The following is a 72089-nucleotide window of genomic DNA, read 5'->3' on the forward strand; positions in this document are numbered from 1 at the left end:
TTTAAATAACGTAACTTCATGTGACAGGTTATCATTCTTGTGCTCGTTATACAACAGAAGGAACGAAGCAAGGAGGTTAAGCGAATTGCCCAAGACCGCGCGGTGAGTGCAGAACAGAGCCGGAGCTGGGACGGCGGGGACCGGCTGCACGGCCCACTCTTGCACATCGCTGTGGTTCTTCCGAAGCCCTGAATCACATCCCCCCGGATAATGATCAGTCCCCAGTAGACCCTTGCAGTAAAGATTCGGCCGAGAGGCAGGAAACTTGGATTCTTGCTCTGTTTTAACTGGGAAGGAAACGGCATTCTAGGCAGGGAAAAGGCATGTGCAAAGGCCTAGTGGCTAAAGGAAGAAGGCCAGGATTAGGAGCAAAGGGAAACCATTGGAGTGTTTGGTTTTTATCCTCACCCGAGGACATTTTTTTGTTCAGATAGAGCGGGAGGGAGAGAAAGGAAGAAAGAAAGAGAGAGAGAAACATCGACGTGAAAGGGACACATCGAGTGGCTGCCACCCACACGACCAACCAGGGCCAGGGATAAACTGCAACCAAAGTACCTTAGCGGGAACCGAACCTGTGTCTCTCTGAACCGCAGGCCGACGCTCTAACCACTGAACCAAACCGGCCAGAGCCCAATGGAGTGTTTTAAGCCAGGGGAAGAGGCGGGGTTTAGCTGTGATCTAATCACAAAGATATTCTTATTTTTTAAAGTAAATTACATCAAATTTGGCTTCTTCTCTTTTTATTAATTGCTCGTAGGGAGAGGAAGAGAGGGAGGGAGGGAGAGACGGGGTGAGGCGGGGGAGAGAGAGAGAAACACGAGTTGGTTGCCTCCCATACATACCCCAACAAGGGACTGAGCCAGCAACCTGGGTATGTGCCCTGACAGGGAATTGAAGCCACCACCTTTTGGTGTACAGGACAACACTCCAGCTAACTGAGCCACACTGGCCAGGGTGATCACAAAGATATTCTACCAATAACACCCTGGCTGCCTAAAAGAGAGCAAAGTGGATTTAGGAAAATTTGTTAGGAGGCTACTGAGAAAATCCAGGCAAAAGGTGATGGTAGCTTGGTCAAGGCTTTTAGTAGTGTGAGTGTGTGCCTGTGTGTGTACACGTATAAAGATGGAGTGGGGTGGAGAGGATGAAAAAATATTTAAAAACATGTACCATTGGCCCTGGCCAGTTTGGCTCAGTGGTTAGAATGTTGGCCCAAGGACTGAAAGGACATGGGTTCGATTCCCGGTCAAGTTTCATCCTGGCCCACATCGGTGTTGTGCAGGAGGCAACCAATCAATGTCTCCCTCACACTGATGTTGTTCTCTCTCTCTCTCTCTCCTTTCTACTCTATCTAAAAATCAGTGGAAAAATATTCTTGGGTGAGGATCAGCAACAACAAAAAATGTACCATTGATTGAAACAGATTTTGATGAGTTTATGTAAAGAGACTTTAACAAAGTATTCCAGAAATTGCATTTCCAGAAAGTGTTACTGCCTTCAAAGTGTCATATTGGGAGGTTATACATCCATTTCAATGATGCTTCGTGGCTCTAAACCAGCGGTTCTCAACCTTCCTAATGCCGGGACCCGTTAATACCGTTCGTTCCTCAGGTTGTGGCAACCCCCAACCATAAAATTATTTTCGTTGCTACTTCATAACTGTGATTTTGCTACTGTTATGTCTTAGGCGACCCCTGTGAAAGGGTCGTTTGACCCCCAAAGGGGTTGCGACCCACAGGTTGAGAACCGCTGCTCTGAACAATTCTGGAAAGCCTCTTCTAGAATTTCCTTCAGAACCAGTTTATGAGCCAATATAGAAAAATAGGCTTATTGCCATATATATATTTCATAAATCCCAAAAGCTAAGGGTACTATAAACAGTGTTATTAAATTGCTGTGGAGTTTATATGAACTTCTTTTTATGACTCTGACCTTCCAATGTATACAGTGAGGTCACTTCTGTAAGAAAATAAGCAAATACTATGTGGGAGGAAAGCTAAATCATCTGATTCTTCATAAAAAAAAATGAGGATATATTCTTTTGGCTAAGAGCAAGCCAACTCAGGAGACTAACCACAGAAGAAGAAGAAAAAGAAGGGTGTTATATCCATCAGTTTTTAGGAGCAGTGGGAAGCACGGCGGACAGAGCTCAAATTTCAGACCCAAGCCCAGGAGTCCAACTCTAACTAGCTGTGCTGGCTTGAACCAGCTCTCTCTCAGCTTCTCTTTCCTCATTTGTAAAAAGGAGATACAAACACCAGGAGTTTTTTTTTCCCTTTATTGTTGAGATTATTACAGAGACCCTCATTCCCCCCCACTGACACCCTCCTCCCTGCTCCCCCACCCACCTTCACCGCACTGTTGTTGTGTCCATTGGTTATGCATATATACATGTAAGTTCTTTGGTTTATCTCTTCCCATCCCCACCCCTTCCCTCTGTAGTTTGTCAGTCTGTCCCCTACTTCCATGTCTCTGGATCTATTTTGTTCATCAGCTTATCTTGTTCATTATAGTCCACAAATAAGTGAGATAATGTGATACTTGGTCTTTCTCTGACTGGCTTATTTCACTTAGCATAATACTCTCCAGGTCCCTCCATGTCGTCTCAAAGGATAAGAGAGCTTTCTTTCTTACAGCTGCATAGTACTCCATTGTGTACATGTACCACAGCCTTCTTATCCACTCATCTACTGATGGACACTTGGGCTGTTTCCAGATCTTAGCTACTGTAAATAGTGCTGCTGTGAACATAGGGGTGTGTATGCCCGGAGTTTTGTGAGGTTTTACTAACGAAGCCCTGGTTTCCGACCCCTCCTCTAATTTTCTCTCATCTAACCCCCTTTTCTTCAGGTTGAAGAACAGGAAGCCCTGAGAAAAGCAGGGGTTAGAGGGCAAGACCCCAGATGTTTTCAGGCTTTAATGGCTTTACCTTTCTTAGCTCTGCACGGACAGAATTCCTGGCTACTTTATCACTCACAGCAAAGAAAGGCTACCCCCCACCCCCCACCCCAGGCTCAAGAGAGAGTCCCAGAACACCCTGTCATTCGGGGAAACAAACAGCCCTCTTAAATACCTGAATCTTTTCCAGAAGATGAAACAAACCCAGCGCCTAAGAGTAGGAGATTGGTTGAACTGTGAGATACAATGGCCAAAGGCACACTCACACGACAATTATATATTGAAGAAGAATATTAAATGACATGTGGAGATGTTCATGATAAATTAAGTAAATATTGCTGCAAAACAGTGTACATATCATGGATTCCAGTCTTTTAAAAAGAACTGATTTACAGAAAAAAACATAGAAGAAAATAAAAATTGTTAATAAATTTTGAGTGGTAAGATTATAGGTGTTTTAAATTCTCTTCTAAACCTTACACAATAAATGTAATATTTGTTAATAACATTATAATAAGTAAATGTGATATAGCATTTGGAAAACAACTCCACAGGGCAGAAATTGTGACTACTTTGCTTACCACCACAGAAAAATGAGTATTTAAAGAAATGTGGGCCTGGCCAGGGTGGCTCAGTGGTTGAGTGTTGACCCATGCACCAAGAAGTCACCGGTTCGATCCCGGTCAGGGCACATGCCCAGGTTGTGGGCTTGATCCCCAGTGAGGGGTGTGCAGGAAGCGGCCAATCGATGTTCTCTCTCATCGATGTTTGTCTCTCTCTCCCCCCCCCTTCCTCTCTCTCTAAAATCAATAAAGAAAAAAAATTTAAAAAAGAAAAAAGAAATGTGGTTTTGTCCCACATGCCAAAGTTACTTATTTTTTCCCCCAAAATTAAGAGTGGGGAAAAAAAATCAATCTGGCTCTTTTTCTGCCCTAGGATGCTCAATGTTGAGATTTAGAGTCGGGAACTTTCACATAATTCAGACCCTAATACTGCAGACGCCTGGACCTGCCACTGGTCTGTACCCTCTTGGCCATTCACTTCCTGACAGTTGCTTCTCTGAGTAGCAGTGAGATCACTAGGGACATTCCTGCCCTATAACCTCTGCAGTGATCCTGGAAAGGGGAGGAAAGCACAGTTTCTTATAAGTAGTTAAAACACTCTACATTCATCATGACTGCAATTGTTAAGAATCAATACCATTTACGGAATGCTTTCCAAGAGCCAGGTATACACTGCATCATCTCATTTAATTTGCACACTGGCCACTTAGGTATTACCCCTATTTCACAGATTAAACACTGGCTGAGGTTAAGCAATATGCTTGAGATTGCAAAATTATTTCAAAATTGCCTCCATTATTCCCCATACTGCTCTGTGAGATGAGGATTCTCCATTTTAACAAGTGGAATGAAAGGGGAGGTGACCTTCAAATTCCTTCTGTGGGTCTCCATGGCTGATCTGTCAGAGCAATTCCAGTCTTTGGTTTCGATAGAGGGGTCCTGTACTTAGTAGGGCAATGGAAGCCAAACATTGGCCTATTATACCGGATTATGAGTGGCAGATTTTAATCTGACCCTGAAGAAGGTAGGGTGTGGTGGGAGACTCGATCCTAGCAGCAAACAACCAGGCCATGATGTGTCCTGACAACTGTTAAGACAAGGAGACAGTCTTATACATAGGGTATAGGACCGACTAATTCTGGAGTTTGCTGGAGGGAGGGAGAGAGCCAATGGCTCTGCCAAGGAAGAAAAGGGCAGCATAGCTTAGGTGAGAGGGTGATGTTTTGATACTTGGTGGACCAGCTCAACCCTACCTACTACAAAAGGATTCTGTGTAAGTAGCTGTGAAAATATTTTGGCCAGGTATGCATGCTATCATAAAATAGTATTTTATTTAGGTCCTGAAATAAGACAATCTGCTACCTAATCTGTAAAGTACAATATGTGTTAATATTGATTTTCTGATATACACACACAATAGAAAGAAAACCAGACAACACGGCTATACTACATTACAGTGTTTTCATTTTTTGTTTGGATCAAAGTGGAACTTCATCAAGAGTTGTTTGAAGTAAAATAGGAACCTGAGACACTGAGGTATTTTCATAGTATCTATACTGCTTACTATAGCAGAATCGAATTCCTCATGGTTGGTCTTAATGCAAGTTAATTTTAAATTTCACAATCTTGATTTTAAAAAATTTACTGCTTTTGGGGTAGAGGCAGGGGAAGCAGCAGAAGAGGAAGCATTTTTCCTAGAATTATGAGCTAGCAACCTTGGGTCCTTGTCCCAGTTCTGCCCCCAACCAGCTACGTAATTCTGAATAAATTTCTTACACTTCAGAGTCCTCACCTGTACAATGAGATTCTAAAAGACAGGTGATGTTTAACTTTGTTAATGTTCTAGGTGACAAGCTAGCATTCCATGGGTATCACTAAAGCCAATGAGCAGGGGCCCTTAAGTGCGGAGTTAAGTATCCCCACATGTGAAATGCTTTAAGGCACTTGTGAATGGCTGTCTTTACCCTCCACAGTATGGATGGTGGGCACTCTGAGTTAGGGAGCTTTGTAGATCTCTGCAGTAGAAAAACTTTCCCCTCACTTAGTCCCTACCCACCATGGAGAAAAGGAAGAGCAAGTGGGTAAGAGTACAGGATTTGGAAGTTGTATTCCTGAGAGTCAAGACAGGAAGGCTGCTTCTCCACTGGGGAGTTAAATTCTGATCTATTAGATCCCAGGAGGAATTGTTATGCTCTAACAAGGGTAAATGGGATACTGAACTAACTACAAACACTGAGGTCTCAATGAATTCAACACATATTGTTTGCCACAGAATTAAAAATGTGGAAGGATTATCTTTTCGCGTTTATGTCGAATTATGCTGAGGACCTGCTTGGCAGTCACAAAACTCCCGGACTTGTCATGAGGATGAATTGGGAAATCCTCCAAAGAAGACACTGAACACTAGGTAGGACGGCTTCTAGAAACCAAGAAAGGGAATTCCCCACGTGGTCCAGCAAACATACCATTCCTTCTCTTTCTCACCTACTCAAAGAAAAAGTTCTGACATTTATGCTTCAAAGGCTGCTGTGCTAGTTCTAGCCTCTTAGAAACTTCTAGGGCCTCGTGACAGGCTTCGGGTATTTTTACAGGTTGTTCTTGTTCGGCTATTGTGGCCTCCAAATATGTAATCCTCTTCATCCCACTCCATCCTCCCTTCATCTGGTGTATAAGCTTTAATGCATTCCATTAAATTCCATTTTCTCTCCCAACCGAAACAGTGGCAGGGATTTGCCTACGGGGAATCCCTATAAAAACGCCAAGAGAAAGTGCGGATGAGCTACGGCCCAGAAACCCGGCACTTTGCAGGCTTCTGTTTTCATCACAGTTTGAGACTTAAAACCAGGAGAAAAGCAGGAGCTTTCCTCCGCGAGGGCTGCCCACCTTCATCCCGGGTTGAAGTCGCTCCCAAGAGTAAAAAAGGCATCATCTCATCACTTCCAAGACTCCGCCGACACTTCTCTACACTGGCAGGTACTTTTATTATGACGCGAAATCCAGCACCTCAGCGAGTCAAGAGCTCCCCGCGCCTGAGGTTTTTCCTTTGGGGTCGACGCTCCCGGCTTTATTTTTCTACTTCCCCAGACTCAAGCCCGCCCACCGGCGTCGAAGCCAGCTTTTTACTGGTCTGGACGTATGCTCATCTCCGCAGCGAGCCAATCAGAGCTTCATTTTCTACCCCAGGGATTTGGGAAACGGAAAAGACCACGACCTGTTCCTGGGAATAAGGCGGGGCCGTCACTGAGTGACATCCAGACCCTCCAATAGGCAGAGCGCTAGGACCTGCCCCTTTGGCGCCCGGGCTAGAAAAGAGCGTTGATGCCGGCCGCAGTGATGAGTCCTAGGCGGCGCTGCTTGCTCAGCGGCTCTGCCGAGCGGGTGCTGCTGGTGGCCTCTTTGCAGGTGAGTGGTTTTGTTTTAGAATATTGCTGTTGAGAACGTTTCCATTTTTGAATGCTGTGGTGGTTTGCTGTGGCGTGCAGGAGGCCAGTACCTTTACTCCCCCGGCTCGGTCTTTGAATCTGGCGCTCGCTGGTCCGTCCCACAAGCGCCAACCCGCACGCATCGCCCAGGTCCCTCTCTGCTGTCCCTTTCTCCGAATGAGCCTGCCTGGGAGCCACAGATCTGTCAGCTGACGGGAGGACTCGCCTCGGTAGTGGTGTCTGGACGACGAGAATAAGCAGGAGTCGAAGGGAGGGATGATCACCTCTCCTGGACGCCTGGCAGAGCCCCTTCTCTGGTAGGGCTCCTGGAAGGAAGCCGAGTGTCTTGGGGGCCATGCCACTATATTTGGGGCGATGGCAGACCTGGCCCTCAAAGTCCAAGTAGACAGAAAGAACCTGAATGGCATGAAAGAAGAAGGAGGTGAATACCTCCAGTGGTTTCACGTAGCGCTCAAATCTGGAGCCAAATCACAGGTTCTTAGAACCACTAAAAATAAAAAAGTAAGTGTATTTCTCCTCCTTTCAAAGGTATGGGGCACTGCATTACTCCAGAAGGGCAATGGAAATGCATAAGGGAAGTAAAGTTCACAGTTGAGTTTTGAAGGGTAATGGGTTGTTAGCTAACTCCCATTCCCCAACCACCTCCCTTCCAAATTATGGAGGATTTATAGCTTGTGAGTGGTACCAGAATGTTAACTGACGAATGCAGAATTTGGAGAAAAAAATCTAATACTCTCTTTCACCATTAGCTACTAAGGCTTTCCTTAGTGAAAGCCGAATGCACCTCAATGTGTCTTTTCTTTTAAAACTGACTTCCCTGAGGCCAGGGACCAGGTTTTATCCATTTCTGTTTTCTTGTAGCCCTCACACCATAGATGCTCCTCAAATGGTCGTGGAGTTTAGAGAAGCATAATTCAAACAAATGGTGTAGTGGAAGGAGCTCTGAGTTGCAAGTCTAGACACCTAGGTTTCAGTCTTGAAACTGTTGCTATTTGTGTGATCTTAAACAAATCATTGCAACTCTCTGACTCTTAATTTTTGCATCTTTTAAAAGCAGATGTTGCCTTAGATTATTTCTGAGGTCCATGCCTGTGTTAAAGGTCTGTTTTAAAATGAAGATGATTAGACATTTTCCACCACAAGTATATAAACAAAATCTCATTGCAGTAAATTCCGTACCAATCTGTTAGCAAATAAAAGTTTCCAGCTGTGAGGGTAGTACTTGTTCTCGTGTCCATATTTCTCATGGGAGAAACTTTGGTCATTTTACAGACCGACCATTGTACGGAGGTATAATGTAGTAGAAAAATGTCATTTTTGTTTTATTCCGTCACCCAGAGGCAACCACTGTTAGCGTCTGGGTAGATCTTTCTGTCTCTCTTCCATTTTTGCTTCCTACAGTTGTTTGAAATTAAGAGGCACCCTTCATTTTAAATAATGACTGATAACATCTGAATTCAGCCATGCCTTCTCTTTGTGTGTCTGGTGCCCAGAGAACAGAGGACACCCAAATGTTTGAACTGATGGGTCTTTTGAACATCCTTGGAATGAAATCTGGTGGAGGGAGTGTTTATATGGAGAAATGGGACCAAAAGAATTGCTTAATAAAACTCTTTCACTGTAACTCAGCCGCAAATGTGGAAGACAGATACTTTATAAAATGTAAATTAAATGTTAGCCACCTCATTAAAGCATTTGGATTATAGAATATTGCTTAATATTTGGTATGCTTTTGGAACTGTATCTTACCATCAACTTTACTACCCCCTCCACCCCTTCGCCAACCCCCCCCCCCCCACACACACACGATTTGATTTCATTCTTCCTTTTACTGCCTAATTTAACTTTTTCTCTTTACCTACCCTCATTTTCCAGCTTTTGCTTCATGCCATCAGCAAAGTAGGATCACCTTCAGGGGCCTGAGGTCTCTCCCAGGCTTCACAAGTTAACTCAGGTGTGCTCCATTCAACCCAAGAACACTTCTCACTTTTGGGTAGAGTGCTTCACTGTCATCTCATTTAGTCTTCCTAATAGCCCCTTGAAAACAGTAATTTCATTATCTTCATCTTTATGGATAAGGACCTTGAAGTCCAGAGAATTTAAATAACTCGGTCAAGGTCACACTGTCAGTAAAGAGCAAAGCTGGGACGGATATCCAGGTTTCTTGACCTCATACTTTTGGGATTTGGTGGAAATAGACTGTGTTGACAAAAGCTACTACACCGGGGAAATAAGTAACCAGAGATAGGAAGGAGGTGTTGTGAGTGGGAGCTGTGCACATTGGTGATGCCATGCAGCCTGGGACAAGCAATGTGCCCAGGCAAGCACACATCTCATTACGTATACATATCTCTTCCCTGTGAATAGAGGTCTACCTGCTATGGTTTGTTCCCTCTGTGCCAAGTGATCTGTCAGGGTTGTCTGTCAGTAGATGTAAAGTTGGAGAATGGTAGGGTAATAATAGTGCCTAGAAAACACCTGGAAGTGATAGTTGGTGCTCCAGGTAAACAGGTGTTCTTATAATGCAAATACAAATGGCAAAGTTACTCTAAAGCTCTAGGAAAAGCAGTAGATGGTGGTTACACTAGGTACTTTTGGGTAGTCATGTTTGAATTGTTAATATTGGGCTTGATTTGGAGGAAGGCATATTTTGTTAAGACTCCAAGGAACTGAGCTCCAGATTTCATTTTCCTTAAAAACTGTTCCTTTTTACTTTATCAGAAACATGGTTAACCTCTCTCTTTTTTTTTTTTTCTATATCCTCAAGTATATAGCCAGCCTGTCTTCTGTAGAGTTAGGTTCCTAATGCAGTGGCGATTGAGTTACGCATTGATGATTTGGACCAGGGAAAACATCTTGAGTGGTTTACAGTTGTATTTGAATGGTTAATATTTAAGGGTAAGCTTTGGATCAAAGCAACTCTTGCTCTGTATCCCTTATTTTCTGTTACTTCAACATTCTATCATTGATCACACTTCTTATTTAATTGTTGGAACCAAAGTGGAAAGCAAACTTAGTTTGGGGCTGGTCTTTATCCTGTAATTTTACCCACCTGTTCATGAGTTGCCCTACTAGTGTATTAGGCATTATGCGTCAAACACCTGAGTAAGGGAGGACGCAGTGTCCTAGGAACATTAGTTTGGGTGACAGGACAAGCCTCAGTTAAGGTGGGGATGGAGGAGGTATGTGAAATTATCTGGTTTAATAAGGGGCGGGAGCAGGAGGCAGCAGCAAGATTGTTATGCTGCATTTATTGAAACTACCTGGAGATTCTGGAGATAATGTAGAAGTAACCTGGGTAAAGGCATTGCCTTGTGTGTGCACCAGTCCCTTATCTACCTGCCCTTTTCATCTCTGCCTTGTCAAAAGCATGCTAATTTTGAAACATAACTTCAGTTTCAAGGTGGCATTTATGGAAAGTATTTTTTCTTTATAGTCAATTTAGATGATATATATATCTCGAAGGGTATTTGAAAATGTAAGTCACTTGCAAAGTGTGTTTCTTTTGAATTGCCTATCTGTTTCCTTATTGGCAATGCAATTTCAGAGCGCCTATTCTTGGGCAAATATACGTTCATTTGAAGTGCGAGGCACCATGGCAATTTACAAAGATGTCTAATAGAGGTAAAGCTTGTCAAAATGACAGATTGCCTTTTTGAAGTTGGTGAACAAGATGAATAATTTTTCTTTATAGTGTTTTCTTTAACCCTTTATTAAATAATCCAATTAAACAAAAGTAAACTACTCAGACTGATTTAAAATGTTCTCAGTGTTATATTCTGGGAGGAACGAATACAATTATGAATGGGATTCCATTACTCAAGGTACTTGCTGTTCTGGCCAAGAATAAAATCAGGTGATATAATGATGTTGGGATTATTCTGTGACAGGATGCTTAAAGCTTCAAAATGGTGCTGTGGTTAGTAGATCAGGGTATGGTATCCTGCCAGGCCAGGTATTGGCAAATTAAGGTCTTCTGGCTCACTTCCTGCTCTCGTACAGTCCACAAGCAGTGAGTGGGTTTTTAACGGTTGAAGTAAATCAAAGAATAGCAATGGTTCGTGTGCATGAAAATTATATTAAAGTCAGTGCTCATACATAAAATTGTATTGGAGCACAGCCTCGTTTATTCAGCTCTGTGCTGTCGGCGGCTGCGTTCAGCTACGATGGCAGAGTGTAGTACCCTATGGCACAACAGACCTTAAAACATTACCATTTGCCCTTTTACAGAAAGAGCTGCCAGCACGTGAGCTGGGCTGTCATGTGTTTCACCTTCATCTCCATCCCGTTTCAGCGGCCATCATTTCAGTGCAGGTCTTCATTGTACGTTCCCAGAATAACTGCAAAATCCTCACAAGTATTCGTATCCCTGTTTTGTCCCATATCAAACTGTGTTTGTGAATGCTGCCCGAGTCTCCTGAAATACACAGTATTAAACCTTTAACGATGTCCCAGTATTTATAGAAGAACCTACATCCTTTGGCACACGCCCTGCTGCAGTCATTAGTCAGTCTTATCTTTCTAGGCTAGTCTCCTACTTCCGTCTTATACCCTATACTTAGGGTGATCGTATAATTTTCCAAATGGAACAGTCACGTGTGAAAGGGGCCTCGATAGTAATTATGCTGAGGAAATGGGCCTAAAGCAAGATTGCTCTAGGCAAGCCTGGATGTAGGGTTACCCTGCCTGGTCTCCAGTCAGTTTGAATGGGTCACCATTTTCCATATGCATCTGTTCCCTTGCCTCTACCTACTGTTCTCTTAGGCTAGAGAACAGTTCCGTTTTCCTTTTTCCATAAATATGAATCTTAAACATCTTTCCCAATCCAGTTTAAATAGGGCCATGTCCATGAAGCCTTATTCAGAAATAATCTCTGTTTTTTTCACCTCCCTTATGAATGGAGTGTTGTCTCATGATGTGGATTACTTTCTGCTTTAGTAACACACACACACACACACACACACACACACACACACACGTGTGCGTGCGCGCGTCACCAGTTCCTTGAATATGAAATCCATGTTGGTTTCTATATTCCTCACAGGCCTAGCATTGTGTCATGCTCAAATGGGTTTTGCAACACATATGTGAAAAATGAACTAATTAACCAGATTAGGGAGACTGATGAGTATTTGGGGTGGTCAATTTCTAAATCATCCATTTTTTTTTTTTAATTTTAATCCTCACCTGAGGATATTTTTCTGTTTTTTTTGTTTGTTTTTTTTCAGATAGAGTGGGAGAAAGGGAGGGGGGAGAGAGCGATGTGAGAGAGGCACATCGACTGGTTATCTCCCATATGACCCGGCCAGGGATTGAACCCACAACTAAGGTACATGCCCTTGATGGGGAATCGGACCTGTGACTCTTGAGTCCACAGGCTGCTACTCTAACTGTTGAGCCAAATCATCCATTTTAATGTGATTAAGTAGTGAGGAGAGTTGGGTTTCCAAGGACTGAGGACAGAGCCTTGGGGGCCACTGTGGCAATGTAGCAGAGTGCTTCAAGGCTTCGGGGTCCAGCCTGCCTGGGCCTGAACTCCAGCTCTGCCAGTTGCAGTCTGTGTCCCTTGAGCAAGTTAACCTCTCCTCCTAAGTTTCTGCATCTGTAAACTGGGACCAATCACAGTACCTCCTCCACAGAACAGTGGTTGAGGATTCAAACAGTCCCAAGCACATAGTATGCACTCCATGAATGTTAGCTGCTATGACATCATAGGATATCTTCATCCTCATGGTATTGTTACTGGTGGGTAGGAAAATACAGAGACCTAAGACCAGGACATAACAGTAGAAGAACTGGGGAAGTACAGTGCTGAAATCCTAATTTTTTTTCCTTGATGGAAGTAGTCAGCTTCAGAGTGTGAGTCCCGAGAGAAGATGGTCTCCACTTAGTAAAAAATAACTGATCTGCAGTTTTTTGAGAGACCATTTTGGTAGAGTGGGAAAGGTACAAGTTAAGGTGTCAGGGGACTAAAAAAAAGTAATGGCTAGAAGAAAGGAAAAACAGCAAAGAAGAAGGGGCGGGAAGATGAGACACAGTCACATAAAAGTAAGGAAGCCTGGGGTAAGAATTCACTGACTTGTGTGGCCCTTTTTTGGTATAAAGTAAATCTTCAACTAAAATGGATGCTTATTTCAAATGTTGGTAACCCTTGCTTAGGGATTAATGAGGAACCCTAAGAACCAACTCCAAGGTGGTGAGCTTTCCCAAAAAGAAAACTTGTTTTTAAAAAAGAACAGTTTTTTATTTGAGAGTGGTATGATATCTCTAGGTTGGGTGACTTGTTGCCCAACTCAACTTTGTGCCTTGAGAGTTTTCTCAACAACAGTCATGAGCTGGGCTCTTCTTTTTTTTTTTGTTTTTGTTTTTAATCCTCACCGGAGGACATTTTTCCATTTTTTGTTCAGGTAGAGTGGGAGGGAGAGAGAGGAACAGAGAGAGAGAGAAACATCGACGTGAAAGGGACACATCGAGTGGCTGCCACCCGCACAACCGACCAGGGCCGGGGACAAACTGCAACCGAGGTATGCGCCCTTAGCGGGAACCGAACCCGGGTCTCTCAGGACCGCAGGCCAATGCTCTAACCGCTGAGCCATACCGGCCAGGGCTGGGCTCTTCTTTACGGCCAGTCCCGGTGTTTGTATTCATTTCATAAAATGCTGCCTGACTTTGGAAAGACAAGTCGTGACTGGAGATGTTCCTGTGAAATGAAGCCAAGTGAGCCTAGGTCCTCAAACCAGGACTCAAGTCTTCAGCAGTGAGGTCGGACGAGCTCAGGGATTGGGGGAAAGAAGACCTAAATTTACCACTTAGTGCTGTACGTTTTGGAACAAGTTAATTGGAGTCTTTCTTTCTCCGTGGATTATGGCCATTCATGAACATACTAAACTGTAAAGTCTACAAAAATATAATGGACGGTTATTCTTGGCTCTGGCTTTGCCATTAAATACGCTGCGAGCCTTGAGTTAAAGCTTTCTAACATCTCAGGCCTGCCAACGGCTGTTTTTACTTTGGCAGTTACCACTAAAACTGTCAAGCCTCAGCCTCATTAGCACAATATAATCATTTCTGTTTAACTGACTCCGAGTCCGTCAACCCACCTACTAAGCACCGAGGTATGTGTCAAGTGGCATGCTGGGTTCTAGGAGTACGGCAATGAGTCAGGCCAGCGGGGAAACAGCTTGCAGTCCAACCAGCACATAGACGCTGAAAAGTAACAGGTCACAAGTGACCCATCACAACGGCAGCCAGTGTTGTAGAGCAGGGTGCTGTAGGAGTGCATGCCAGGCGGGCCTGACCACTTCCCAGGGGTGAGAAGGCAGGGCACAGAAGTCTGCCTAGAGCAGAGGACCTCAGAGCACAGTCCTCAGACCAGCAGTATCAGTATCGCCCGGCAGCCGATGTCAGGCCCACCCCCAGACCTGCTCTGCAAGAGGGGTGCCCAGCCGCCCACTTGAAACCAGTTCTGCTGGTGATTCTCGTGCACATTACGGTTTGAGAACCACTGGCCTATAGAAAGTAACACTTAAGCCGAGCTCCAAAGCTGCACAGTTCAGTACAGTAGCCACTGGTCACATGTGGCTGTGGAGTCCTTGGAACGTGGTGAGTCCAAATTGAGATGTGCTTTAGAATGAAATACACACCAGCTTTCAAACACTATGAACAGAAGAATGTAAACTACCTCATTAAGAATTTCACATATGCCCTGGCCAGGTGGCTCAGTGAGTTGGAGCATTGTCCATACACCAAAGGGTTGTGGGTTTGAGTCCCGGTCAGGGCACATAACCTACGTTGCAGGTTCACTTCCCAGTTGGGACATGTACGGGAGACCTCTGATCAATGTTTCTCTCTCACACTGATGGTTTTGTCTCTCTCTTTCCATTCTTCTCTCTCTCTAAAATCAATAAAAAAATATATCCTCAGGTAAGGATTTAAAAAAAAAAAAGAATTTTATATAGATCATATGTTGGAATGAAAATATATTGAACCTAGTCCTGGCCGGTTTGGCTCAGCGGTTAGAGCGTCGGCCTGCGGTACGGAGAGACCCGGGTTCGGTTCCCGCTAAGGGCACGTACCTCGGTTGCAGTTTGTCCCCAGCTGAGGTTGGGTTGTGCGGGTGGCAACCACTCGATGTGTCCCTTTCACATCGATGTTTCTCTCTCTCTCTCCCCCTCCCACTCTATCTGAACAAAATATGGAAAAATGTCCTCGGGTGAGGATAAAAAAAAAAAAGAAAATATATTGAACCTATAGTGTTAAATAAATATCTTATTAAAATTACTTTCATCTATTTCTTTTTAACTTTAAGTATGGCTTTAGAACACATGTAGCTTGCAGTATGTTTTGACTGGGCACAGCTGGTCCAAAGGATGACTAGACATTAGCGTGGGACCAAAGTGAAAGGAGGGGGGCAGAGACGGTCTGGGCGAGGGTTCTGTGCAGCATGTGCAGAGGTCTTGGGGCCAGAAGGAACATGACATGCTCAAGGAAATAAAAGAAAACCAAAGCCTTGCAGGTCACAGTAACTATTTTGAACGGTATCCTCAGGTCAACAGGAAGTAATTGAGGGTTTTAAATGGGGTGCTCAGTTTTCAGGAAGTTGGCAGTTAATAAATGAGGGCAAGAGAGCTATAGCTGGATAGAGCAAGGCTCTCAGAAGCAAAGCCTCCCTCCCCAACAACAACAACAAAAAAAAGATGGTGGGGTGGAGGTATTTGGTTGGGAAATACCATGGGGAGGGAGCAGGACCCTGCCTGCCCATCACCTGCCCCTGTTCCTGCCCCAGGATAGGAGGCCCAAATACCCGCCACTACAGAGAGAGGCGGACAACAGGGAGATAGTTTGCATTCAGCTCGTTTTCAGCTTGGTTGCGTCTCGGAGCTGAGGGAAGCGTTCCAGGAAGAGTCCAAAGCTGAGGGGGACTTTGATTATAGAGCTGGGACTCTGCAGGGCAATGGCAAAGGGTTTGGTGAAGGAGGGCCAGGAACAAGGAGGCCGAGCACGTATGAGGAGCAGAGGGTCTGTCCTTTGAAAGAGTGTATTATTGGACAATGGGAAGCTTGGGTTAGAGCCTGGAGGCTTGGGACCTGTTTCCTGGGGATGGTGTTCTCCTCGGTCATCTGTGGCCAGGAGGACATTTCCCTTTAAGTCACAGGCCGTACACTAGCAGACCCGATGTAGCCTGCAGATGTTTTAGCTCACATTTTAAAAATGTATTCAAACGAGTCACTAGTATTTATATCAGATATCACATGAAAATGCACATTTACAGGGTTTTTGACAATTGGAAGGTCCAGGAACCCCAGTTCTTCAGTCTCACAGGGAAATGGACTGGAGCTAGGTAGTAGCCATTCCTTGTACTTTATTTTATTTTATTTTTTTCTTTATTGTTTTTAGAGAGAGAGGAAGAGAGAGAGAGAGAGAGAAACGTCGATGAGAGAGGACATCGATTGGCTGCCTCCTGCATGCCCCCCACTGGGGATCGGGCCCACAACCTGGGCCTGTGCCCTGACTAGGAGTCAAACTGGCGACCTCTTGGTGCCTAGGTCAACACTCAACCACTGAGCCACACCGGCTGGGCTCCTTTTATTTTTTTAAATTTTCTTTTTTATCCTCACCCAAGGACATTTTTCTATTTTTTGTTCAGATAGAGCAGGAGGGAGAGAGAGGAAGAGAGAGAGAGAAACATCGACGTGAAAGGGACACATCGAGTGGCTGCCACCCACACAACCCAACCAGGGCTGGACAAACTGCAACCAGGGTACATGCCCTTCACGGGAACCAAACCCGGGTCTCCTGGACCGCAGACCGATGCTCTAACCGCTGAGCCAAACTGGCCAGGGCTCCTTTTATTTTCTATGTAAACTTCTAGGAGCAGAAATGATCATTTTAATTTTTTTAAAGACCTTTATTTATGCTGAAAACAAAATGAATCCTTCTATGGTCTGACTCTCAAGTCTTGCATCCTCGCTGGTCTTTGTTTCAGCAGTCCATCTCCTTTTAGTTCTTCAGGAAAGTTCTAAGAATGGCGCCCTCAGTTCAGCGAGACCAGGCTGTACAGAAGCTTCGTCCATTCACACAGGAGTGGCTTCCATCAGGGAAGCGTGTTCCTGGCAGCTCACCGCCCCCGCCACCCCCGAGCCCGCTCACAGCTCTTCACACGTGTGTCCGGCCACTGGCACGTGTGCGTTTGCAGGTCGTGCCTGCAACTTTAAATCACACTGCCTAGTGTTGTGTCTGTGTTGGTGAACACTGGCTATACCAGCTCCCATGGTGATTAGAATGTTAAAGATCGCCAACTTCAAACCTCAACTGCTCCTTTGTAAATATTTAGCATTAATGAAGTGGGCAAAGGTAGTTGAGGGCAGCAAGGAGGAGAGAGGTTAGAGGACTTTTTGTTTCCCTGAGATAGATGCACTAGCTTGGGATCTTACTCTGTATTCACCCCTGTACACCAGAGTGAGGGGAGGGGCTGTATTTGTATAGTCTGTGGTTGTAGTCCTGTTTCTCTGAGGGGCGGGGGGGGACAGAAAGTGTTTTATTCCTTAAACAAAGTAAGCAAATGCAGGAGATTAAAATACTGCAAGGCTTGGTGGTAGGTGACTGAGTGTTCCTGATGTTATTGCTCCTCTTTTTTTTTTTTTTGTTCCTTTGGTAGAGATCATAACCAAAAGCTGATGGAGAAATGCTTCTGCCTACAAAATGTGTCCATCATATCCTTCTTCATCTGAAGGGAAAAGAGCTCATTAGCTCCAGGAAGCTTCTTGTTTGGCAAAACAAAGCAAGGGCTGAGGCAGAGGAACAGTTGCTAGCTTCACTTTTCTCCATCCCCCTCCTCCACCACCACCAAAAAACAAGACAATAAATGTTATGAGGGGTGGAATCCAGTTTCTGATGGATCTAAAGCTTCTACTACTTGGTGGATTGGGGGCTCTTTAAAGAAACAATACAAAAACACCTTTCTTTTATAAATTACACACACGTGCATACCCGTTCATTCATGTGAATTTATTATTTGGTCTCCCAGTGCCTTAAGGAGTTTGTTCCAGAGAGAGTACCTGAAGTTTAAGCTTCATTAGCTTCATGATTATTCTGCTTCTGGGTACCAGTAATCACCTGGCCGAATACTGCTCTGTTCTGGCACCCTGATGGCCCTCTGGGCTGAGGGTGGAGGTATCACTCTCCCTCCTCCGGAAACGCAGTGAGGGGCCTTCCGCTGAGCCCAGAGCTCGGACTCTTCCAGGGACCTCATGCTTTTCTCCCGGCTCCCCATGCACTACAACTTCAACCCCGGCGCCGGACCAGAAGGGAACTCATGACCCTAACTGCGGGGCACATCACTCGTCTGCTGCCTTCCTCGGGCCCTCTGTGTCTTTCCCTGAAGTCTTCTTTTCCCACCTTCAGAGTCTGTAGGAATTAGAAAGGAAGAAACTAGATCTAGATCCCAATTAACTTTGTCCCTGATGGTTGTATAACTGGCTGGAGCCCAGTTTAAGTGGGACAGAAAATCTCCAGTTAACAGAAGTTGCCAAGAATGGCAGAAGACCAGGTCCGACGTTCGTATAATCTTTGCTCCCCAGTGTGGAAAACGCTGGGTGGGGGTGGAGAGTGCTGGGCACGTCAACCCAGTGGCACTGGGCAGCGAGATAGTCCGCTGCAAGGCGAAGGAAGGCAGGCTGACGCAGCCAGGCAACCCATTCTCTGGGGGACACGTAGGCCCAGCAGGTCTTCAGGTCAGCAGCTTAATTTAGCAAGTCGAACACTTGTTGGTTGCCTGTTCCCCTTGACTAGATTCTTCTGCTGAGATGTGGCCGGTGTGCGTAGGAGAGCTGAAGGGTTGGGAGGAGGAGGCAGGGACTCCTTATCACTGAGCTTCCTCTCCCTCCTCCAGACCTGCTCCTGTTAATCTGTTCCTACAGCCGGTATTTCTCTGCTGCTTCCATTTGATAGCTTGTTTTGCATCCGGATTTATTCCTGCCAACAGCTCTATCTTGAGGCAGGTGGGAGATTATTTAGGTGAGTACCATGTTTGGTATGAATATCGCTTTAAATCACTTTTTAATGTTGTTTGGATGTTGAACCTTAGATTTTCTTGGATGTGGTATAAGCTACGGCATTGAAGAGCTAGTTGCCACCCAGTCAGTGGTTTATATACCAGACAAATGCAGTGGTTCATTGAATTAACATGTTTAATAACGTCTTCAGTCAGGTGAGACTGGTAAATATTCTTTTTCCACCAGAGGAAAAACAAAGAGAGAAGTTTGCTTTCAATCTAGAGTCAGCTACTAGTCATCTTTGTAGACGTCTACACCTCATCCTGGTACATCCTCTCTTCTGTAAATAAACTGCCTTTCATCTGGCAAAAATGCAGCCTGCCATTAGAATGGAGTGTTCTGATTGTTGTAGATCACGCAATTAACATACTATCTAGCCATCAGAAAATTTAAGTCAACTGCGTTCCCTGTAATTAATTATCTGTAAAATATGCCTGTGTGTGCCACAGTGTACGAGTTGCCAGATGTCTGATATCAAGACTGTTCTAAGGAATCCTCCTCGTTTATCTCAGACACTGGCTGTTGTGAGGTTGTGCTTCCTCTCCCACGAGTCAGCTGAGTGGAGGATGTAACTTACGCTTTTTGTTTCTTCTCTTTCTAGATGTATTCCTGTCATTGAACATTTGCCCATTTGAAGGCACAGGGGAAGCTCAGCCATCAGTATGTCCAAGTACAAACTGATTATCTTAAGACATGGGGAGGGTGCTTGGAACAAAGAGAATCGTTTTTGTAGCTGGGTAGATCAGAAACTTAACAGTGACGGGCTGGAGGAAGCTCGGAACTGTGGGAAGCAGCTCAAAGCACTCAACTTTGAGTTTGATCTGGTGTTCACGTCCATCCTTAATCGGTCCATCCACACAGCCTGGCTGATCCTGGAAGAGCTGGGGCAGGAGTGGGTTCCTGTCGAAAGCTCTTGGCGTCTGAATGAGCGTCACTACGGAGCCTTGATCGGTCTCAATAGGGAGAAGATGGCTTTGAATCATGGCGAAGAGCAAGTGAGGCTCTGGAGAAGAAGCTACAATGTGACCCCGCCTCCCATCGAGGAATCTCATCCTTACTACCATGAAATCTACAACGACCGGAGGTATAAAGTGTGTGATGTACCTGTGGATCAACTGCCACGGTCCGAAAGTCTAAAGGATGTTCTGGAGAGACTCCTTCCCTTTTGGAACGAAAGGATTGCTCCTGAGGTGTTAAGTGGCAAAACCATTCTGATATCTGCTCATGGAAATAGCAGTAGGGCACTCCTGAAACATCTGGAAGGTACCGTCTTTCTGCTACTACTTATTAGAGGTTGCTAATGTCATCCTTGGGCCTTAATCTAGAAAGGATATGGTTCCTAAGCTAATAATGCACAGTTCACATACTAGACTTTCCTTCCCTATTCTCTTTGGTCACTTCAGTCTTTTAAGAATCATTCTGTCCTATAAATCAAAAATTCTCTGCCTTTTCTACCCATATTGTCTGGAGCAGTGGCTCTCAAACTTGAGCAAGCATCAGAATCACCTGGAGGGGTGCTTGGTCTACCCCATATTGCTGGCCTCGCCCTTGGAGTTTCTGAACCTGTAGGCCCGGGGTCCCAACCCAAGAAGTGGCATTTCTGAGAAATTTTCAGGTGATGCTGATACTGCTACTTGGGGTTCTCCATTTGGAGAACTCTGGACTAAAGGACTATGTAGATTTGTTGTAGCAAGATAAAAGGAGCTTAGGAAGGGAAGGAATATCTGTAGAAATGTTACTCAAAATCAGTTTATCCATATGCTGCTTCTAAGAGAAGTAAAATGAGCTAGACTTCAGTTTTGCTCACGTTTTTCCAACTTTAAACAATTATTGCCGTGTTTTCAGAACTAGGTGTCTTGAACAATTCTTTTGCTCTAGTCCTCTCTTTCCAGACCAGACTTAGTCTTTGATTGGGAGAAATTTTGGGAGAAGGGGGTGGGGATAAAATGATGGCTTATTGTCAGTAGCCTCCATACTGTTTGATTTGTATGCTAAATGTACTGTAAAATGGGCTGTAATGTTACCTGTCTCCTAAGTAACAGGAACGAAGTGAACTCTTTTGAGGACTCGAGCTCACCAGATTTGGGCGTCAGTGATCGCACTGTGACATTTCCAGGGCATTTCGCATCCCCACAAACCCTTCAGTAAATAATCCCAGCCGGGAGTGCTTTTTGAGTGGTCAGCTTTGTCTGGTGGTTTCCTGTCTGTCGTCACTGTCAGCAGTTACCTTACTGATGTTAGAATGCACTTCACGAACGTTCCTTTCCCGCTCTGCTTTGCTTTTCTGTCTGGGGCTGTGAAAAAGGAAAGGTTTAGCCCTGGCCGGTTTGGCTTAGCGGTTAGAGCGTCCACCTGCGGTCCGGAGAGACCCGGGTTCGGTTCCCGCTAAGGGCACGTACCTCGGTTGCACTTTGTCCCCGGCCCTGGTTGGTCGTGTGGGTGGCAGCCACTCAGTGTGTCCCTTTCACATCGATGTTTCCCTCTCTCTCTCTTTCTCTCCCTGTACAAAAAATGGAAAAATGTCTTTGGGTGAGGAGGATAAAAAAAGGAAAGGTTTAACCTCCTATGTGAAGTAGTGAGAATAGGGGATTGGTAACAAAATAAAGTGATCTTTATGAGATTTTACTGTAAACTTTTTAGCATGTGTTTTTTTAGCCCTAATTTTTATAACATGGCCAACAGCCAAATCATTACTTGTATACCTGCATCCATTAGTTGTGCAGAAATCTAAGATCTACAGACTTTATTGGCTATTAAAAACTTTACTGGCTAGACATGGCGCTCGATCTGTTTGTGGGTGTATGTGTGTATATATCTTAATTTACTCAACTATATAAAGGGTTCTATTCTTCCTTGTTCAAAATAGTCAGATTGAAGTGATATATAGCTTCATCATTATTGGACTATAGTACTTCATTGTTTGAAGAAGAGTTGAGTCTCATCTTAGGACAACAACAGACTGAAATTCAGAATTTCAAAGCTTTTTCCAGAAGATGTCATCTTTCTCACTTGCCGGTATCTTTTGTTCAGAGATGGAACTTCTCTCTCTTTGTGGCCAGACACCCTTTCCTAAAAAAGTGTTATCTCCTTCAGGGTCCTCTTTGCTTCCCTGTCTTAGCTGGGAAAATCCTCCCTTTAGAGACAGTCTCCTGCCGTTTGTTATCATCTCTCCTGTCTTCAGGTTTAGATGTCTTTCAGATTGTTCTATAGCCCACCCATAGCTCCTTCTAGCACCCCTTCCTGTTAATGCACTGATGGTTGAACTATTTGTTACTGTTCTTTTTTTGGAAGGAAATAGGATGGTTTAACAAACGGTGGCAAAGAAGACTGTCACCACGGTGGGAAGGGAGGGAGAATCACCGGTGGAAGGCAAGGTTACTCGCAGAAACGTTTACTTTCTATATTTGGGAGAGGTTTTGAATCCATTAATAATTTATTAGCAAACAATCAAATGCAATAACTGCTTTGGAAAACAATCTGGCAGTTCTTCGACAGGTTAGATATAGAGTTACCATATGATACAGCAATTCCACTCCTAGGTATGTGTCTGCATTAGTTTCCTAGTGCTACTGTAACAAAATACCAAAAACTGGGAGACATTTTCTCACAGTTTGGGGGCCTAGAAGTCCTAAATAAAGCTATTGGCAGGGTCTTTCTCTCTTCTAGTGGCTTTGGAAGAGAACCCTTTCTTGCCTCTTGTAGCTTCTGGTATTTGCCGGAAATCTTTGAGTCCTTCCTTGGTTTGTAGATCTGTCCCTGCAACTTTGTCTTCACTTGGCATTCTCCCTGTGTGTATCTCTGTTTCTTGCCCAGATTTCCTCTTTTTATTAAAAAAATTTTTTTTTTCTTTATTGATTTTTAGAGAGCAAGGAAGGGAGAAGTGGGGAGATGGAAACATCGATGAGAGAGAACATCGATTGGCCGCCTCCTGCATGCCCCCCACCGGGGATTGGGCCCACAACCTGGGCATGTGCCCTGACCAGGAATCAAAATGGTGACATCTTGGTGCATGGGTCGACGCTCAACCACTGAGCCACACTGGCCGAGCACAAATTTCCCCTTTTTATAAGGACATCAATAACATTGGACTAGTGCCTACCCCAATGACCTCATTTTAACTTGGTTACCTTTTTAAAGACCCTATTTCCAAATAAGATCACTTTCTGAGGTATCAGAGGTTAGGACTTCAACATATTTTGGGGGGATGGGGGTAGATATAGTTCAATCCAGAAGAATACCTAAGAGAATTGAAAACATACATTCACACATAAATTTTTACACAAAACTTCATAGCAGTGTTATTCATAGTAGTCAAAATGTGGAAGCAGCCCAAATGCCCGTCAACCGGTGATTGTATGAATGAAATGTGGTATATCCCTACAATGGAATATTATTCAGCAATCAAAAGGAATAAAGTACTGATATATGTTACAACATGGATGAACCTTGAAATTGTTACAGTGGAAGCAAGTCACAAAGGATCGCATGTTGTAGAATTTTATTTATATGTAGTGTCAGAATGGGCAAATCTATAGAGACAAAGTAGATTGTTTTCTAGGGCTGGGGAGGAGTTGAAGGAGGGCATGGAATGAAATGTGACTGATAATAGGTACAGGGGTTCTTGTTGGGATAGTGGAAATGTTCTAAAGTTGATTGTGGTGAACATCAATATTCGGGTTACACAAATATTCAGGTTACACAACTCTGAATATACTAAAGTCCATTGAATTGTACACTTTAAGTGGGTGAATTGAATGGTGTGTGAGTTATCATTAAAGCTGCAAAAAGAATCAATGGGACTGAAAGATTAAAGGATTTGGCATTGGCCTAGAAAAAAGTAGTTTAGGGCAAATATATAAAAGTAGTAACAAAATAGAAAGGCATGGATGTGAAGTGAAGAATAAGTAAAAAATTAAAACACAGATTTGACCACTGGGGCAGAAATGAATTTATAGGGATCCCTGAGAAATTAGCAGACTTTGTCCATAGGTTTCATTTAACCTTTCTTCTAAAGGTCTTTTTTTTTTTTTCAGGTTGGAGGTATGGGACTAAATCACATTTCAGAGATGAATTAATTTGAAGCAACCTTAAATTATAATTCCTATCCCTATTATGTTGTATAAATAGGCTTCATAGAAAATGTTTTATTTGGAGAATAATTGATTTAAAATATTGGTGTTCATACTGGAAGAGGTCAGTTGCATGAAGGGACTTGAGTAGGAAGTATGTGAAAGTAGAAAACCGTACAGGGCTGGCAGCTGTCTGCAGAGAAGGAAGGTATATATGAGGGAGGCGGAATGGAAATGGTAAGGTTGCTAACCAGGGAGGATGGCAGACATTCTGGGGGGAAATTTCTCAGAAAAGTCAGAGTATGCCATTAGGCACAAGCTGGGGAAACAAATGGAGTATACGTGATGACTGAGATTTGTCGCTAGGGAGACAGGCATTAAGGGTGGTTTGTAATATTGGCTCACCCATCTGGGTAGAACAACTTTGCTCCTTTTTGGCCTGTAGTGCCCCCTGGTGGTACTGTTAAGATTCACGGAGTTCTTTGATGTTGCTCTAATTCCCTATAGTGATTTACTCCCACACCAAACATGGAAGTTACATGTGTATGAAGAAGACTGGAGTATGTCTTAGGATCATTTGATAAATTAGTTATCTATTAATTTGGGAGTTCTCCGAATGCTATTTTCCACTAATGGAATTTCTCTTGTAGTGTATATTAAAGAATAAAATCCAAGTATTCTGCCCTGGTTGGCTGGCTCAGTTGGTTGGAGCATCGTCTCATACACCAAAAGGTTGTGGGTTTGATTCCTGATCAGGGCACATACCTAAGTTGCGGGTTTGATCCCCAGTTGAGGCAACTGATCGATGTTTCTCTCTCACATTGATGGTTTTCTTTCTCTTTCTCTCTAAAAATCAATAAAAACATAACCTCGGGTGAGGATTAAAAAAAGAGAGAGATCCAGCATTCTGTGGTACAGCTGTAAGAATTAAGCATAGTGACTTTCCCAAGATCAGTAGAAATGGTATGTACTATTTCTTCCATGCTATTCCTGTTAATTTAGTGAGATTTCAGCCCTGTTGAAATTTATTTTAACTCTCTATGCTCACTGGAATGGGAATGCCAACATTTGATCTCTCGTCCTGCCATGTGTAACTCCAAGAGCTCAAGTTACAGGGCTTCATGTGGCACTTGATGTTCAGCCTAAAAACATTTCATTGAATTTGGATGCTAACTTTCAAGACTCCAAAAAGTAAGTGACTATCTCTTTTTTTAGGGGAAAAATAAAGATTTTGTTTTATAAGAAGAACTACGTGCCAACATGTATGTGTGTGTTTGTGTTAAAAAAAAAGCATATTATAAAATTTACCATCTTGATTGTCAATTTATTTTTACTGTGAAGTTATATGACCATACAACCCACTTTCTGGTTGATGTCTTTTATCCCAGAGCAATTATTAATAGCACCTTCTTTCACTTTAAGAAGCGTCCCAGCTAGGATGATAAGTTATATGGTCACCTTACCACTACAAAGATGTCAGCTTTCACTAGTATTAAGAAAATATCCCTGAAATGAGTGTGACCAAATGAATGTGTTATATGTCCTATAAACACAGAAGTTGCTATTTTTTTTTTGCATTGATGACAGAACTAAAAATGCTTGTGGTTGTAGATTCATCTGCTTCCTAGTCATGCTTTTGAGATATGTTTATACAAAATTCTCCCCTGTCAAACAGGATCTTTCAGAGAATTGGGGCAGTTTTCCCCTATAGTGTCTTTAAACTGCCTGACAAACTTAAAACGTTTTATGTGCTGCTGGAAAGGAGTGTAGTAACTGATGGAATCAGTGTCAGAATGTTGTCATGTCATAAAAATACTTTCTTATTTTTTAAAGACTGTAACTTTGGGGTAGGAAGGATGATGACCCAAATAACTAATTAGAATATTGATTCACCCTGAAATCTCAAAATGCCTCTACTACTAAGAGTATTCTAGTGTTACTCATCTTCTCTAGATTAGATATAACTGAACAATGGAGAGTGTTGATTCTTAAGACATTATTTTGTTTCTCAACTGTTGGTGTTATGACATTACCCTATAGACCACCGGTTCTCAACCTGTGGGTCGCGACCCCTTTCACAGGGGTCGCCTAAGACCATCGGAAAACACATATTTCTGATGGCGATTCATAACAGTAGCAAAATTACAGTTATGAAGTAGCAACGAAAATAGCTTTAAGGTGGGGGGTCACCACAACATGAGGAACTGTATGAAAGGGTCGCGGCATGGGGAAGGTTGAGACCTGCTGCTCTCGGCAGTCAGATCCTGCCTGACACCCCTTCCATGTGTGGGGAAGAACCCAGGTGCTGTTGAAGAAAACTGAAACCAGACAGACCTCAGATGACTTGGCCCTGAGCATGATAATTAGATGGGGTAGTGAATTCCGCCCAAACCCAGTTCACTAGTCTCTGCACATGATGACCACCTGGGCTTTTTTGTTTTAATTTTTTTTCGGAAAAGTCGCCCTTCCTGTGATCTATTTTTTGTTTGGAATACTGTTATAAGATGCCAGGTCCAGAGCATCTTTGCAAGGAAACCATAAAAAGGTAATTTGATGTAAATGATTGAGGCTTAAATTATTACTGCTGCCACCCCAACATTGTAGTGTGTGCATGGCATTCCCTAATACAGCTATACGAAGTGGCCTTTTTTGGAGTGCTGCATACCTTGCGCCAAGTGCAATTCTAGGCATTCATAAATTTCCTGTTTGTTTTTTTAAGTTGTTTTTTTTTTTTTTCCTTTATTGATTTTTGGAGAGAGAGGAAGGGAGAGGGAGAGAGAAACATCGATGAGAGAGAACATCGATTGGCCGCCTCCTGCATGCTCCCCACTGGGGATCGGGCCCACAACCTGGGCATGAGCCCTGACCGGGAATCAAACTGGGGACCTCTTGGTGCATGGGTTGTTGCTCAACCACTGAACCACACCGGCTGGACCCTACGTTTCTTATTTAATGTAGGAACTAGCACAAGGCTTTCATTGGAAAGCTATAGTTCAATACTGTGTTTTGCTCTGGTCTTTAGTGTATCTAGGTCATATTATTTATTTCATTTGATCAATCATTGACACTAAGCTGTTTTGCTGAAAGAAACTGCTTTAACAGTAGAAGCAAACCACCAATACACCTAACATCATGATGAATCTCAGTTGCATTATGCTAAAAGAAAGAAACCAGGCTTAGAAAGCTGTATATTATAAATTTATGTGTTGAAGTTGTAACCCCTGTAACTCAGAATGTGACTGTATTTGGAGACAGTGACTTTATTTATGTTTTATTTAATTTATTTTTGTTACAGTTTCTCCTTTTTCCCCTCATTGACACCCTCCTCCTGTTCCCGCCCCACTCCCAGCATTGTTATTTATGTACATTGGTTATGCTTATATGCATAAGTTCTTTGGTTTATCTCTTCCCTCCTCCCCAAACCCTCCTCTGAAGTTTGTCAGTCTGCATCCTACTTCTAGGTCTCTGGGTCTATTTTGTTCATCACCTTATTTGTTCATTATATTCCACAAATAAGTGAGATCAGGTGATACTTGTCTTTCTCTGACTGGCTTATTTCACTTAGTATAATACTCTCCGGGTCCCTCTATGTCATCTCAAAGAATAAGAGATCTTTCTTTCTTACAGCTGCATAGTATTCCATTGTGTATATGTAGCACAGCTTTGTTATCTACTCATCTATTGATGGACACGTGGGCTGTTTCCAGATCTTAGCAATTGTAAATAGTGCTGCTATGAACATAGGGGTACATATATTCTTTCTGATTGGTGTTTCAGGCTTCTTAGGATATATACCTAGAGTTGGGATCACTTGGTTAAATGGCAGTTCAATTTTTATTTTTTTGAGGAAAAACCACATTGTTTTCCATAGTGGCTGCACCAGTCTGCATTCCCACCAGCAGTGTACTAGAGTCCCCTTTTCTCCACACCCTCGCCAACACTTGTTGTTTGATGATTGGTTGATGGTGGCCATTCTGGAAGGTGTGAGGTGATACCTCACAGTCGTTTTATTTATTTTTTTATCCTCACCCGAGGACATTTTTCCATTTTTTGTTCAGATAGAGCGGGAGGGAGAGAGAGGAAGACAGAGAGAGAGAGAAACATCGACGTGAAGGGACACATCGAGTGGCTGCCACCGCACCACCAACCAGGGCTGGGGACAAACTGCAACCGAGGCACACGCCCTTAGCGGGAACTGAACCCGGGTCTCTCTGGACTGCAGGCCGACGCTCCAACCAATGAGCCAAACCAGCCAGGGCCTCACAGTCGTTTTAATTTGCATCTCTCCGATGATTAGTGACATTGAGCATTTTTTCATGTCTCTCAGGCCATTTGTATGTCCTCTTTGGAGAGGTAGCTCTGTAGGTCCTCTGCCCATTTTTTAATTGGGTTCTTTGTCTTCCTTTTGTTGAGTTCTCTGAGTACTCTATATATTTTGGAAATTAACTCCTTATCTGATGTATGATTGGCAGTTATGCTCTCCCATATAGTGGGATCCCTTTCTATTTTGATGCTTGTTTCTTTTGCTGTGCAGAAGCTTTTTAGCTTTATGTAGTCCCATGTATTATTTTTTTCCTTTATTTCTCTTACCTTAGGTATTGTATCTGAAAATATTGCTGCGTGTGATATCTGAAATTTTGTTCCCTACATATTCTTCTAGGATTTTTATGGGTTCAGGAGTCACATATAAGTCTTTATCCATTTTGAGTTTATTCTTGTGTATGGTGTAAGTTGATGGTCTAGTTTCATTTTTTTGCATGTAGCTGTCTAATTTCCCCCCAACAACACCATTTATTAAATAGGCTGTCTTTACTCCATTGTATGCTCTTGCCACTTTTGTCAAATATTAATTGAGCATAATGTTTTGGGTCAATTTCTGTGTTCTCTGTTCTGTTCCACTGATCTATATGCCTGTTCTTGTGCCAGTACCAGGCTGTTTTGATTATAGTGACTGTGTCGTATAACCTGATATCTGGTATTGTGATCCCTCCTACTTTGTTCTTTTCCAAGATTGCTCTGGCTATTTGGGGTCTTTTTTGGTTCCATATAAACTTTTGGAGTGTTTGTTCTAGTCCTGTGAAATATGTCATTGGTATTTTAGTGGGGATTGCATTGAATCTATAGATTGCTTTGGGTAATATGGACATTTTAATGATGTTAATTCTTCCAATCCATGAACAAGATACATCCAGGAATCACTGGCACTGTTATATACCAATAATGAACACACAGAAAGAGAAATTTTAAAAAAATTCCATTTACCATTGCAACAAAAAAAATTAAGATACCTAGGAATAAACTTAACCAAAGAAGTAAAGGACCTGTTTGCAGAAAACTACAGGACATTGAAAAAGGAAATAGAGGAAGATCTAAAAAAAAGTGGACATAGTGACTTTAAAGAGGTAATTAAGATAAAATGAGGCCATTAGGGTGGTCCTAATCCAATATGACTGGTATCCTTACCCAATATGACCGGTATCCTTAGAAGAAGAGGAAATCTGGGCACTGATACGCACAGAGAGAAGACTGTGTGAAGACACAAGGAGAGAGGCCTAAGGAAAAAACGCTCCTTGATAGCTTTAGAATTTTGAGAAATTTTCTGTTTTATATTGTATAGTGCCATTTATATCGGGAAAAGGTAAGACTATTTGGTCAGCCAACAGGTCAGTGGAGGAGGGTAGACTGTAAAGGGGCACAAGGAAATGTTGGGGAATGAGAGAACTATTCTGGACACCAAAAAGGGTGAATTTTACTGCCTGTGAATTATACCTCAGTTTTAAAAGACCTGCCCTTATCTAGTGCAATGACCACTGCTCTAATTGAGACCTTGCCTTTTGTTTCACAAAATGATAGACTAGTTTGTCAGTTGGTAGAGTTGAAGGGAGGTTGCTGTGTACATCTACCTGACCCTTTGAAAACTAATGTGGAGGGGGTCAGTAATGCTTTCTCAACGAACCGGCGACCCCTTGGTGCATGGGTCAGTGCTCAACCACTGAGCCACACTGCCAGGCTTCATGAAATGTTTTGTAGAAGCTGCTGGACCATGAAGATTTATGTTTGAGGTGGTGAGCTCTGTTAGTCAAGGTTTTTCTGCCTCCAGACTGTTTCTTCTCATTTGCCACCAGCTTCCAAGTTATGTTCCCAGGAACTGCTTGTCAGTGCCTAGGCCTGATCAGAATGGCCTCTACCCCGTGAAATTACTTCTTTATGGAATGTATCTGCTCTTACATTATATATAATTTGGGATTGCTTTACTCTTAACTTGATGGTAGTTCTTAATACTTTTAGAAGAAAGAAGACTTAAAGCAGACATGAAATATTATACAGTAAGAAAATCCCTACTTCAGGGACTCCTTTACTGATTTTTAGCAGCAGATGACCTGGGCGATACTGACAAGGTCAGATTGAAGCAGGGCCCACCTCTCACTGGTTCAGACATGCTTGTCACAAAGCACCCCCCTGAAAACTCCTCTCCCAGGCTGAGTATCTAAAAGCATGCTATTCTGTAGTGTTCCAGACAGGCGTGTGTTTCTTTCTCTGTGGTTGGCATAGTCACTTCCTGTTTGTTTCCTGCTGGCCCACATTGAAGGCAAGGCCAGGTCCTGAACCGAGGCACTGGATGCAGTCTGCATCTTGCCAGCGGAAGTGGATTGTTTAGTCTGGGTTCAAGCACAGGGCTGGGCAGTTTCAAGTTTGGAATAAGAGTGGCATGCAAGAGACTCATGAAAGCCGACTTGATCCCTGAAGAATTGCGTGCAGCTGTACACATAACAAGGCGGAGAAGTGGGCAGAGGAAATCAGAGACTCAGGGAGGAAAGGTCAGCTGGAACTCGCTGAGGGGACAGGGACAGACAAGTCAGTCACCTTTGGCATTTTAGTGTGATATTTTCAGAGGCAGCAAATTCGGGCCTCTCTTCTATGAAACAGATACTAGCCTAGTGGTATAGTTAGACTTGCTCTTATCAGTATGATTGATCTATAGAAACCTTTATTTTTAAAAGTTGTAGGCTATTTAACTATAAATTCTATGTAGAATGGACTCTTAGCCTTATTCTAATTTAGAGGCTGGACTCCTATTATCACATTACAATATTCAAACAACCCATTTCCAGGTGTTCCCCAGCCAGTCTTTAAGTTGGACATATGTAGCATTCAAATCTTAAAGAATTGTAATTAAAAACAGGTAGGTCATCTGTAGAGTTCGGAATTTCTTGTGTTAGCTCTTATTTTGGCAATAGGATGCAGAACTCTCATCGCCAGCACCCACAGGTGGGGCCTGAATTGTGACGGCTTGATTGGGAAAGGGAAGTGAGGCATGGGTGGGACCTCATACTTGAATGGTTTGGTCAAAACTGTTTTTCTTTTTCTAACCCCCCAAAATATGCATTTTAGAAGCAGGGTTTCCTCTTGTCCTATAACAACTCTGTCTCCCTCAACATCTTTTCTCCCATTTCCTGATATTCAAAGATTTTGAGCAAATACTTTGGAGAAAATCAAAGAAAATACATAGAAGACAAATTTAATATTTACTTTATTAGCACCAAATGCAAACAGTCTTTTTTCAACTTTCTCAATTCTCTCTCTCTCTCTCTTTTTTTTTTCTTGGTAAGGTAATGAAGGGAACACAATTTCTAATCAAGGCTTCAATATAAAAGACTAGATTTAATTTGAAAGTCCAGAGGGTTCAAATTTATTCATTTTAGCTGTGTGTTGAGGGTCTGTCAAGTCAGGCACTGTTCCTGGAGCAAGGGCACAGCCCCTAGAATTGGACCCACAAAGTAGTCCTGACTTGTGGACTCATGTCTCCATTTCAACCTCTTTCTAAAATTCAGCCAAGACTGAACCTCTGAAAAGACCTCCGAATGCTTTCGTGTAGAGGCTTTATGTATTAGAGTTTTTAATTAATGTTTTATTCCTTATCGCCTTTATTTATATGTAAAAACTAGACATATAACACATACAGTTGTAATAGTGGGTGATGTAGCTAAATAATTTCTGGATCCTAGCAGCCAACACGTAATAGTGGTCCTTACAGTTCAACAAACATGTACTCAATGCTCACAGTGGGGAAGGCACTATCCCAAGATCATGGGTGATGCATGGATGGATAAAACCTGGTTCTTGTTCAAGGAACTTATAACCCTGTGGGAGAAGCGAGCATCTGTGGCCACCGCCAACAGAAGCAAAGTGTGAGTGGTGTAGTAGAGAGACAGTGATCTTAATAGCTGTCTGTGGATCCTGTTTCTGCTAAAGTGACTTGTGGAGGTGGCTTATAGGTGCAGATTTGACTTTCTGAAGTCAGTCCTGTATGTAGAAAATGAAGTTTGAATTTAGCCTCATATTGGCCTTGAGATGTTACCCCTTTGACTTACCAAACTCTTATTTCTTACTTGAAATACCCCAGTCATTTAAATAGATTGCAGTTAACTCCTAGAAGCTCCTACATGAAGATTCAAGAATTAAAGGCAGGTGCCCTGGCTGGTGTGACTCAGTTGGTTGGAGCGTCATCTCGTACACCAGAAGGTGGCAGGTTCGATTCCCACTCAGGGCACATACCCAGGTTGCAGGTCCAATCCCCAGTTGGGACACATGTGGGAGGCAACCAATCAATGTTTTTCTCAAGCATTGCTGTTTCTCTCTCCCTTCCTCTCTCTCAAATCAATTAAAGAAAAGAATGAAAGGCAATCAATGGCTTGGATTTCAGAAGAGGGTGGCCACAGAGGGGAAGTGATGGAAAAGTGTTGATGCAGGATGAAAACTCAGTGATGTTTCCCTTCAGAACATTCTTGGATGCTGTCTAAAAAATCTCTGCCAATTATCAGACAGACAGATGTGATCTCTGACCACTAACTTTATCTTTCATCTGATGTTTTAGTTAATGAGTTTGTAGCACAATATTGCATAATATAGTATTGTTCTGTTTGGTTCAATCCAGTGCAGATGCATTATTCTAGCCGCAGGAGTTCTGCTTGCTTAACTTTCTTAGAACAAAGAATGTGATTTATGCCAACATTGAGCAATGAGTAATGGCTTCATTGTGGTTTTTCCTAATTTGCTATTTAAAATTTAAGTCTCATCGACTGATTATTAACCAGTCTAAGTATTTTAAATATTTGTAAGTAATTAGTCTGCTGTGTGAATGGCTTGAGTAGTCATTAAAGTGGAATGTCAACTTTTTAAAATTGAAAATGTTCCTATTTTTGTTGAACTCTCTTTGTAGGTGAAGAATTATAGTTCTCATGGTCTTTGTGTAGTTGGCTCTTTGATTTGATCCCACACACTTAAGCCATAGGCATGAGCTTGAGAATGGTGCAATTAAAGAGAGGACCTGCTAGGTCTGGTTAGATCTGTGGTCACCGTCAAACAAGAATTATTTTCTGAGGTCACAGACTGCAACTCCCAAACCTCATCATGATCCCAGTGTGTTGGCTATTTCAAGAGGATCAGACAAATGTGTTCATATCCTTTACTAGTCTTGAAAACATGAGAACATTGGTGCTGGTGTCCAGTGTTGTGAGCAAGGGAGCATCCCAGAAAGGAGTCTTTCCACAGTGCCAGGTTTATTAGGGGACATCTCCCCAATAAGCCAATAGAGTCACATGCAGGTTATGCACAGCAAGAGGGAACTTAAGCGATAGAAGCAAGCAGAGCGAGCATCCGGCGCGAAGTCCCTGGTCACTGGCATTGTCCGCAGGAGGCGAGGCCAGCATCAGTCTCGAGCCAGGCAGCTGCAGTGGTGGCAGGCATCTGGGGGGGTGGAAGTCCGACAGGGCTTGGAGCGTGACCCTTGGTGCAGCCAAGCTTGGGCGTTGGGTGGTTGGAGCTCTGAGTTCTTATAGTCCACAATGGGTGGAGGTCCCACTCATATTGGTATCCCGATGGAGTCCTTATCCAAGTGTCCAGACTTGTGGTTTGGCATTCTGGGCCCCCCCTAAGGGCATGCCCATTACACCTCATTCTCTCAGTCATGACATAGCACTTGACACAGCTGTCATGGCTGACAGTGACTCCATGTTGGATTGTCACCGGTGTCCAGGGAGTCTGCACTTTCCCTCTTACATCCAATCAGCACCCAGCCTTTGACCAGGGCAGTGAGTGCCCACCTTGCCCGCTCTCCTGTGCTGTGGTGGACGTAGCGTAGACGAGTCAGGTGACCAGAGCTGGAGTCCTGGAGTTTGGGAATTAAAAATGAAAACAGACATGTTCAATTATACTACTTTAACAAAATTGTGACTTGAGCAGTTTTATTTAACTTCTCAATTTGTTTAGTATTTTTAACAGCCTTATTGAGATACAATTCACATACCATATAATTCACTCACGTAAAGTACACAGTCCATCAGCTTGCAGTATATTCAGAGTTGCCCCTCCATCACCACAGTTTATTTTAGGTCATTTTCATTACCCTCAAGAGAAACCCTATACCTAGCTGTCACTTCCCAGCCCCTCATTCCCTAGACATCCACTCATCTATTTATAAATCGGCCTATTCTGGGCATTTCACATAAATGGAATCGTGCAATATGTAGTCTTTTATGACTGACTTCTTTTGCTTAGCATAATGTTTCCAAGGTTCATCAATATTTAGCACAAATCAGTACTTTGTTCCTTTTTATTGCCAAATAATACTCCACTCTATGGATATACTGCATTTAATTTATCTATCAGTTGATGAACATTTAAGCTCCTTCCACTTTGGGGCTGTTATGAATAATGCTGCTATGAAGGTGTGTGTCCAAGCTTTTGGGTGGACCTATGTTTTCATTTCTCTTGGGTGTATACCCAAGAGTGAAATTGCTGGGTCACATGGTAATCCTGTGCTTAACTCTTTGAGGAATTGCCAGACTGTGTTTGCAAAGAATCCACAGCATTTTATGCTTTTAATTTTACAGTGTATTAGGATTCCAGTTTTCTATATCTTCACCAGCACTTATTCATAATCTGACTTTTTTATTATAGCCATCCTAGTGGGTATGAGGTGGTGTCTCATTGTGGCTTTGATTGCATTTCCCTGATGGCTAATCATGTTGAGCATGTTTTCATGTGATCACTGGCCATTTGCATATCTTTTTTGGAGAAAGGTCTATTTAGATCTTTTGCCCATTTTTTAATTAGTCATTTGTCCTTTTATTTTTCAAGTGTAATAGTTCTGTATATACTCTAGGTATGTCTCATCAGCTACATGAATTGCAAACATTCTTTTTCATTCTGAGTTATCTTTTCCTTCTCTCGATGGTGTGTTTGAAGCACAAACATGTAAAATTTGTATATGACCAGTTTACCTATTTTTTCCTTTTATTATGCTTTTAATGTCAAATGTGAGAAACCATTGCCTAATTCAAGGTCATGAAGATTTTCTCCTGTGTGTTCTACAAGGTTTAAAGTTTTAGCTCTTTTTAAAAATTTTTTTTAAGGATTTAAAAAAATATGCTGCTATTGATTTAGAGAGAGAGGGGAACATCGATGTGAGAGAGACACATCGATGGGCTGCCTCCTGCATGCCCCCTACTGGGGACTGAGCCCACCACCCAGGCATGTGCCCTGACTGGGAATCGAACCAGGACCTCTCAGTGCATGGAATGACTCTCAACCCACTGAGCCACACTGGGCGGACTAAAGTTTTAGCTCTGATATCTAAAACTTTGACCCATTTTGAGTTCGTGTATTGAGGGGGACTGGCAGAAGAGGAGATGGGCAGTGTACTGTCCATCATTTCATAGCTGTTTGAGTGCGTGCAGCTTGTGCATAAGAGTCCTAGGTAGCTCTCTGGGCCTAGAAATGAAAATCTAATGAAGAACTGCCTTAGCACTTGGGACCCAGTGCTATGATTTTGTGACTTTTGGCTGGTGCTGTAGTTATGACCACTGGTTAATTAAAATGACAAAGTGCATTAAGAACTAACTGCTTGTAACCTTTTCTGCCGTCATCACCTCCCAAGCAAAGACAAACCCTCAGACTCTCCCTCGGAACTTGCTCCGCCTCGGTCCTGTCTATTAATACAGAACAGAAGCATTTGGTTAGAATATAGAAGTCTATATGTAACGAAGGTGCGTTTTTAAAATAGATAATTTGAATAGTTTTAATTACCTTTTAATTTGCTTAACTCGGTTTCTTTGCCCATTTTGAACTCAGAAGAACTTGAAGGCATTACTTTGTACAGTAGTTAGACACCTGGGTTTGAATGAAGCTCTGCTACTTACCATCTGTGTGATCTTCACTTGTTTGCTTAACCTCTCTGTGCCCAAACTTGTTACATGGAAAAATAATAACTTCTAACCTCATAGGATTGCGGCAATGACTTAATGAGTTAATTAATACATATAAAGTGCTTAGAAGAGTGGAGCAGACCCAGTACACGTTAGCTGCTTAGTGTTCAAAGTAGTCATAATAATAAAAATACTGCCACTACCACTGCTGCTACTGTGGTCTCACGCCAACTCTTCTGGTCAAAGCTGAACTACCTGTAATTTAACTTATTTAAAGAGAAATGAAGGTAATTTGTTTGTTACACATAACCTTCCTCTCCTAGCAGTTGGGGTGATAAGGGCCAGTAGGAGAATGAGGTGGGTTACAAGGCGTGACTTAGGGTCCTTTCCCGGTCCCCTCCTGGCTTCCTCAGTAGCTAGGGAAGTGTCCCCCTGGCTGGACTTAGCCCGGAGTTTTCCAAGCTCACTCAGTGATGGAAAACCAGCCACATTCTAATCCGCTGAACCAGATGTCAAGGTTAATTTTAGCCAGCCTGGGGATAACACATTAAAGGGGGAAAAAATCAGAAAACCCTTTCGGTACACATTCAGATTTTTCAAGATTGATTCGTGTGGAAAAATCAGTAATACAAATGTGGGCATGGAGAGAAATTAATGTTCATTCTTTTAAGGTTTCAATAGAAAACAGCCAGGAACAGATTGTCCCCAAAAGGTATTTGTCATCCTAAGGTTTGGTGTGATGTGAATTTCTGTCCTAGGTTTTATTTTAATTGTTTAACTTCTGGGAAGTTCTTGGCTTCCAGGCACTATAGATAGACCCCCTCACAGTGCCTGGCATGGCTCCAGGCAGGCAGTGAATCTGGGACTAAATACACGTGCAGTTAAGCAGCGGAACAGAACTGCCTCCTGGGTGGTCTTTAACGCCTGTTCCTTTCTCTCTCAATCTCCAGGTATCTCAGATGAAGACATTATCAACATTACTCTTCCTACTGGCGTCCCCATTCTCCTGGAACTGGATGAGAACCTGCGTACTGTTGGGCCTCACCAGTTCTTGGGGGACCAAGAGGCTATCCAAGCAGCCATTAAGAAAGTAGAGGATCAAGGAAAAGTGAAAAAAGCTGAAAAATAAAGTCTTCCCCAGACTTTATTTGTAGCTGGCGAGGAATAGCTACAGAAAGGAATGGCATGCAGTGTGTTGTTATAAGTGCTTCTGTCTCTTTCTTTCTCTTTCTCTCTCCCTCCCTCCCCCCACTTCCCCTCCCTCCCTTCCTCCCTGATTTTTCCAGAGCTGGGCTACGGGGTAACGTTTGTATAGGTAACTAGATAACTTATGTTGGCCCAGATAGAGACTTCAGGGTGCCTGAGTGCTTACTTCATACGCCTTATGGGTTAGCCCTCCCGCCAGCCCTGTTTGAACTAGTCACTAAACCAGTCACCAGTGGGGCTTAGTCAATGTCATATGTTTCTGAGATGGGAGAGTCATAGTGGAGGTGGACTTGAAGGTATTCGCCATTCAGTAGATCATTATCAAGTCACCACTGACAGGTACTACTTAGTAATTTTATATTTACTAAAGCTTTCTGGGATGATAGGAAAGGATATTAGATAATGCACTGTACTTAAGTATTTATTATACTAGCCGTTTCCTCCAGGAAAAGGGATGTTTTGCTAGGTAAGCTGAGAGGCACAGTAAATGGGAAAGCCACAGATGGGTTCCCCCAAGACAGCCAGCAATAAACAACCAAGCCCTGTGCCCTGTCTCTGGTCCAGAGACTCCTGTGTTTGACATTGGGTGGAATTCCTCTTTGGCAGCTAGAATTAGCAGCACATAGACAACTGTAGCTGTTTGTGTTCTCTTTTTGTTTTTTGAAACTTAATCCTTGGGTACTTAAAATTGATTGAAAAATAAAGTTGTGTGACCAAAAATGCTATCCCCAAGTATCTCTACATGACTCATAAATATTAAAGTCTTCTGACCCAGTCTTCTGCTCATATCTTCCTGCAACACTCAAAGAGGTGCACCCTAGTTCTCTGTAAATGAAGGGTGGTGTCAGGGAGAAGGTACAATGTGTAATTTTATTCACAGGAGCAGGGGAAGTGATGTATTGGAGCTTGCTGCATACATTTGGTGTTCAACCGCTGAGGGCTAAGAGTAGCCAGGGTAGACCATGGACAGAATAGATTGCTTATCAATCTTAATGGTACAGTTTCCCTTAGTATATTTTTAGATACTGTCAATATGTAAGTCATTTCTTCAAGCTATTGCCTTATTTCAAAGCAAGTAACATATATTTCAATGATAAAGTCATGTAAAAAAATTTGCAGCTGTAATAGCAGTTACAAAGATTTACCATTGTTTTTGTGGCTTTCCATTGGTGGATTTAGCTTATTTGTATCCATGTTATATTAAACTGGCATTAGAAGAGAACCAACTCTAAAACCTTTGTCACTGCTTGGTCTCCATTTAATCCTTAAATCAAGACTCACAGAGCACTGGCTGATGAAGGTGGCCAAAAAAAAGAGATGAACCTGATTTGCTCACAGCTGGCCACATCTGTGATGCATAAGGTCATGGAATGTGGATGCTTGGAGTTTCTGACTAACTAACTACTGGCTTCTCTACTGTAGTTCTTTTAAAAATTTTTTTAGTCTAGTTGTTTAACCAAATAACACTCTTTAGAATTCAGAGATCAGAGTCAACCACCAACTACCAGATCCTCCTACAATCCCAAACCTATGGGTAGGCTGCATCTCAGACCATTTTTCAACAGCTTCGTCTCTGGAATTGGCCTCTGCACTTTCCAGTCCACGTGGGGACCATGTCAGTGCAGCTTAAGATCCTAGAGTTGGATTCTTGTCTTGTCCGCATCTAGGTGTCTACTTTCAGCCCCCCATCCCACCCCCAAAACATATGTTTATGCACAAAAAACTATTCGCATACCCAGTCACTTGGGAATCTTACTGACTTCCTCAGGTAGGGATAATTTTTGGATGCTTTCTGATACAATTTAGTTTTATTGTTGTTGAGATCTTGGCTGAAATCAATGAAGAGGCATTCATGAATACATGTAAAATTATTTTTAACAACTCCAGCACTTCAACCTTAGGTCACCAGTGGACCTGTTTCTTTGCATGGCCTACAAGGTGGTCATAAGTTTTGATGTAGTAATTGTGAAGGTTGCCTAACCCGTGTCCTCATGTGGCATCCTTGTATGTTAAGCTGGGACCCCCAAAATGGGAATTTTTAATTTCATTTAAATTAAATTTATTTTAAATGGTACGCATCTTGTCTAGAAATGTGGTCTTTGGAGAGGGCACCATCCTGTCGCCAGGTTGGCTTGCCCTCGAACCTGGTACACATGGCTCCCCTTCCCAAGCCGCAGTGAGTGACCCAGTATGGTAACAGGGCAGTAGCAAGATGCTTACTCCTAGAGTTTTAATTTTTAAATATCTCAGCCGGATATCGTATCCCAGTACACTGAGAATTTTTCTACCAGAGCAGAAGTTCTACTTCAGAAAATGGAGGTCTGGCATCATTTAATTTGAGCACTGAATTAACAAAACATCCTTGGTTAGAATTCATTACGTTGTGTATTTTTCCTTGAGAAGATGTGCAGGGAAGGTTTCTTAATGTGATCTGGCTATTGCCAGTCTTAACCATTTAAAAAAAATTTTTTTTTTTAACTGATTTGAGAGAGAGCAAGGAAGAAGTAGGGAGAGAAGAGAAACATCGATGAGAGAGAACATCGATTGGCCGCCTCCTGCGCGCCCCCCACTGGGGATCAGGCCCACAACCCGGGCATGTGCCCTGACCGGGAATCGAACTGGCGACCTCTTGATGCACGGGTCAGCGCTCAGCCACCGAGCCACAGCGGCTGGGCCTCAACCAGATTCTTTTGCAGATTATTTCTTCCCTTGGATCATGACCAGTTTATGAAAATGCAGATACTACGTGGCATCAGTGGCAATGGTTGTCTGCTAGCCTGGGAAGTGTCCCTACACTCTATAGCTTTGGGGGGTAAAATGCTCTTTTTGGTCAGTGTGTGAGCCTGTTAAAGGCAATCTCCATTGGGCAACAACTGGCCAAGTTGGTGGCCGAAACAGAAATCCTCCTGGTCATACTGCCACCCCCAGGAGAGACAGAAGTCAGAGGTCAGGTACCTTTGCACCCTTTCTATTATGTATGTAGTTCTTGACTTTTCCAGCTCCTGTTTTTAACAAAATGGGGAAGGGAAAACAGTTTAACTAGACCAAAGTTCGTCATCCCCAGGGCCATTTTTATTTTATTCTCATGCTTTTACAAATTATCAGTCTCTTTTCAAAGTCCAACTTCCCTCTTACCTAGAAAGCCTTCCATATGTTCTTCCCTTGGAAATATACCAAAATTGTTGCAGATCATGATCCTGTTTTCCTGTTCTGGTGTTTTGCATAACGGGACTTTGCGAGTTTTCGGCTCACTTTTGTAACACCCTTTGTCGTATTAAATCAGGCCTGGCCTCCCAGCACATCTGGTTGTGGAAGATGTCAGGTTATGCTGTGGCCTGTGGGTTTTCACCTTGGACTGTGAGGGGAATTTAAACCACTGATCCCAAGGGGAACAGGAAACATTCAAAATATAAGGATATTTTAATTACTCAGTCTCCCTCTAATGACTAAGTTACTCGGCAAAATGATAGGCAGGATTAAAGTTGCCCTTTCTCCATTCCACAACTGGTAAATTTTTATTTCTTGGAGGGTAATTAGCTAGTATAGTTTAGTCTGGGTTAAGACACTGGGACCTTAAGTCACCAAAAATTATGTAAATTCCTTTGACAGTAGTTTAAAGGTAAGCGGTCCCCTCACTCTCTGCCTCCCGCCCTACTGGATTATTTTGAAACAAATGCCAAACATCAAACAGGATAGATTTTGAAAGGAAAATGACCTACATAGTCTCCAGTGAGTGAAAACGGAAGCCATCAGTCATCTGTTCTGAACTCTGTCTTTTTTGGTTCTCTAGAGAAGCCAAATGGCAGCCCTTGCTTAGCTGTCTTGTTTGAGTCTTGGCCTGTGTATACTGTTTCTTTTTTATTTCTCACCCGAGGACATTTTTCTATTTTTCATCAGATAGAGTGGGTGGGAGGGAGGGAGAGAGACACAAGACAGAAACATCTATGTGATAGAGCCACATCGACTGCTTGCCTCCCACACCACCCAAGCAGGGCTGGGGACGAACTGGATGAACCGCAACCAAGGTACGTGCCCTTGACCGGAACCGAACCTGCCACTCATTGGTCTGCGGGCTGATGCTCTAACCGCCGAGCCAAAGCGGCCAGGGCTTGTGTATCTTTTATTTCTGGTTGCTGTTAGCCTGTTCTGCAGGATAATGTGGGACAATTCGATGACGGGTTAAAGTCAAGTTTAAAGATGAAAATATTTCTGAGACTATTTTAAATAATCCTGAAACAGGATTTTGTAGGTTTAAAAAATTAGCATATTTGTTGATGTTATTGTAAATCAGGTTCCTCACTGTGGAAGAAGGGACATACAAAATGGAAGAAGTTAAAGAAAAACCCTGTTTTGTTGGTTCTGAACTGGAGGTATTCGTGTGAACATGTGTATGTATGTTCCTCGTTCTTTCCAATGTCCCCCCTCCCGTCCCCACTCCCAGATCTGGCTTTGTCCTCTGAAAAGTCCTAAAGCCGTAACCCAGAACACTGAGCACACCCAGTGCCCTTGATCTTGCTTTCTAAATATTATGCCACAACCAGAGACGCTGGTGGATTCCAGGTTTGGGGCAGATAAAGTATAAGGTGAGCTTGGAACATCTTGAGTCAGAAGGGAAGAAAATGCCCAAAGAGTAGCGATGGGACACAATTTGGTTTCAAGTGCCGGATTGGAGATTAACGAAAAGCAGGCTGATAATGGATGACAGTGTCTTCGTCTGTTCGGGCTGCTACTACGAAATACCACACACTAGGTGGCTTCGACAGCGTTTCTTTCTCACAGTTCTGGAGACTGGCAAGTTCAAGATCAAGCTGCTGGCAGACTTGAGACTGTCTTCCTGGTTTTCAGACAGATGCCTTATTGCTGTAGCCTCACATGGTGGAGAAAGGGGGCTCTGGTCTCTAGCACGAGCACTAATCAGGGGATCCCCCCTCACTGACCTCATCTAAACCCGATTACCTCCCAAGGGCCCCACCTCTCAATTCCGTCGCATTAGGGATTAGGGCTTCAACATTTGAACCTTCATTAGATATTTTAATTGAAAGTTATGAAGGGACATTCTGGGGGCTGCAGAATTTAAGGGTGGGGAATCATGATGTGCAACTCACATTCAAATGGTTCAGCCAACACAATGTCCCTGTATATTTACAGACAGCAAATGTAATAACTGACAAATTGAGGAAATAGCTCATTATGTATTATTGTATGATTCTTCCAGCTTTTCTGTAGGTTTGAGATTTTTCCAAATAAAATCAGGAAAAAGAATGACAGGAAGAAAAACTGACAAAAAATTGGCTAAAACAAACAGGTTAAGTTCCGTCCCTGAAACTTGTACGCAGTGTCTGGGTAAAGGTCACTGATTTCTCTACTTTTTATTCCTTTTGAAATCTTAGGCCTTGTTAGGTAAGGGTAAAACTTTTAAGTCTGTATTGTCAAGAGAGAAGTTGTACATTAATTTTATTTCTACTGTGTTTGGGGCTACAGCTATGCATCAGACCAACAGTTAGCTTGTCTGCTGTATACAGCAAATCATGAATGGGATTATGATCGCCATTGCCTTGTAGCTGAACAAAGAGTGACATAGGATGGTAACCTTTCCTAAGGCCACCATTTGGCTCCTAAACTCTACTTAATCTCTAGGCCTCTGTTCCTTGTATTTCAGGTCCCTCAGCCACCTTGGAAGCATCCCTTGTGTCTTTGCTCTTGTCATAGCCCAGCTTGAATCCATGGTTTCTACAAAGAAAGCTGAGGGTTAATTGCCTGAAGGGGAAGCTTCTCATTGCCCCAAACAAGTCAAATGCATCTGGTTGGCATTAAAGATTTGTCTTTTATGTTGTGGTTGGCCACTGAGTTTCTTCTCACTTTAAAAACAAGGTTCATGGAAAAAATACTGTTTTCATGAAGGAAGCTCTACCTTTTCAAGATGGCTTCATTGCTCACCCTGTTCATTTACTTCTCTGCAAAGCCACGTTTTTAAAAACGTCAGCATAGCCCCAACTGTGACAGACGCAAGTCTCCAAAGAGCCGGTGCCTAGTGTCCAGTCTGCAGAAAATAGGTGCCCCCTGGCAGCTACTGCCCCACTATTGGCTACTTTCTCACCATGAAGCCCCTCCAGCTGAAGGAGTTACTAGCTGCAGAGAGTTTTCTCAAGAATTCTCATGAATTTGCTCCAGCCACTCAGCTACTGGACAGGGAGTATCTGCCAGCCATACTGCCCAGAATCCGCTGCAGAGGGAACTTTATTTGATAGAATGTTGACTTAGGTGGGAATCAGACAGAGCTGGAGTTTGTATTAGTCTAATTTACTGCAGTAAATCTACCCTTACTCCATTTCTTTGGAGTAGCTGAACCCGGGCCGTGGAGCAGAGAGGGCAAAGGCCGTTGCATAGCTATGCCGTGACTGAGACCGTGTGATCCATTCTGACACTTGTTCTACAGAATATTCGTCAGAGTTGTCCAGGCAGTCACCAGTTCGCCAGCAGTTAGCTAGACAGTGTTTTTATGGCTGAGGCACCCCCGGGTTCTGAATTGAAGCGTAGGGGATGTTATTTGTAGCTGAAATTCCAGGTGCTCTCCCAGGAGTCTTGGTATTTTATCATCTTTATTTCTATACCTAAACACTGGGGGTCAGTATTTATTCATAAATGCCCCTGGGTTTGACGGCAAACTCAGGTCCGGCTATTTACAAAAGGTCATACCTAAAAGGGCCTGGAATTGATTGTGGGATTTCTTCCCCCTCTTAATATGTAACGTAACTACAAGCGCAGCTTATGAAAACGTAAAATGTAAATATAAATTATCGTGGATCCCCATGGGATTGTAACCTAGGAAAGGGGCAGACAGTTTTAAATCTAAAATACGAATGAATTCCAAGCCCTCGTTCATTTCTGGAGGCTTGTCTGGAAGCACTGGTCCTACTTATACACCCAGACGCCCCGCCACCATCCTGGCTGGCGGCCTCACTGCTGATGAGTTACTGAGTCCTATTGATTCTCTTTCCTCATACCTTTCAAATTCCTCTCCTCTTTATCTTCACCACCCAGTCCCTGAGTCACACCCTCACATTTTCCCTCTTTAAAGATGTCAACGATCTTCTAGTTGACCTTCCTGCCTCCATTACACTCACGAGATTTGCCTGGGTGACCGCACAGAACTTCGTGCAGACTTTCAGAGCCAGCAGGAGGTCCTGCCTCAGCACCCGTCCTCCGCTCCACCACCCGCCCCACCTTGTCCTCTCTGCACTGCTCACCCCTTGAGCCCCAGGCTCCCCCGGAGCCCTGTGACTCACCGATGCTGGCTCTCACTTGTTCCCTTGTCTCTTCTTCAGGGGCAAGAGAATGGAATGAATTCAGTCCTCTGCTTCGTGAAGCTGGCAACGGCGTGCAAAGTTACTCTCAGAATTCCACACATTTACCCCTCTTCAGTGCTAAACTGTCTATTTTTATGGATTTATTCTTTAAAATATTTCTTGTCTAGCAGATAGTTGCCCGTAGTCTGTTCTGTGCTCTGGCTGAGAAGGAAACCCTGCTGCTGGTGGACGGGAAGGCAAAGGGGCCGAGCACCCTGGCAGCTCAGAGCATTTGTCCGTTAGCAGAAGCTATGATGGTGTGGAAACAGGCTCTTAATGAGTCATATTCTTGCTTCTTATTCAAACCATAAAGTTAAATGCAGAAGTATAAATATTTTGAAATTTGAAAATGAGTAGAGAAGATTGCTTAATCCTACCACCCAGAGAACTATTTTATTTATTTCTGTGTGCATTTTTCACATAGATATATTCTTAATTTACATTCCATTTTGCATTCCTTTCTTCATCATAAGCTTTTTTCCATGTTTCATAGGCTTCAAATAATCTTCTGTATGGATAAATACTGTTCCATCATTTGGATAGAACTTAAATGTTCCAAAAGAGAAAAAATAGATGCTTTCAATGTTCTGCTATAATAAATCATTCTATTTATATAACTTCCCTCCTGGCCTATCTTGAATGTCCGTGAGGCCCAATATAAGACCACAATGGAGATACACATACTATTTGTCCAAAGATTTTAATATATTAATCAAGCTAACAAACATATATAATGTTTTACATATGATGACAAGTATACCTTCCTAACAAAAAGTATTTTAAAGTCTTGTAAAGCCATTTTTTTATTACAAAAAGCCACCAAATATCAGGATGATTATGGAGTCTTCTCTGGAAAGTTTTCCTGTATACTAAACCTTGAATGATCCAGTGCGTCTGTGTATGCACGCATGCGCGCATGCATCTATGAACACGTGTGTGCTGAGGCAGAAAAGGGTGGTTAAGAAACATAATCGTTACGGTTAGGGCAGCTTGAGCACAGTAACGAGCAGTGAAGCGTCATGAGATGGGATTGGAGGAATAGACAGAAACCAAATTGGGTCATGGTGGAAGGTGCAGAAGGCCGTCTCAGCCGGAGGGCGGTCCAGCAGCCCAAGCCCTCATGACCACTGAAGATTTTCAGTCGTACACTCTCCCTAAGGCAATATTTACATTCCACTCTTGTGAAATATAACCCCTAAGAGAATTGCAAATGCTACTATGCTCAAAGAGAGATGAAGGCTCCCAAATATATGAATTATTGAGAGAACTAAGGGGAAAATGGACAGCAATACAATAAGAGTAAGATACTTGAATAACTCCCCTTCAAGTATGGGTAGAATACCCAGTCAGAAGATCAGTAAGAAAACAGAGGACTTGAATGACACAACTGGACCAACTGGACCTAACAGAAATATACAAAACACTCCCCCCCCCCACACAAAGAGAGTACACATTCTTCTCAAGTGCACATGGGACCTTCTCCAAGATAGACCACATGTTAAGCTACAAACCAACTCTTAACAAATTGAAGGTTAAAATCATGTAAAATATTTTCTTTGACCAAATGGAATAAAACTAGAAATAAAAGAAAACAGAAAAATCCACTAAAATGTGGAAATAAATAATTCACTCTTAAACAATAATCCAAAGAAGAAATCACAAGGAAATTTAGAAAATATTGGGAGATAAAAACAGTGGACCAAAACATATAGGATAAATGAAAACAGTACTAAGAAGAAAGTTTAGATTAGCAAATGCTTACATTAAAAAGATCTCAAATCAACCTAACTTAACATCTCAGGGAACTAGAAAAAGAACAAACTAAACCAAAAGGTTGGCAGAAAGAAGGAAACAATAAAGATTAGAGTTAAATGAAATAAAAAATATAAAATAGACAAAATCAAAACCAAGAGTTGGTTTTTTGAAAAGATAACAAAATTGACAATCCCTTAGCTAGACTAAGAAAAAGAGAAGGGATGAGATCAAATCTAGAAATGATTACTGATGTCACCGAAATAAAAAGAATTAAAACAGACTATTATTAACAATTATATGCCAACAAATTGGGTAACCGGGAAGAAACAGATACATTCCTAAAAACATACAACTTACCAACACTGAGTCATAAGTAAACAAATCCAATAGGCCTATAACTATTAAGGAGAATGACAGAGCCATCCAAAGCTAACCAATAAAGAAAAGTATAGGACCAAATGGCTTCACTGGAGAATTCTACCAAACATTTCAAGCAGAATTAATACCAATCCTTCTTAAACTCTTCAAAAATTAAAGATGAAGAAATACTTCCAAACTCCTATGAGGCCAGCATTACTCTGACACACACACACACACAAATCAGCTTAACTAGAAAGGAAGAAGTAAAATTATCTTTGCTCATAGATGACATGATCTTACTTGTAGAAAATCCTAAAGATTCCACAAAAACTTAAAATTAGGAAATGATTTCAACCAAGTTTCAGGATGCAAAATTAATACATAAAAAAATGTGTTGCCCTGGCTGATTTGGCTCAGCGGTTAGAGCGTCGGCCTGTGGTCTGGAGAGACCCGAGTTTGGTTCCCGCTAAGGGCATGTACCTTGGTTGCAGTTTGTCCCCGGCCCTGGTTGGGTCGTGTGGGTGGCAACCACTCGATGTGTTCCTTTCACGTTGATGTTTCTCTCTCTCTCTCTGTCTTCCTCTCACTCTATCAAAAAAATGTCCTTGGGTGAGGATTAAAAAAAAAAAATCAACTGTGTTTTTATACACAGACAATAACAATAAAAAAGAAATTAAAATAATCTCATTTACTATAACATCAAAAATAAATAAAATAAAATACTGCATTCTTTGCAAAAAAAGAAAAAAAATCTTAGAAATTAATCTCAGGTGACCCTGAAATAGCCAAAGCAATCTTGAAAAAGAATAGCAAATGTGGGGGTCTCACACTTCGTGATTTCAAAACATACTACAAAGCAACAGTAATCATGACAATGTGTGACTGGCATAAGGACAGATATATAGGCAAATGGAACAGAATAGAGAGCCCAGAAATAAACCCTTGCACAAATGGCCAAATGATTTTTACAAGAATGCCAAGACTACACAATGGGAAAAGGACAGTCTCTGCAACAAATGGAGTTGGGAAAACTGGGTTCCACATGCAAAAGAAGTTGGACCCTTACCTTACACCATACATAAAAAGTAACTCAAAATGGATTAGAAACCTAACAGTAAGACCTAAAAGTATATAAAACTCCTAGAAGAAAACATAGGGGAAAAGCTTCAGGGCATTGGCTTTGGCAGTGATTTCTTGGATATGACAGAAGGCACAGGTGACGAAAGCAAAAACAGACAAATGGAACTATATCCAACTTCTGTGCATCAAAATAAAAAGACAACCTGTGGGATGGGAGAAAATATATGCAAATAACATATACGATAAGAGGTTATATCCAAAATATATAAGGAACTTTTACAACTCAACAACAACAAACAAATAACCCAACTCAAAAATGGGCAAAGGTCTTGAATAGACAGTTCTCCAAAAAAGATACACAAATGGCCAACAAACATATAAAAAGATGCTCAACATCACTAATTATAATAGAAATGTAAGTCAAAAGTACAATGAGATGCCTTATCAAAGTACACCTATTAGAATGACCACTATCAAAAGAATGTAAAATAACAAGTGTTGACAAGGATTTAGAGAAATTGGAACCCTTGTGACTATTGATGGGGATGTAAAATGGTGCAGCCATTATGGTAAACAGTATAGAGGATCCTCAAAAAATTAAAAATAAAATTACTGTATGATCCAGCAATCTGACTTCTAGTTATATATTCAAAAGAATTCAAACCAGGCTCTTGAAGAGATGATTACACACACGTCTATTGCAGCATTATTCACAGTAGCCAAGAGATGGAAACAACCCAAATGTTCACTTACAGATGAATGGAGAAAGAAATTGTGTTATATACATACAATGGAACATTATTCAGCCTCAAAAAGAAGGAAATTCTGGCACATACTACAACATGGATTAACCTCAAGTAAGCCAGTCACTTTAAGGACAAATATGGTATGATTCCATTTATATGAAGTATCTAAATTGGTCAAAATCATAAAAGCATAAATTAGGAAGATGGTTGCCAATGGTTGGGGGGGGGGAGAATTAGTGTTTCACGGGTATAGAGTTTTGGTTTTGCAAGAGGAAAAAGTTTTAGAGATCTCTTGCACAACAATGTGAATGTACTTAATGCTACTGAACTGTATACTTAAAAATGGTTAAGATGGTAAATGTAATGTTGTACGTTTTTTACCACAATAAGAAAGGGAGGGAGAGAGAAAGAGGAAGACTTCTGTATTCTAAATGCTCCACTTCTAGAAATGATGTTGTGACTAGCATCACAATGAAAGGACAATGCCGATGGCTATTTTCATGACTGTTGCGGTCAGGCAAAGGTACTATATTTAAAATCTTGATTTTAAATTCTATCATCAGGTATAATAAATCACCCCCAAGGGTCATTCTCTAACAGCAAATTAAGCCAGGTCTGAGATCTTGTTAAATCCTCACAGTATTACTATGAGATGAACACTTTTATTACCCTCTTAGAGAGGAGGCTCGGAAAAGCTGCTTAATAGCCTCTGTAGGTAGTATATAGCTGCAGCAGGATTCAAATCCAGGCCTAACTCCACAGCCCATGCTTTTGGCCACTATTCCATACTGTTTTATTTTTTGTTCGAAAATATTTTAAAAATTGAGATGTCCATCTAAAATTGGCCAAAGAAGAAGGTTGTCTAAGGAAGCTCTAGTGAGCAACTTCCATTTTCATTCTCTCTCAATACGGTGCCACATTCGTTCAACAGGACACTGAGTGGAGCTAGAGAGCTTTGATTTTTTTCACACAAAATTTAAGTGTTTTTGTAAGTGGAAAGAAATGGAGTTTGCATTCCTTCTTTTCTCAAACCTGCTGTGATATCTGAGGAGTCCAGAGCTTGTGCAGCAAACATAATTGGATTATGTGAATGCGCATATATAGGAGTAGGTAGACATTTATTTGCAAAAACAACAAAAAAAATAAAACAAAAATTATGCCTTCTTCAGCATGGGTATTTAAAGCCACAGATGTAGAAATAGAAGAAACCACTCTGGCTAGTCCAAACAGAAAAGGGATTTATTGAAGGATATCAGGTGCCTCACAGACTCTTGGGAAAGCCAGACAGTTAAGCTTGGACGACCACTCAGCTGAGAATAACACCCAAAGCAGAGCATGGGTCCAGCAAAGACCCCAAAGCCCCGCCACTGGGCACAGACACTGCAGCTCCCACTGGTGATGTTGGGCACCAAGTGCTAGAACATCTGCTGCTGCTGTTGCAATTGGCAATGGTCTGATAGGTTGGAAAACATCGCCATACATTCTTCTCTTCTCCTGAACCCATCCTTCCATGCTTCCTCGCCATGAAACTCTGAATGCCCTACCACCCGATTCAGGGCTCAGACAATGGCACGTCAGGAATTGTGGCGGGAGCAGAGACCTGAAAAGCATGTGTACAGGGTCTGCTCTTGGGACCACGTGGCCGCCATGGAAAGAAGCCCAAGCTGGCCTCCTGGATGCTGAGATATACATGACTCAGTCACTCTTGTTGCCCAGACCTCAGGCTCGACAACACCAGACATGTGATTGAGGCCATGCTGGATCACCCATCCACTAACCAACCTGCCAGTTCGCCATGGGCACGTGAGTGAACCCAGCCATGGATCAACTAAGCTAACCCAGACCATGTAGTTTGGCCAACCCACAGAATCATAAACTGAATGACTGGTTGTTCTAAGACACTGTATTTTAGGGTATTCGCAGCAACAGCTATCTGATGTTAGTTTGACAAACTTATTCACATACCTTATCTCACTTTACTCTGCTCACAACCCTGTAAGACGGGAGGAGCAGACTACCGGTCAAGACGGCGGGTGGTAACCACAGTGTCACATCCTCCCACAACCACATCCAACATACAACTAAACTACAGAACAACCATCATTCAGAACCGCCTGACACCGAGCTGAATGGCAGCCCTACAACTACAGAATTAAAGCAGCAGCCACATCCAGACTGGGAGGAGGGGCGGAGGGGCTGGTCCCACACCCACGTGTGATGGATAAAAATCAGGAGGACACCTCGGCTGGGAAGGTCCTCCCTGAGGACTGAGGGGTCCCCGTCCCACACCAGGTGCCCTGCTCAGGGTTCCAGTGCCAGGAAGAGAATCCCCATCACTTCTGGCTGGAAAAACCAGCGGGAACTGAGGCTCAGGGAGGCTGAGGCGGCTGGAGCCCCAGGCAGCTCCTCTTAAAGGGCCCGCGCACGGACTTATCGGACTCCCTCCCTCCAGGCTCCAGCACTGGGGAGGCAGCTTGAAAGGCACCAGAGATATATGGGAAAGAACTGAATTGTTTGGCACTGGGGTGAGGGCTGGAGGGGCAGCTTTCTACTAGACTCATGTGCTGGTGGAGGCTGTTTTTCCTTTGCTAAGCCCTTCCCCCACGGGGCAGGCAGACGGCCGCCATATCTGGGACTCCAGCAACCCGGCTCACTCTGTTTGCTCTGCCCTGGTGATTCCCTGAGGCCCCGCCCCACCCAAATTTTAGGCCCACCCAAGCTGTTTCCACTGGCTTTACGACAGGATTGGCCTATTTTGGCTCCCGCTTCAGATTTTCCTAAAATCTCTCAAACAAGCAGCATCTGGTCTCAGTGAGCCCCATACCTTTCATTAAGTGACCCCAGGCCTGGCACTAGAAGCAGCCAGCCTTGGTTCACAGTTTGGCTTTGCCTAAGTACCTCCAAGCCCAGCACAAGAAGCAGCCATCGGCAGATTGCTTTGTAGCTTATGCCGGGTGGTCCCGGGTAGAACACAGGTGATGGCTGACCTTGCCCCAGAGCCAGCACACCCAGCAGACAGCATCAGACCACATCGAAGCACCACCACCCAACCACCTCCACAAGTGACACACTCAATGAGTGGACTCAGTGGGTACCAGAGCCCTGATGAAGTAAGTCTTGCTCTGTGTGGTGGGCCCCTGCACAGCTGAACCTGCAAGATAGTCAGTGGGCACAGCCAGTCCTTGCAGCTGATCAGCCTGAGTAAATCCCTTCAATTGATGTACCAACAGCAATCAAAACTCAATTACAACAGAAGGGTGTACAGTCCACACTAGGGGTGCACCTCGAGGGCCCAGCTGGAGTGATCAGGGAGGCTATGTCACTGGACCCGACAGGACACCTACTATAATAGGTCACCTTACGAAGCCTAGGAGACATAGCAACTCTCCTAATACATAGAAACAAACACAGGGAAGTAGCCAAAATGAGGAGACACAGAAACATGTCCCAAATGAAAGAACAGAACAAAACTTCAGGAAAACAACTAAACAAAATAGAGATAAGCAATCGATCAGATGCAGAGTTCAAAACAATGGTTATAAGGATGCTAAAGAAACTTAGTGAGAACTTCAAGGAAGTTAATGAGAACTTAATGGAACTCAGTGAAAACATCAACAACATAAAAAAGAACCAGTCAGAAATTAAGGATGCACTAAATGAAATAAAGAATAATTTACAGGGTATCAATAGTAGAGTAGACGAAGCCAAGAAGCAAACCATTGATTTGCAATATAAAGAAGCAAAAAACACCCATTCAGAACAGCAAAAAGAAAAAAGAATTAAAAAAAAATGAGGATAGTTAAGGAGCCTCTGGGACAACTTCAGGCATATGAACATTCACTTCATGGGGGTGTCAGAAGGAGAAGAGAGAGAGCAAGAAATTGAAAACTTATTTGAAAAAATAATGACAGAAAACTTTTCTAACTTGGTGAAGAAAACAGACATACAAGTCCAGGAAGCACAGAGAGTCCCAAACAAGATGAACCCAGAGAGGCCCACACCAAGATGCATCCTAATAAAAATGCAAAAGGTTAAAGACAAAGAGAGAATCTTAAAAGCAGCATGAGAAAATCAGATAGTTACCCACAAGGGAGTTCTCATTAAGACTGTTGGCCGATTTCTCAAAAGAAACTTTGTAGGCCAGAAGGGAGTGGCAAGAAATATTCAAAGTGATGAAAAGCAAAGATTACACTATCCTGCAAAGCTATCATTTAGAATCCATGGACATGCACAAAGGTTTTCAGACAAGAAAAAGTTAAAGGAGTTCATCAACACCAAACCAATATGATATAAAATGTTGAAGAGTCTTCTTGAAGAAGAAGATAAAAATGATGAACAATAAAACAGCAATAAGTACACATCTATCAACAACTGAATCTACAAACCAAATGAACAAGAAACAGTCATAGATACAGAGAACTTTTTGTTGGTTGTCAGATGGGAGGGAGGTTGGAGGGATGGGTGAAAATGGTGAAGGGATTAAGAAATACAAATTGGTCGTTAGACTGAAGAACTTCAAAGGGAAAGGGGAAGGGCAGGAAGAGATAAACCAAAAAGCATATGCATGTATGCATAACCAATAGACACAGACAACAGTGTGGGGGAGGCAGGAGAGGGGTGGGAGCAGGGTGGAGGGGGTCAATAAGGACAAAAAATGGGGGATATCTGTAGTACATTTAACAATAGAAATAAGTTTTTTTTTTTGTTACAGATATTTCTCCTTTTTTTACCCCATTGGCACCCCCCTCCCCATCCCACCCCTGCCCCATCCCCAGCTTAGTTGTCCATGTCCATTGGTTATGCATACATGCATATAAGTTCTGTGGTTTAATTAGAGATAAGTTAAAAAAAAAAAAAAAAAAAAAGGAGGAGCAGGTATATTATGCCCATGTTCCAAAGGGAAGAAAACTGAGCCTCACAGAACCATAATGAATTGCCAGATGTCAAACTGCTAATAAATTAAGAAGTTGTGTCTAGAATGGAGGTTACCGTGACACTCTCATCAAAATGTATGCATCAACTATATTGTTTTCTTTAGAGCAAAGCTGAGCTGTGATTCCTACCTTGTGGAGTCTTGAGAGAGTTAAATGGGATAATATATCCAAATGTCTAGCATACTGCTTAGCCACAGAAGAAAATTTAAATTACCATTCAGTTTCTAGAATAAACAGTTTCCCAACCCCACTCTTCTCCCTTGGTGATGGGGGAGACTGATTTTGGGTGTTTCCTTGGATCAACTAGACCACCTAAAAGACCTTTACCAAATATTCACCACCAACAAAGGTTTGTGAACCTCACTCTAGAGAAGGGCATGGCCAACTTTTCCTGTGAAGTAAATGATTGCTAGCTAGTAAATACTGTCATCATTGTGGACTGTACAAACTGTTAAAATTACTCCACTGTAGAGTGAGAGCAGCCATAGACTATATAAAAATGTATGGGTGTGGCTGTTCCAATAAAACTTTACAAATACAGGCAAGGGCTCAATTTGGTCCACAGACAAGAGTGTGCCAATCCTCACTCTGAATCTAGAGCAATGTCATTGGTGGCCTTATTAGAATGTGAATGTCCATAGACATTAATGCCATTTTTAAAAGATGAGAGACTTGCATGTCTAAGACATTGTAGTTTGAGGAGACCAACCACACTCAGACCCTGTTATTTAATCATTGCACCAGGAGGAAACACCTTATTAGACCAGCTTTATTAGATTGCCTTGTTGAAGAGGATTCTTTCCTCCCACTAGCACCATGCCTAGCACATGACAGGGGTGTCAAAGGCTACTAGATGCTCACTAAGACACATTTTCTCCTTCTTCCATAATAAAACACTGTAGATAGGTACAGAGCCTGGCAGTCAGAAACTACATTTTCCAGCCTCCCTTGCAGCTAGAGTGGCCACATGTCTAAGCTCTCACTAATTGAATGTGAGCAAAAATGAAGAGTTCAACTTCCCACCTCACATCTTTGAGAGGAATTGCTGTCCTTGATTTACTTTCTTTTCTCTCTTCCTTACAGCGGGTATAAAAACATGCCAGAAGCCTAGCTTTGATCATATAAACAAGGACAGTGCTTGAAACCAAGGCTTCCCAAGCCTAACTATCCAACGCAAAATAGAGAAATTGGACCCTTACCTAACCACCATATGTAAAAGTTAACCCTAAATGGGCCAAAGACCTAATGTAAGACCTAAAAGTCTTAGGAAAAAGCTTCATGACATTGGATTTGACAATGATTTCTTCCTATGACACAGGCAACAACAGAAAAAATAGACAAATTAGACTTTATAAAAATTATTTTTTTGTGTGTGTATCAAAAGATAGTATCAACAGAATAAAAAGCACACAGAGTGGGAAATAGTATTTGTGAATCATGAATCTGGCAAGGGATTAATATCCAAATATATAGAGAACACCTAAAACTCAACAACAAAGAACTTAATTCAAAAATGGTCAAAGGACTTGAATAAACATTTCTCAAAAGAGAATACACAAATGGCCAATAAGCACATAAAAATATGCTCACTAGCATTGATCATTAGAAAAATGCAAATCAAAGCTATAATAATACACCACCTCACATCTGTTAGGATGGCTACTAAAAACAACAACTACAAAAGAAAAACAAAAAACCAACAACACGACTTCCGGTCAAGATGGCGGTGTAGGTAAACGTGGTATCACGTCTTCCCACAACCACATCAAAGTTACAACTAAACTACAGAAAAACTATCATTCAAAACTGCCTGGAATCCAGCTGAATGGAAGTCCTACAACTACGGAATTAAAGAAGCAGCTGCATTGAGACTGGTAGGAGGGGCGGAGGCGGACTGGCTGGTCCCACACCCACGTGTGGTGGATAAAAATCAAGAGGACACCTCAGCTGGGAAGGCCTCCCTGAGGACTGAGGGGTCCCTGTCCCACACCAGGAGCCCCACTCAGGGTTCCACTGCCAGGAAGAGAAGGCCCCATAACTTCTGGCTGGAAAAATCAGCAGGAACTGAGGCTTAGGGAGGCTGAGGTGGCCGGCGCCCCCAGGCAGCTCCTCTTAAAGTGCCCACGCACAGACTTACTCGGACTTGCTCCCTCTAGGCTTGGAGGGGAGGCAGCTTGAGGGGCGCCAGAGACATACAGGGAAGAACTGAGCTGTTTGGCATTGGAACGAGGGCTGGAGAGGCGGCCTTCTCCAGGACAGACGTGCTGTCGGAGGCCTTTGTTCCTTTGGTGAGCCCTTCCCTGGGGCAGCAGACAGCCACCATATCTGGGACTCCAGCAACCTGGCTCACACTGGTTGCCCCGCCCTGGTGATTCCCTGAGGCCCCACCCCACCCAACTTTCAGGCCCACCCAAGCTGTTGCCACTTGCTTTACCATAGGATTGGCCTGTCTTGGATCCTGCTTCAGGTTTTCCTAAATTCTTTCAAACAAGCAGCATCTGGTCTCAGATAGCCCCATACCTCTCGTTAAGTAATACACAGAAACAAACACAGGGAGGCAGCCAAAATGAGGAGACAAAGAAACAGGTTCCAAATGAAAGAACAGAACAAAACTCTAGGAAAAGAACTAAGCAAAATGGAGATAAGCAACCTAACAGATGCTGAATTCAAAATACTGCTTATAAGGATGCTCAATGAACTTAGAGAGGGCCTAAAAAGCATTAATGAAGTCAGAAATGAAGGAGGCACTAACTGAAATAAAGAATAATTTACACAGATTCAATAGTAGAGTAGGTAAAGCCAAGAAGCAAACCATTGATTTGGAATACAAGGAAGCAAAAAACACCCAATCAGAACAGCAAAAAGAAAACAGAATGCAAAATAATGAGGATAGTGTAATGAGCCTCTGGGACAACTTCAAGTGTGCCAACATTTGCAGCTTGGGGGTGCCAGAAGGAGAAGAGAGAGAACAAGAAGTCGAAAACCTATTTGAAACAATAATGGCAGAAAACGTCCCTAACTTGGTGAAGGAAACTGACATACAAGTCCATGAAGCACAGAGAGTCCCAAACAAGATGAACCCCAAGACACATCATCATCATCATGCAAAATGCAAAAGGTTCAAGACAAAGAGAGACTCTTAAAAGCAGCAAGAGAAAAGCAGTTAGTCACTTACAAGGGAGTTCCCATAAGACTGTCAGCTGATTTCTCAAAAGAAACTTTGCAGGCCAGAAGGGAGTGGCAAGAAATATTTAGAGTGATGAAAAGCAAGAACCTACAACCAAGATTACTCTATCCTGCAAAGCTGTCATTTAGAATCAATGGCCAAATAAAGAGTTTCGCAGACAAGAAAAAGTTAAAGGAGTTCATCACCACCAAACCGTTATTATATGAGATATTGAAGGGTCTTTTTGAAGAAAAAGATAAACTATATGAACAAACAAAATGGCAATGAATACATATCTATCAACAATGGAATCTACAAACAAAATGAATAGGCAGAACAGAAACATTCTCATAGATACAGAGAACATTTTGTTGGTTGCCAGATGGGAGGAGGGTTGGGGGAATGGGTGAAAAAGGTGAAGGGATTAAGAAAAATTGGTTGCTAGGCTGACAAACCTCAAAGGGAAGGGGGTTGGGGGGAGGAAGAAATAAACCAAATAACTTTTATGTGCATATGCATAACCAGTGGACACAGACAACAGTGTGGGGAAAGGCAGGAGTGGGGTGGGAGTGGGGAGGAGGGGGTCAATGGGGGAAAAATGAGGAACATCTGTAATACATTCAACAATAAAGATAAATTAAAAAACAAAACAAAACAAACAAAAAAAACCAACAACACAAAACAACAAGTGTTGGTAAGAATGTGGAAAAATTGGAACTCTTATGCACTGTTGGTAGGAATGTAAAATGACACAGTAGCTGTGGAAAATTGTATAATGATTTAAGAAAAATTAAAAATACGGTTATCATATATTCAGCAATCCTACTTCTGGGTATATACCCAAAATAATTGAAAGTAGGGTCTTTAAAATATATTAGTACAGCCGTGTTCATGTCAGCATTATTCAAAATAGCTAAAACACAGAAGCACTTCAAGTGTTCACTGACAGATGAATGGATAAGCAAAATGTAGTATATACATACAGTGGAATATTACTCAGCCTTAAAAAGGAAGGGCATTCTGACATGTGCTACAACATGGATCAACTTTGAAGGTATGCAAAGTAAAATAAGCTAATCACAAAAAGACAGATACTAGGTGATTCCATTTATATGAGATATATAGAGTAGTCAAAATCATAGAAGACAGAAAGTAGAGTGGTGTTTTCCAGGGGCTAGGAAGAAGAGGAGAATGGAGAGTTAATGTTTAACGGGTACAGAGTTTCAGTTTGGCCAAATAGAGAGTTCTGGTGATGGCTGGTGGTGATGGTAGCACAACATTATAAATGTATTTAACATCACTGAACTGTACACTTTAAAATGGTTAAGCTGTTAAATTTATGTTATGTGTATTTTACCGCAAAAAGAAAAATTGAAAGAAAGAAAGAAAGAAAGAAAGAAAAAAAAAGAATCACCCGAAAAACTCGATAGAACACCGATTCTTAGGCTGCACCACCAGAGTTATTGGTTCAATAGCTTTGAAGTGGGGCCTAAGAATTCAGATTTCTAACAAGCTCCCAGGTATCCCTGGTACTGCTGCCCATCCCTGGACCATACTTGGAATAGCACTGCCCTGGGGGAACACAGATTAACAATAGCGAAGGAATTTGGGTCACTAAATGATCTTATGTAGCAGCGATGAGAGAGAGAAACTTTCTTCAGCCTGTGTCCGGGTAGCGTATGCCTCTTGTCAGAGCAGCTTAGCTTCCTCCTAATTCAGTTGGTACCCAGTGGTTGTTGGATGACTGAATACGTAAACCACTGCGGGTTTATGGGCCAAACGTACAGATTGGTCTGGACTGCTTGGTTCTTCTGCGTCTACTTCCCTCTTCCTACATGTCAGTCCCAGATGGATGATCCTAGTTACCGAAAGGACTGAAATCAGTAGCTGGGAAGTGGGCGAGGGCAGTGCAGCCTACTTTGGGCCAACCATTCCCATATAGAGTTCAAGGACGAATGACCGTGCAGGGAATGATGGGTGCCCAGGCTCACCGAGAGAGCTTGATTCCAAGTACACGAGATGCAGAGACGAATGGGCAGCGTTAGACCAGGGAGGCACTGCTGTCGTGGGAAGGAAGGCTGGCCGTGACCCCTTCTTCCTCTTTATTCCGCTTTGCAGTTCAGTGCTGGCCTTGCCCGAACATCATGCTGAGACCTGGACCTCGGTAACTCGAAAACACACGCTCTTTTCAGAAATTTGTAATTTCACCGTTTCTTGACCAACTGACTTCAACCACAGAAAGGCCCACATTTTCCACCGGGATTTATTCAGCCGCTCCCTTCTGGTGGGTGTACTCTTTCTTGCTTGCTTTTGAAACCCCATTCATTATATGAAGTATAGGTTTTTCGAGACTGATTTTAAAGTAAACTTGTTATTAAATATCCATATCTTGTCTTTCTCACTCCACTTTATAGATTTGAGCACTGAGATACAGAGCCATCTATGGCTTAGAAAAGCCAAATTCGCTTTTTATTTGGCCTGTGGACCATCATCGGGGCTTTGAAGTCTAAAGATCTAGAATTACCCACCCTCTCCCCCACTCTCAGGATGGCCAGACCCTGATGCAGGAAAAGCAATCCAAGCTTCCAGTCTCTGGTTGCAATTGAAGGCTAGAAAATTGGGAGAACAGGATGGAACTGTTTCTCGTCCAGGCAAACAATTTGTAATCATTAAGAAGTTTGAAGCTAATGAAAAGCAATTAATCCAATGGCAAGCGTTGCCATAAATTTTATTCCCAAAGTGAACACATGATACAGGCATGATTCTTGATTTCCGATAAAAAAAAAAAAAAAGAACGTGGAGCTATTCATAAATACAAAGTAAAACAACATGAAAAAAAAAAAAAAAAAAAAAGCCAGAAGATAGAAGGAATGCAAGTAGGAGCCCAGGGGCAGAGAGGCAGGGAAGGGAGGCGAGGTGGGCAGGCCGAGGGGAAAGGGGGTGCTCTGCTGTGGAGCTGTGCCAAGCTGAGTCGTCCCCAGGCTGGCGATGCTGAGGGGCAAGGGGCAGAGCTGGCTCCTCCCGTAGGAGCCCTGAGCCAGGACCTCGGCAGGCTCCCCACCCCACTGCTCCCTTCCACAGAGAGTCACATGGTGCCCTTATGAAGCAAGAAATAAAGAATGACTCCTCATTTCCTGGAACACTTGAGACCACAGGGGAGTTGGCAGAGGGAGGGGAAAGTTAGGATTTTCTGTGGACGAGGAGAGGGGGCGGGGGAAGGGCGCTCCATAGCTACCTATGTCTCTCTCCCCACCAGGCAGAATCTGGCACATGCAGGCTTTGGAGGTGGTGTGCGGTTGAAAATGAACCGGGGATGCTTCAAGTTCTACTCACAGAGCCAGAGAACTTGGAGGGGATTTCTGCCTTTGAGAGACAAAATATAATTTGCTCGTTGGCCACCTTAAGGGTACCTTGAATAATACCTAATATGATCATAAGATCTTCCCAACCTCTAAGAAACAGTGTCTTCCCCTTTTTCCATCACAGATGCCTGACATTCCTTTAATAAGAGATAAATCTTTGTGAAATCATTAGAGATAAAACTTTAAAAGCAAATACCACGAAGGAACAGAGTATACTGAAGACATTCATTGGCAATAAAAATGTGGTCGGTAAATTGGACCACAGATAGTTATTGGTGGCAGATACCCCTTGTTTGGACAGAGAAAAGGGGTGCTAAAGCAGAGGAGAGATTTCTGTTGGAAAAAGAAACAAGGTACTGGCTGGGTGACTGTACCTAGGGTTGGAGGAGAGGGAACAGGACACTTTCAAACTAGGTGTGAAGATGGCTTCGTCTCATTGGGCTCTTGGTGACAGATAATCTTGTCTACGTGTTATGGAGATTTGGGTGCTTTCTTTCTTAATGCTTTTTCCAAAGCATTATTTGAGCATTCTGTAGCATCATTACTTGAGGCACGTGTGTATATGAGACAGTTGGCACAGCATAGTGAGATGCAGAGGACCTGGGTGACCAAGATTTGGGCTCTGCCACCAACTAGCTGAATGACTTGTTGCCAGTCGCTTCATCTCTGAGACTTAATTGCCTCAGACAGTGCTCCAGCCTGTGGTTTTCTTCTTTCTAAATGAGAACATTTTCTTTGAAAGCAGAGTTGCCTCGCCCTGGCCAGAATGGCTCAGCGGTAAGAGTGTCGCCCGCAGACCAGAGAGTCCCAGCTTCGGTTCCCGCTGAGGGCGCGTACCTCGGTTGCGGTTTGTCACCAGCCCCAGCTGGGGTTGTGGCAGCCAATCGATGTGTCTCTCTCACATCGATGTTTCTCTCTCTCTTCCTCCTTCTCTCCCTCCAGCTCTATCTGAAGATTAATGTAAAAAATATCCTTGGGTGAGGATTAAAAAAAAAAGGAGGCCGAGTTGCCTCATCGGAAGTGGAGGAGAGGTTCCAGATCCCTGCCCATTCACCTCCCCACGTCCTCCCTCAGCCTGTGTGCTGCTCAGCAGAACCTTGGAATGGTTGGAACAGTGATGGCTCAAGTCTCCTTGAGTTCATCAAAAAGGAGCTTCTGCTGGAGAAGCTTCACAGACAGTCTCTGAGAACTTGGCAGTCCTGTTAGAATGAGGCACACCTAGGCCACGAGACTGACTCTGCTCGGGGCTGTGCATCAGCCAGAGCAGGCTGCTGCTAGTGGGCCTGCAGGTCCCCCAAAGGTGGATAATCTCTAGCTGCACGGGCTTCCAGAAGATGTAGAGCTTCTGGGAACTTGTACCAATAATTCTTTTATTAAGAACAGTTTCTACTCATTACATCTTCTACTAACAATCACAGAATCTCCTGACTTCCAATTCAGCCCCTTCTTGCTGGTCTACTTGTCCTTCTCCACCTCTGTCATCCCGTTGGTGTTCGGGAATACATTTTGCCTTTGGTGTTTCCACTGCATGTCATAGATGACTTACATGACCAGAGTAGCATACATTCTGAATCACCTGAGTGGAATGATTATCCATCCATACCCCACTCCCATCAGATATAGACAAACCAGAGAGGAGATCTGTGTTCTTGTCCTGAATCTGCTACTAACTCACCATGCAGCCCTTGGAGAGAGATAGATAGATAGATAGATAGATAGATAGATAGATAGATGTAGATATACATATAAATGCTGCATAGACAGAGACAGAGACGGAGACACAGACACAAGCAGAGACACAGACACAGAGACACAGACACAGAGACACAGAAACAGACACAGACACAGAAGCATACAGACACAGACAGAGATAGATGCAGAGACACAAACAGATACAGAGACACAGACACACAGACATAGACATAGATACACAAACATCCGGGACACTTTTCAGGGTCTCAGTGTTCCACTTGTTGGCAATAAGCATTTATTGCTTACCTTTTGGGAAAGCAAATTATTAAACACTGGAGAGAAGAAGAAGTGGCAAAAAAAGAAAAAAAGAGAGAGAGAAATAATGAAACTGGTTCTGTACGTTTCCATGAAAATCAGAGGCACGTCCAAAACGACATCACATACAGGAGAAAAGCCCTGCAGATCCCTAAGAATTGAAGTGGGGTGAGAGAAAATTGTATTTGAAACAAGACTGTTCTGGCAAAGAGATGTAAAGGGCATCAGAGCAGGGAAAAGAACCAGGGAGATCAACTACCTGAGTGTGTGGGACTGCGGACCCTGGTGCAATGGACCCGAGCCAGGAGTGACATCCGTCCCCTGTGCCATCAGCACCGGGCAATGGGAAGAACTTGGTCCGGGGGTGGGAGACTGGGAGACCAGGGGCTGCCACCAGTTCTGCTGTCAACTTGTCAACGAGAGGCTCTGAGATGGGGGTGGGGCCTGACAGTCTCTGTGGCCCTCCCTGATCCATGTCGTCTGTGACTCCCCATCAGCCTTCGGGACCCAGAGGGGCCACAGTCACTAGGCGTGTCTCCCTGTATTCTCTGCAAGCATTTTAACTTGTCCCCAGATCCTCCTAGACATTTTCCGCACTGATGGTTGAAAGTCACAGAGCAGTCTGCAGTAGCTGAAATTTTGGGCGAGGAGAACTGTGTAATTGTAACGTCACGTGGGAACATCTGGGCAAGCCCTGAGACCTGCTTTATATATATTTGTGTAGGAAGTAGACACTATTGTCATTCTCTTTTTATAGATAAGGAAACTGAGGTACAGAGCGGCTGTTATGTTGCTCAGGGTCATGCAGCTACAAAGTGGTAGAGCTGGCCTTCGAGCCCAGGCAGCTTGGTGCTGGACCCCACGTGTTAAACCATCAAATTGTACTGCCTCGCTACACAAAACGAGTAATAACAGCAATGGTGCAACAACATATATGGGAAGCTCTTGGCCATTGGACCATGGGGAGTTTTGAGCCTGTGGGAGAAAGCCAATGCAGCAAGGAGGCGTCAGGGTACCTCAGGCTGTGCTCAGGGGCTGTCACAGCTACTGTATACATGTGCTGCTGCCACGGTAGCTCTTTCTCTCTAAAAATTAACAACAACAAAGCGACATGATCATTTGCAACTTTAAAACGAAGTGAGCAGCTATGGGGATCTGGAAATAATATCCCCTTAACTCAAAGGACCGATGCATTGGTTTAAAAGGGGTTGACTTTAAAGCTGGTATGTGAGTTTACTGGGGCCATTGGCAGGGATGCTAACAATTTATGGAATGCATTTTTGGAAAGGATTAGGGGAAAAACATGTTGTGTCTTACAAACCCGGAGTTAGGAATACAGCTCTAAGGGGTCAGCATTAAATATTGAGCTTTCAGTATGCATAGTTTTTAGGGGAATCAGTTTGCTGTCTTTCTTCTCCTCCTTTTCTTTTTCAGATCTTACCCAAAGGATCACATTCAGGCCAGACCGGATGTGGCCAAATCATTTCCATCTGACACCCAGGTCAGCCCGGGAGGCCTGGCCTTGAGAAGCAGCACCCAGTGAGCACTGTTAGTGAAGGGACCAAGATGGAACTGCGTCGGTCGTCTCTGTTCAGCCTGGTCCAGGGCTCCGTGAGCATCATATCACTGGATTTTTCTCTGTCAGCTGAGTTTTAGAAATGGGCTGCTGTTGACATTCTGGCCGATTAGAATAAGGAAAAAGAAGCTCTTCATCTGTATCCCATTTCCCTCCCACGCTCTTCCTCCCCACGGTATGAATGACGTGGTTTCCACAGAGTAGAGGTGACAACAAGTGGGTAAAGCGAGGCAGAGAGAGGTTGACTGAGTGTGCTGGCTCTGTACAGTTGGTGAGAACCAGAGAAAGGGACATATGTGGATCTCTCTGTCCAGAACAAAAGCCCAGGTAGCTGAGATTGTTAAATCAAAAGGAAAACAACAAGCTTTGAAAAGAATCCCTTTGTTATTTTTTTCTGGGATGCTGCTGGGTACCCACCTGCCTGGCCCCAGATTTTCACAGCTCCCTCAAACACGGAGAGCCTTTTAGTCCTGCGTTCACCCCACGCTGACCAAGCCCGATCAGACAAACGCACCTGGCAGAAAGGATTCCAGCTGCTCCCAAAGGCAGCAGTGGTTGCATCGAGGGTGGGAGTTCGACAGGGGGGCAGCTTCTAAACTGAAATGAGAAGGGAGATGTGACTGGCAGCCGAGGCACTGACCAGGCATGGGCAGAACTTCTGCTTTTGCAGGGAGACACCTACTGGGACAGGCTTGTTTCATTGCAGACAGTGGGCCTACCCCAGGAAGGGCCCTTAGACATCACTGCATTCAGCCCTCTATGTTGTTTTTCTTTTCTTTAAAACAATTTTTTTTTTCTTTATTGATTTTAGAGAGAGAGGAAGGGAGAGGGAGAGAGAGCTAGAAACATCAGTGAGAAAGAACATCGATTGGCCGCCTCCTGCACACCCCCCACTGGGGATTTGGCCCACAACCTGGGCATGTGCCCTGACCAGAAGTCGAACTGGTGACCTCTTGGTGCATGGGTCAACGCTCAACCACTGAGCCACACCGGCTGGACTGTTTTTCTTTTTAAATACTTTACTTTTTTTTTTTTTAAAGAATAGTATTAAGTTCATAACAAAATTGAAAGGAATGTGCAGAGATTTTTCTATCTTAATACTCCCTGCCCCAACAATGCATAGCCTCCCCCATCATCAGCATCACTCAGCAGAATGGTACATTTGTTACCAAGGATGAACCTACCCTGACACATCATCATCACCCAAAGTCCACAGTTTACCTTAGGGGTCATTCGCGGTGTTGCACATCCTATGGATTTGGACACATGTGTAATGACATATATGCATCAGTATAATGTCACGCGAAGTATTTTCATTGCCCTGAAAATTCTCCATGCACTGTATTCATCTCAGTTTCCCCTCCCCAACCCTTGGCAACCACTGATCTTTTATATATATATATATGTGCTTTAAAAAAATTTTTTTTTAGAGAGATCGAAACATTAATGAGAGAGAAATATTGCTTGACTGCCTCCTGCACGGTCCCTGCAACCTGGGCATGTGCCCTGACCAGGAATTGAACCAGCAACCACTTGGTGCGTGGGACAATGCTCAACCAACTGAGCCGCACTGACTGGGCAACCACGGATCTTTTTTTGAAAAAAATAATTTTTTACAATTTTTAATTTTTTTTATTAATTTATTTTTGTTACAGATGTTTCTCCTTTTTCCCCCATTGACACCCTCCTCCAGACCCCTCCCCCTGCCCCGTCCCCAGCATTGTTGTCTATGTCCATGGTTACGCACACGTGCATATAAGTTCTGAACCACTGATCTTTTCAGTCTCCACAGTTTTGCCTTTTTCAGGATGTCATAGGCTGGAACCATGCAGTTGGAAGGAGTTATAGCCTTCTCAGATGGGCTTCTTTCACTTGGTAATATTCATTTAGGTCCCCTCCATGTTGTTTCATGACTTGATAGCTCATTTCTTTTGAGTGCTGAAAATATTACATTGTCTGGATGTACCTTATTCACCTACATCTTGGTTGCTTCCAAGTTTGGGCAATTATGAAAAAGCTGCTGCAAACCTCCATGTACAGATTTTTGTGTGTGAACATAAGTTGTCAACTCCTTTGGGTAAATATCAAGGAACACAACTGCCGGATCATAGGGTGAGAGTATGTTCAGTTTGATAAGAAACCACCAAACTGTCTTCCAAAGTAGCTGTGCCATTTTCCTTCCCACCAGCGATGTACGAAAGTTCCTGTTGCTTCACATTCTCACCAGCATTTGCTGTTATCAGTGTTCCATCTAACTGACCCGTGTAATGGGTAGTGTCTTGTTTTAATTTGCATATCCCTGAGGACATATGATGGGGAGTATATTTTTATTTGCCATCTGTATATCTTTTTTGGTGAGATGTCTGTTGAGGCCTTTGGCCCGTTTTTAAATCAGGTTGTTTATTTTATTTTGTATTGTTGATTTTTAAGTGTTCTTTGTACATTTTGGATAACAAAGATGTTATCGGATGTGTCTTTTGCAGATATTTTCTCCCAATCTGTGGCTTGTCTTCTGATTCCCTTGACACTGTCTTTCACAGAGTACAAGGTTTAAATTTTAATGGAGTTTAGCTTATCAAGGATCTCTTTCATGGATTGTGCCTTTGATGTTGTTTCTAAAAAGGCATATTCAAGGTCATCTAGGTTTTCTCTGATCTTCTAGGAGTTTTATAGTTTTGTATTTTACATCTAGGTCTGTGATCCATTCTAGGTTAATTTTTGTGAATGATATAAGATCTGTGTATAGATTTTGACATGTGGATGTCCAGTTGTTCCAGCAGCATTTGTTGAAGAAACTGTCTTTACTCCTATGCCAAAGATCAGTTGGCTATATCTATGGGCGTCTATTTCTGGGCTTTCTGTTTTGTTCCATAGATCCACTTGTCTGTTCTTTCGCCAGTACCACGTGTCTTAATTACTGTAGTTTTACAGGTTAAGCCTTGAAGTTAGGTAGCATCAGTCCTCCAACTTTGTTCTCCTTCAATATTGTAGCCTATTCTGAGTTGTTTGCCTCTCCATATAAACTTGAAATCAGTTTGTTGATAGTCATAAAATAATTTCTGGGATTTTTATTGGAATTGTGTTGGACCTATACATCAAGTTTGGAAGAACTAACATCTTGACAATATTGAATCTTTCTATGTATGAACATGGAATATCTCTCCATTATTTAAGATGTTTAAAAAGGAGTGATGACAGGGGACTTTTCTGCTTTGGACCTGATCTTAGGGGGAAAGTTTTGAGTTTCTCACTATTATGCATCATGTTACCTGTAGGATTTTTGTAGAGTCTTCAGCAAGTTGAAAAAGTTCTCGTCTATTCCCAGCTAACTAAAGTTTTTGTTTTGAATGGGTGTTGTATTTTGCCAAATTCTTTTTTCGACTCTATTGATAGGATTGTGTGATTTTTCTTTTTTACTCTGGTGATGCGATGGTTTTTTTTTTATAATATAAAAATTTAATACCATAAAAACGTACTTTAAAACAATGAAATGTTTTATCATCTGCATTATGTTGTTGCTATTTAAAGTGAGAGACTTTGTAGAGAGACATCTGTTTTTCATGTCACACAGAGCAATCTGCTCAGTACTGGTCACATTTCACTTTCTAGAGATCAAGTAAATCACATCAAGAAGCATTTATTGAGCACCTCTTACGTGCAAAACACACAGTGCCTGACACCACATACCCCTGCAGTAGTGTTTAAACTTTGTACTTTGAAATCATTTTAGAAGTTTCAAAGGAGTTGCAAAATTAGTGTAGAGGGGTGTTGGGCACCCCTCGCCCTTCTTTTTCCAATGACAACATCATATAATCATAATATATTATCAGAACTGGGACACAACACTCTAGTTATATGTATAAAAAAACCCAAAAGCTTGGGAAGGCTGGTGACTTGCTCAGAGACAGAGTGAGTGAGGTCGTTTGGTGCCCCCAGCAGGCACATGCTTCACCCCCCGGGGGTAGGCAGCGGGCAGCGGGCAATACCAAGGCTTTGTCTGATGAGCTGGGTGATCTTGGACAAGTTCCTTAAACTCTCTAAGCATTAGTTTTCTCATCAGTAAAGTGGAGATCATAATCGCACCTACCCCGAGGGATTGTTCTAGGGATGGGGAGAAAGTCTACACAAAATGCCTGACCTATAACAAGAACATACTTTCATCGGAGGCTTTTCTGTTCCTGCTACTATGCCAGGTACTTTCTATGTTACATTGTTTGACCCTCATGACAACTCTAGAACACATCGCTGTCATTGTCTTACAAATGAGGAAACGGAGGCACAAAGAGTTCACAGACCTCTGAGGTGGGCAGTCAGGGCTGGGGGTGTGGCCTCCAACCTCCCACAGTCAAGGCTCAGGAGCCCTGCTGCCCTGCTGACCCAGCACTATGCCTCCCACCAGGACTCTCTGGCTTGCTCAGGTGGCTTCTCCGAGCCATCTCACTAGCGCCACCTACGTGTGAACTTGAGTTCATGCAAAGACACAATCCCCAGGCACTTACCATTTGGCTACCACACCCCAGTGGTTAATGAGGTACTGGGCTGACTTCACTAGCTCTCGGGCCTTGGAGGAACTCGGTAATTGTCCAGTCTGAGGATTCCTACCTTTTCATGACCCAAAAACTCCTTTCAGTACCTCCTTCTGCTTCACCTCCTGGGCCCCCTTTGTTTCAGAAGATTTTGTGAATAGATCTTATATTTGTTCATTAGTTGAACTATGTTTCCATTTTTATTTATTTAGTTTTTTTATTATTGTTAAAAATAATTTTTTTCCTTTATTGATTTCAGAGAGATAGAAAATAAGAGGGAGAAAGAGAGAAACATCGATGAGAGAGAACATCGATTGGTCGCCTCCTGCACGTCCCCCACTGGGGATCAGGCCCACACTCTGGGCATGTGCCCTGACCAGGAATTGAACCTGCGACCTCTTGGTGCATGGGTCAACGCTCAGCCAGTGAGCCATGAAGGCTGGACTATGGTTCTATTTTTAAAAATTTAATCAGAGATATATGCAGTCACCAAGTAGAGGCATTGGGCAACAAAGGATAACCAACGTCATCACACTGGGTTAATAGAATTCTAGCCCAAAGCAAACAAAATTTGACAGTTTAATGAGCCTGTGTCGGCTTAGCAGGCAGGGGTAGGACATCAATGCAACTTTAAAAAATACTGAAAATAGTTTGAGGACTCCTAAGGGTTTAGGAATCTCAGGGACCTAATCCAGTCCCATAAGATTCTAAGGATTCCAGAAAATCCCCTATAAAATATAAATACACTTTATTGAACATGCTTTATGTTGGCCTAAATCCTTTTTTCGATATCTTAATCCCATTCTACTTTAAAGTTTAATATTTACATGAGAATCTCTAAAATTTAAGGATATCCAATTACATTAAAATATTTCTATGCACATATGGTGCCCAGGTGCATAATAAATGTAGAAATCGTTATTTTAAAAATAGTGGCATGTAGTTGCTTTTCTAGTCATTCAATCTCTGTCTACCAACCACATATTTTCAGCCACGTTCCTGCTCCTAGCCGGCCTTGAGCCCCACCTGCCATATTCCTTTTCTTGTTTTTTTTCCCTCACCCAAGGACATTTTTGCATTCATCTTCAGATAGAGGGAAAGGGAGAGAGGAAGGAAGAGAGAGAGAGAGAAACATTGATGTAAAAGAGACACATCGACTGGTTGTCACCCACACGACCCCAACCAGGTCCGAGAACAAACTGCAACCGAGATACGTGTCCTTAGTGGGATCTGAACCCGGGACTCTGGTCTGCGGGCCGACACTCTAACCACTGAGCCAAACCTGCCAGGGCTCCTTTTCTTGTTCTTAAGTCTACAGTGTAATAAACTCTTAACAAGCACACACTGTAATAGTCAGGGTTCTCCTGAACCAATAGTGTACGTACAGAGACAGACGCAGAGATTTGTTTTAAGGAATGAACTTACATTGATTGTGGGGGCAGGTGAGGACGAGCTGCCAGGCTGGAAACCAAGAGCTCATGTAGCCGGAGTGGAAGGCGGTCTGGAGGCAGAATTCTTTCCTCTTCCAGCGGTGGAATATAGCAAAAAATATGAGCCAACTTTCTTCAAATTTTTTGTTGGCTTGTTTTGGTGGAATGTATAAGCAGTTCACCACCAGACAGCCTTGCCTAGTCTGAGAGGAATAGGAATTAAAGAGATGTTGTGCTCAACCTCGCAGCAGAGGAGAACTTTGTGACACCCAGACACAGAAGTGTGGTTGAGTTTGTTGGGGTTTTAGGTAAGTTATGGGATTTGGGGTGTGAAAAGAGAAAAATTACAAGGAATTGCTTCTTTCTGGAGACCAAAGAGCTCTGTGGTCAGACACAGCTGAACTGAACTCTGATCTAATTTTTTTCTTATCAGGTAAACACTGGTTACTTTAAAAAAAAAAATTTGTTCTTCATTGATTTTAGAGAGAGAGGAAGAGAGAGGGGGAGAGAGAGAGAGAGAGAGAAACATCGATGAGAGAGAACATCGATTGGCCGCCTCCTGCATGCCCCCCACTGGGGATCGGGCCCACAACCTGGGCATGTGCCCTGACCGGGAATCGAACTGGTGACCTCTTGGTGCATAGGCTGACGCTCAACCACTGAGGCACACCAGCTAGGCAAGCACTGGTTATTTTTGTGAGAAAGCAAAATGTTCTATCTAAAAGAAGAGCACAATTAGTTTGTTGAAATAATGACCTTTGTTATATACTAAATGTTTGTGACTTGCACCCCCCCAACCCCGCCCCCACAAATGCATGTTAAATTCTATTGCCCAGTGTGATGGTATTTGACTGTGGGGCCTTTGGGAAGTAATTAGGTCGTTAGAGTAGAGTCCTCATGAATTGGGTTAGTGCCCTTACAAAGAGGTCTCAAAGAGCTTGTCACATCTTCCATTGAATGAGGACACAGAAATAACAACCATCTAAAAACCAAAAATTAAGCTCTCCCAGACACCGAATCTGCTGGCATCTTGATTTTGGACTTCCAAGTACTGTAAGAAATATAATTCTGTGCTTATAAGCACCCAACCCCTGAGATCTTCTTATAGCAGCCCAAACGGACTAAGACGACTCTGTGAAGGCATGTCATAACAAGTCAGCAAAGAGCGGCTGCACGTGAGGTATGGAACAGAAAACTTCCATATTTACAATGGTATTTGTCGAAGCAGAATTTTACCTGGACATTATCTTAATGACAGCATAGAAGTAGGAACAGTTCTTTCCTTTGGAACAAGTGGTTTATTGAGTTTGATACAATCAGCCTTTGGCACTGATCTTCGTAATTCCTGCTTCATACATCTCATTGGAGAATCGATGTCAGCATCTCACACTGCCTTGGGGTAGTACAATAGCCTGAAAAAAGTTAAGGCACAACCCCTCTCTTTTGCTTTCCCTTTTTAATAATGACATGACATTCACCAAGTTTGAGTTAGTGGTGGGGTTTGGGCCACTGAATTAAGCCAAGCTCACTGGGCCATCCATGGATCAAAGCATTTTGCTCAGTTTCTAACAATTGAATCAGACACCAGAGGTCCAAAGTTGAGACTGGCTTAGAAGAACCCTGAACCTCTAGGTGGCACAGTCTTTCAAACATTCTGGGGGGATGGATGTTTGGCTGTCACCAGCCCAACTGTTATGCCACCCACTCGGGATGATGAAATGTGTGGCCAGAAATATCTCCTATTAGCAGTTTATGTCCATTTCCTCGGACATAGTCATCACCAGACATCATTATGGAGACCTTTAGGCAGCTTTCTAAAGCTTGGATGGAGCCCCAGAAGGCTGGGGGATACGGACATTGGAGAAGAGCTGGAATTAACTATTAGTGATGAAGTCACTTTATTTTTTGCCAAGGGTAGGGCCAGGGAGATATTTTGGAGAGATGGAGCACTGTCTGTTTTATCAAGGAAACCCCGAGGCACCCCAGACAATCGAAGTAAGAAGCAGGATGACCGACACTTTGCCTGCAGTCAGATATCTGCAAGGCCAGGAGGAGCAGTCTCACAAAGCTCAGGGAGATAGGCTGTCTTCTTGTCTAGTCACAGTGAGATGACAGGGCCACAGGGTCACTCGGATCTGTTTGTTGGCCCCTCGTGCCCCCTAAACACCAGGGTGGCTTGTTGGATAGGAAGATAGTGAGAGGAGCTCAACAGAGGGGCAGCCTTATCAAGACTCTGGGGTCCCCAGCTGGCTCTGGCCCTGTGCGCAGACACTCTGCAATATTTACTAATACCTTTCATTAGCAAAACATTGCTGTAGACTCCGAGGGGAGTTACAAGGGCTGTAACGTTCTCCCCATTCATC

At 43.0% G+C, this 72089-nt stretch overlaps 1 protein-coding gene and 1 long non-coding RNA gene across 4 annotated transcripts; both read left to right on the forward strand.

The window, feature by feature from the left end:
• Positions 1-6726: 6726 nt before the first annotated feature.
• Positions 6727-38636, forward strand: BPGM (bisphosphoglycerate mutase). 3 transcript variants are annotated; one of them, XM_036246656.1, is made up of 3 exons: positions 6727-6863; positions 19559-20220; positions 37183-38635. In XM_036246656.1, the coding sequence occupies exons 2-3, from the start codon at positions 19620-19622 to the stop codon at positions 37359-37361; spliced, it is 780 nt and encodes a 259-aa protein (XP_036102549.1). In that variant the 5' UTR covers positions 6727-6863; positions 19559-19619; the 3' UTR covers positions 37362-38635. The 3 variants fall into 3 exon arrangements, with proteins under 3 accessions (XP_036102549.1, XP_036102550.1, XP_036102552.1); XM_036246657.1 differs by lacking the exon at positions 6727-6863 and adding an exon at positions 18795-18919 and having other exon boundaries at positions 37183-38636; XM_036246659.1 differs by lacking the exon at positions 6727-6863 and adding an exon at positions 19095-19112 and having other exon boundaries at positions 37183-38636.
• On the forward strand, positions 24836-33475 carry LOC118619862. The gene is made up of 3 exons (XR_004957335.1): positions 24836-25217; positions 32431-32556; positions 33247-33475. It is a non-coding gene; the product is annotated as an uncharacterized LOC118619862 (long non-coding RNA).
• Positions 38637-72089: the final 33453 nt, after the last annotated feature.

Source organism: Molossus molossus, unplaced genomic scaffold, assembly GCF_014108415.1.
Source record: "Molossus molossus isolate mMolMol1 unplaced genomic scaffold, mMolMol1.p scaffold_m16_p_7, whole genome shotgun sequence".
NCBI classification, from domain to species: Eukaryota; Metazoa; Chordata; class Mammalia; order Chiroptera; family Molossidae; genus Molossus; species Molossus molossus.

Coding starts and splice junctions, on each gene's coding strand:
- BPGM (XM_036246656.1), top strand. CDS start 19,620: ATGTCCAAGTACAAACTGATTATCTTAAGACATGGGGAGGGTGCTTGG. Junction 20,221..37,182: donor ACTCCTGAAACATCTGGAAG/GTACCGTCTTTC, acceptor CTCAATCTCCAG/GTATCTCAGATGAAGACATT.